This window comes from Carcharhinus amblyrhynchos, chromosome 13 (assembly GCF_965287045.1).
Source record: "Carcharhinus amblyrhynchos chromosome 13, sCarAmb.v2.hapA, whole genome shotgun sequence".
Taxonomy (NCBI): domain Eukaryota; kingdom Metazoa; phylum Chordata; class Chondrichthyes; order Carcharhiniformes; family Carcharhinidae; genus Carcharhinus; species Carcharhinus amblyrhynchos.
In genome coordinates this window covers 16,257,223-16,329,311 of record NC_137336.1, presented here as the reverse complement: position 1 = coordinate 16,329,311, position 72,089 = coordinate 16,257,223, and the positions used below count along the sequence as shown (strand labels likewise).

General features: G+C 42.1%; 1 pseudogene; it reads right to left on the bottom strand.

The window, feature by feature from the left end:
• Positions 1 to 56,799: 56,799 nt before the first annotated feature.
• Positions 56,800 to 56,945, bottom strand: LOC145352044 (U2 spliceosomal RNA; annotated as a pseudogene).
• Positions 56,946 to 72,089: the final 15,144 nt, after the last annotated feature.

Here is a 72,089-nt window from a genome sequence, read left to right as displayed (position 1 = left end):
ATCCTCTAAGAAGGAGATAATGGATGGAATTTTCCATTCTGAACACAAGTTTGATGATAGGCATGGAAGTGAAAGTGATTTCCACGCAATCTTGTTCAGTATGCATCCAAGAGGAGTTTGCTGATTCTCACAGCACGGCAACAGGCAGTCATCATCCCCACTGTTACCACATGAGATTGAAGGATATGGAAGCATTGGAAAGGGTGCAGAGGAGATTTACCAGGATGTTGCCTGGTATGATGGGAAGGTCTTATGAGGACAGGCTGAGGGACTTGAGGCTGTTTTTATTCGAGAGAAGAAGGTTAAGAGGTGACTTAATAGAGGCATATAAGATGATCAGAGGATTAGAAAGGGTGGACAGTGAGAGCCTTTTTCCTTGGACGGAGATGGCTAGCATGAGGGGACATAGCTTTAAATTTAGGGATGATAGATATAGGACAGATGTCAGAGGTAGTTTCTTTATTCAGAAAGTAGTAAGGACGTGGAATGCCCTGCCTGCAACAGTAGTTGCCAACATTAAGGGCATTTCAATGGTCATTGGATAATCATATGCATGATATTGGAATAGTGTAGGTTAGATGGGCTTTAGATTGGTTTCACAGCTCAGCGCAACATTGAGGGCCGAAGGGCCTGTACTGCGCTGTAATGTTTTATGTTCTATGTTATAGCTATGCCCACTAGTCATTGATCCTATCATCATTGGGAAGCATTTTTTCTGTACCCTTCATAATTTTATATATCTCAGTCATACCCGCCGCCCTTCAGTCTCCTCTGCTCCAAGGAAAACAACACATGACTATCCAATCTTTCCTCATAATTTAAACTCTGTAGCACAGGCAACAGTTTGGTAAATCTACTTTGCACCTTTTCCAGTGCTATCACATCCCTCCTACAATGAAGATTGCTGAACTGCACACAATATTCCAATTTGATTTGATTTAATACTGTCACATATTAGGACACAATGAAAACTATTGTTTATTGTGCACTATCCAGACAAGGCACGCCATTCATAAAGTACATAGGAGAGAAGGAAAAGAGAATATAGAATATAGTGTTACAGTCATAGCTAGGGTGCAGAGAAAGGTCAGCTTAATATATTCAGAAGTCTGTTGGCAACAGGGAAGAAGCTGTTCTTGAGTTGGTTGGTAAGTGACTTCAGACTTTTGTATCTTTATCCCAACGGAAAAAGGTGGGATAGAGAATGTCCGGGGTGTGTGGGGTCTTTGATTATGCTGGTTGCTTTTCTGAGGCAGCAGGAAGTGTGGACGGATCCAATCAATGGGAGGCAGATCTGTGTGATGGATTGGGTTACATACACAGCTCTATGTAGTTTCTTGCATTCTTGGGCAGAGCAGGAGCCATACCAAACTATGATACATCCAGAAAGAATGCTTTCTATCATGCATCTGTAAAAATTAGTGAGATTTGTAGCAGTCATCCGAATTTCCTCAGCCTCCTGAGAAAGTAGAAGCATTGATGGGCTTTCTTAACCATAGTGTCAATGTGGAAGAACCAGGACAGGTGATCTGGACACCTAGAAACTTGAAGCCCATTTCTGCTTCATTCCCAATGATGTAGACAGGAGCATGTAGTACATATTGGTTAAAGAAACGAACAGCAATGATTATATTTAGATGGAGAAGAGCAAGATGCAGAGGGGTGTAGGGCTTCAGGTTCACAAAACAATGGACAAGGTCATAAAATAGATAAAGCAATGATTGGTTTTATGGCAAAAGGCAGAGAAGGTAAAAATCATGATGTAATGACGAATCTACATGAGCCTGAGCAATGATAAGAGTACTCAGTGTAGCTCTGGGTTCAAGGCTATATGGAGGATGTTGAGACAATAAGACAGGGTGCAGCGCGGATTCTTTAGGCTACTAAGAAGAAAGGCAATAATGAATTAAAACTGGAAAATCATGGTTGTTTTCATTGAAACAAAGGAGCTTAGGGGTGATTTATTAGAAATGTTTAATTATGAAGAGCTGGAACAAAATAGGCAGAATCAGATTGTTTCCAGTGATAATTGTTCTAGAATGACCATGTGTTACTATGAGATTACATGCAAATAATTTAGCACAGACAGTAGATTTTACACAGAGAGTTATGGCTCTGCGGAATCTACTGTCAGAGTTAATGCTTGAAGGTCATGCAACTTTTAAGAATGATTTCAGTCTGTGCTGAAGATAAAAGAGATAAAGGGGTTAGGAGAACTGATTCATTATGCAAATCAGCAATTAATGATTTTGTGAAGACAAGCTTTGGAATTTCAAAGCCTTAAGATTCCAGGAGGATGATGAACTGCATTTTTTTTAATTCATGGGATGTGAGCAGCGTTAGAAAGGTCAGCTTTTATTGCTCATCCCTAATTGCCTTTCAGAAGACAGTGCAGACCTGCCTTCTTGAACGGCTATGGTCCATGTGTGTTTCAGATGCACCCACAGCGGTGCTAGGAATGGGGGCGGGGGGGAGGGGTCTAGGACTTTGACTCAAAAAGTGTGAAGGAACAGCAATATAGCTCCAAGTCATGATGAAGTCTAACTCAGAGGGGATACTTGAAGGTGTGGTGTTTCCATGCACCCGCTGCCATATTCTTAGATCCTCAGGGGTTTGGAGGATGCTGCTAAAGGAAGTTTGACCTGTTACTGCGGTGCACCTTGTATACAAAGAATAAAGAAAATTACAGCACAGGAACAGGCTCTTCGGCCCTGCACCAACCATGCTGCCTGACTGAACTAAAACTCCTTCCCCTTCTGGGGACCATATCCATCTGTTCCCATCTTATCCATGTATTTGTCCCCTTAAAAGTCACTATCGTATCTGCTTCCACTACCTGCCCCGGCAGTGAGTTCCAGGCACCCACCACCCTCGGTGTAAAAACTTTTTATCTGCTGCCACTGTGCACTGGTCATTGAGGGAGTCAATATTTAAGCTGCTGGCTGGGGTGTCAACTGAGCTGGTTGCTTCTCCTGGATAATGTTGAGTATTTTCAATCTTGCTGGAGCTGTATTCACCCAGAGAAGTGGAGAGTATTCCAATACTCTCCTGACTTGGGCATGGTAGATAGGCTTTGGTGAGACAGGAGGTGACTTACTTGTTCTTGTAGCCACAGTATTCATGTGGGTGGTCTAGTTATGTTTCTGATTAATGTTAACCCCCAGATTGTTGAATAGATAATCACTGCCAATGGAAATGGAGAGTCAATTGAGATGGTTACACTCTCCCTTGTTGGAGATGCTTACTACCTGACACTTTTGTGTTGCAAACGTGGCTTCCTATTTGCAGGGCTATCCTGCATCTGACCTAATTTGGAGTACTAGAATCATAGTATCCCTATAGTGCAGAAGGAGGCCATTTGGCCTATTGAACCTGCAGGAACAACAATCCCACCCTACCTCTATAATCCCATGTATTTACCCTGACACTAAGGGGCAATTTAGCTTGGCCAGTCAATCTAATCTGCACATCTTTGGGACTGCATGGGAAGAATAGAACACTCTCATTTCCTCAATATAAATCTTAAACAGAGGCATTTTGGAAGCAACAATCTGCTTTCCCTTTTTAAACGCTATTTTCACATTTGTCAGATTAACCACTCCTTTGAAATATACAACACACTAATTTAACATGGAGAAGTTAACCAGAGCACTAGAGTTATTCACAAAGGAATTTTACTTTTCTTGTAGTTTACAATGTCTAACGTCTGAACTTGCTGAATAGAACTTTCTTGTGGACAATTCCATGAAACACGGATGAATTATGATGCATTTGTAGCAATGTTTTGTTCACATTCAGCCTTGGAGAGAATGCCAAAGTAATTTAGTGGATTTAGCTACAAAGATGAAGGACTTCAGGTTATTGAGAAACTGGGATTATTCTCTTAGAGCAGAGACATTAAAGAGAAAGTGAAAATTCTGAGGGGTTTTGATAGATTAGGTAGGGAGCAGAGCCAGAAATCAGAGGAGTCAGATTTATAATCATTGGCAAAAGAGCCGAGGGAGTGAGACACCTTTTAATGTAGCAAATTGTTCTAATCTGCTAAAAGTGTGGTGGGGACAGATTTGAATAATATTGAATATATGCTTGAAAAGGAATAGATTTCAAGGCTGAGAATAGGAAAGGTGATGGCCTAGTGGTATTATCGCTAGACTTATTAATCCAGAAACTCAGCTAATGCTCTGGGGACTGGGGTTCAAATCCCATCACAGTAGGCAGTGAAATTTGAATTCACTAAAAATGTCTGGAAATAAGAATTGACTGATGACCACGAAACTATTATCCCATCTGGTTCACTAATGCCCTTTAGGGAAGGAAATCTGCCTTCCTTACCTGGTCTGGTCTACATGTGACTCCTGAGCCACAGCAAAGTGATTGACCCCAAGGGCATCTAATGATGAGCAATAAATGCTGGCCAGCCAGTGATGCCCATGTCCCACAGATGAATAATGGAAAAATAAGGATAGAAAAGGATGTGAAATTGCTTTTAAAAGACCGAGCATAGGCATGATTGGTTTAACCATAGATCATAGAACCCTACAGTGGAGAAAAAGGCCCTTCGGCCCATCGAGTCTGCACCGCCCACAATCCCACTCAGGTCCTACCCCCCTATCGCTACATATTTTACCCTTAATCCCTCTAACCTACACATCCCGGGACACACTAAGGGGCAATTTTAGCACGGCCAATCAACCTAACCCGCACATCTTTGGACTGTGGGAGGAACCCGGAGCACCCGGAGGAAACCCACGCAGACACGAGGAGAATGTGCAAACTCCACACAGACAGTGACCCGAGCTGGGAATTGAACCCAAGTCCCTGGAGCAATGAAGCAGCAGTGCTAACCACTGTGCTACCATGCTGTCCATCTTCTATGATTCCGTGATTTCTTCCACAGATAAACTGTGGTTTAACCAGTATAAATGATGAAAAGATTGCTGATCCAGCTGCAAGGTTGTAATGGAAAGTAGGGATAATCCCACCAAAATGGTGGCGTAGTGGTATTGTCACTGGGCTAGCAATTCAGAGATCCAGGCGTCCTGGACTGGGGACCCAGGTTTGAATCTCACCACGGACAGATGGTAAATTTTGATTTCAATATAAATCTGAAATTAAAAGTCTAACGACGATCATGAAACCATTGTCAATTGTCATAAAAAGCCACTTGGTTCATTATTGTCCATCAGGGGTGGAATTCTGCCATACTTACCTGGTCTGGCCTACATGTGACTCCAAAGACACAATCATGTAACTGTCCTCTGAAATATTTAAAGGCAAGTAAAGCTGGGCAATAAATGCTGGTCTCACCAGCAACATCCACATCCTGTGAAAGAATAAAGAAAATTCCCAAAAAGTGTTTGTCAAATGGATACAGCACTGAAGGAGTCTATTTGTTCTATCATTTTTATACTGGCCCTCTGCAGGAGCAATTCACCTCATGCCACTCTCCACTTTTTTCCCATACATTTTCCCTTTCGGGTTATGATCCAATTCCCTTTTGTTATTTAAAGTTTATTTATTAGTGTCACAAGTAGTCTTACATTAACACTGCAATGAAGTTACTCTGAAAATTCCCTAGTTGCCACACTCCAGCGCCTGTTCGGCTACAATGAGGGAGAAATTAGCAAATCCAATGCACCTTAACCACCACATCCTTTGGACTATGGGGAGGAAATCAGAGCACCCAAAGGAAACCTATGTAGACACAGGGAGAATGTGCAAACTCTATTCAGACAGTGACCCAAGCTGGGAAATGATCACAGGCTCCCGGCACTGTAAAGGAGCAGTGCTAACCACTGCCACCCTTTTGAATCTCTTGGATTCTGATCCTTGGTCCCTTAAAACAAAATATCTATTAGTTTTTTTCTCGATTAGGTATTGGCCATCATTCACTGGATTTTTCAAAATTCTACACAATTTCTATATTCAACTACTAGATTTTAGAAAAAAACAACACTGGAAATTGTTTTGTCCATTTGTGTCTACTGTTAGTGACCATGGCCAGAGATTTCATTCCCGAGTTGAGAGTGCAGTATTAGAAAAATTCCCTACTCCGCAAACTCCACTTCTGTCCTTTTTTCCATGCCCCTGCAACAGTTTTACATCTCCAAAGTTTCCCAGTGCTGGTGAGAGTTCAGCAACCTGAGACATTTACTCTTTTTCTGCAGTTCTTGGATGCTACCCAATCTGTAAAGTATTTCTAGCATTTCCTGTTTTTACTTCAGGTTTTCAGCAGCTGCTGTATCTTTCATTTGTAAGTACTCAGCCTGAATGTTTTTGTCTGAGTTCCATGTTTATCATTGTCTGGGTGTTAACCATATTTTATATCCAATTGCATCAGAGAGCATGTATTTTGCTTTTCCTTATTTTGCCATCATTCCCCAGTAATTTAGCAAAATTTGCCAAGTGAGTGTTCCATACACAGACTGAGAGAATTGCGAATTAGTGACTGACACATCTCATTCAGAATTGTCCCACTTTGTGTAATTGATTCATTGCTAACTCCTCGCACTGGATTTATCATATTGGTAGATTTAATTGATTAATTTATACATTTCCATCAAACAAATTCTATTGAAACTTTGTGATGTACTGGGTACAAAAAAACTTTACTGTATGCATAACAAAGTATATTTTTGACTATATAATCACACTTTATAAAACACATCTGAATTCATGTCAAAACAAGATAAAACTGCAGAGCCGACACTTTGAAATCTTGGCCTCTCTTTATATAACTGACAGGAGCTTTGAAGCTCACTCAGAACTCTTTTTTTTGCACTTCCATGTGAGTTTCTCACCTAGACCTCTGATGCATGTCGGAACATCCCCAAGGGCAAGATGCTGTGGAGGTTTGTTCACTAAATTGGGCGTCATGCCCCTGCCCATTCCACTGCAATTTTTATGAGTTGTGGGGCAAGGGCCAGGCACCCTGCCCACCTCTGGGACAATTAAGGACTTTAAATGGGATTTATCTAAAGACCTCCCCCTGCCAATGCTGGGAAACCACACTTGACTGCCACACTTGCTCACCATGTTGCCTAGTAAAACCTGGCAAGCCATAGTGCCAAGCTGGGAGGAGTATCTCCTTGAAGGACACCCCTTGTCTATATGAGCGCTCCCCTAAAGGTCCATTGCCAACAGCCTTCTCCATCTCTTCAGCACCTCAACAGAACCTGCAGTGTGGACAGACTTAGTCCAGTTCCATTGCAACCTGTTTCCCTGGGGGACTCATTGCAGTCCCAGCAGTGGCTATCACTCATGGACCACTCATTGCATTACAGCATCCTGGTAGATGAGAGTGTTGCATTTCTTTGTAAATCCCTTCTCTTATTAAAAGGCTACATCCTATCTTATTTCACTCTGTTACTTAATTATTCAGCATTGCCTAATTATGTGAACATTGTGAGTGTTTAGCCGGTCAATAGAAGTTTATAATATTTTCCAGTGGCAATTCCCATAATGATTTTTACTTGTTTCTTATTTTCGTAATATGTGTTTTATATTAAAAAAAAGAAAAATGCTTCAGCACAGCCAAGAGGGGCCAAAGGGTCTGTTTCTGTGCTGTAATGTGCTATGGTTCTAAGCTTGAAACTTTACAGAATTGTCAGCTGAACATTGCTTTGTTCATGGTTAACTCATCAAAAGGTCAAAGTCACTCTTTTTCAGTTTAGTGAAGGGTGAATCTTATAAAAGTGGTGTGCAAAATTCCATTTAAGTTGATGAATGATTTTAAATGAATTAATGATGATTTAGGAAGTGACCCATATGTTCTGGAATCAGTGTGCAATGAATCCTTTCTAAAATAAAAACATATCAGTGTACCCTCTTACAGAGAAAGAGGCAAAGTTGATCCTTGTTTATTATGATACCCTCTTAACATTCATTTCCTTAATGAAATATTATTTTAGAAATGTGCAGTGGATAGAAATTAAATACTCTGTTGCTTTTAGGATACTCCTAGGGTGCGGTATCTGTGTTCTTTATGATCTTTTGTAACAGCCTATACCAGAACATTTATTAAAAGGTTTTTAAGAAATTCCAGTGACTTCCACCCCATCCATCTGGCGTATGTCAGATTCAGAGATATCTCTCTGCATAAAGGCTTTTGGGCAAGGTGCTTTTTGCCTATTTAACAAAGGTCTGATTTATTCAATTCAACAGTGTAATGTCTTAACTGTAGGTGAATTTTATCTATTATCTGTATATCAATGAACTAATCCACATTTCCCTCACAATTCTCCCTATCTTGCCCATTTGATTATCCATGTTAATAATGTTAAATTTAATAGTCATAGCAAACAACAATCCTGAATTTTCAGCCCTGTCCATAGTACTGTTATAATGCTGTTATAGTTGCAGAAAGCCATGCCTATCACCAGCAGGCGGATGTCACCCAGTTATCCTGAATAAGTTCCATTGCTAATGTAGCAATATGATTTGTGACTCAGCAGCACTGTGAAATGAAAATTTCAGTACAATGGCAGTGCGATCTCTGTAAAGACCCCTTTCTTCATTAAGGCATCAAGGGACCAAAAATAGAGACCACAGGGACTCGTTCCATATTCACAAAATGCCACTGGCATCCAGCATGGAAATGCATAAGGATTTATACTGTTTTCAGTGCAGGCTGAGGTAAAGCTTCTGCTGGTGTCAATCCTCAAGCCGAGAGCGTCATGGTCTCCTGCCAGAATAAACAAATGGATGCCACTTGTTTTTTTTTTCATTATGCGCCTTTATTCTCCGATTAACACATTCTGTTATCTAATCTTTATGCCACTGTCAGCACCATCTTTAGTCGTTAACACTACCATTAACACTCACTTTGTCCTGTGTCCATGGTATCTTTGTCAATCTCTCCTTAGCTCCAACCTATCCCTGACCTTCCAGTCTGCTCCATCTTCACCACCCCCAGCCCCCAACTATGTAATCTAGCACATTTCTCCCTCCCTTTAGCTTTGAAGAAAAATCATACAAAACTTGAAACATCCACTTTGTTTCTCTCTCCACAGATGCCCCCAGACTGCTGAGTTTATCCAGCACTTTCTGTTTTTTGTTACAATACAAAGTTAGGTGGGAAAGTAAGTGGTGAATAGAACAGAAAGAGGCTGCAGAGCCATCTAGACAGGTTGGCTGAGCGAGCAAGAACCTGGAAGGTAAAATATAACTTGTTGAAAGATGAGGTTATTCATTTTGGTAGGAAACATTTTTAAAGAGGAGAACATGTTTTGAATAGTGAGAGATAAGGAAATGTTGGTATCCAGAGGGGGTTGGGTGTCATTCTACATGAATCACAAAAGTTTTAACAAGCAGACACGGGAAGCAATGAGGAAGACATATAGTATGTTAGATTCTATTACAAAGGGATTGCAATACATTAGTGAAGAGAACTTAACTCAGTTATACAAGACATTGGGGAGGTCACACTTGGAGCATTGTGTGCAGCTTTGGTCTCCTGGAAGAGTTCAAATAAAGTTCAATGAAGGCTCACAATGCTTTCTGGGAAGAGGGGATTAACATATGCGGAGAGGTTCAGTAGACCAGGAGGGCAATCTCACCAGCTGTCCGTGCTACATTCCCGTTACAGCAAAGTCAGAGAATTTGGCAGCCAGCCAAATCTCCATTCACTATGACGGGATAGGAAAATCCTGGTGGCCCGAACTGTGGTAAGATTCTAATAGGTATATATTCTCTGGAATTTCGAAGAATGAGAGGAGATATAATTGAAACATAAAAAATTTCTTAGGAGACTTGACAGCTTGGATCCTGAGAACATGTTCTCCTCAGTTGGGGAATATAGGTCACAGGGTCAAAATCTCAGAATAAGGTGTCAGCCATCTGGGATTGAGGTGAGGGGAAATCTCTTAAAATGTTGTGAATCATTAAAATAAGCTAAGGCAAAGTTCTCGAGGAGGCTCAGTCATTCAATATATTTCAGACAGAGGTTCAGAAAGGTCGGCACGGAGGCATAGTAATTAGCGCTGCTGACTCACAGTGCCAGGGACCAGGGTTTGATTCCCAGCTAAGGTCACTGTCTGTGTGGAGCCTGCACATTCTCCCCGTGTCTGCTTGGGTTTCCTCTGGGTGTTCCAGTTTCCTCCCGCATGAAAGACATGTTGGTTAGCTGCATTGACCCGAACAGGCACTGGAGTGTGGCGACTAGGGAAATTTTACAGTAACTTAATTGCAGTGTTACTGTAAACCTTACGTGTAATTAATAAAAAAACTTTAAAAGGTTGAAAGATTTTTGAGCACTAAGGAAATTCAAGGATATAGTGTGGGAAGGTGCGGTTGAGGTAGATTATCCATGATTTTGCTTAATGATAGTATAGACTCAAAGAGCCAAATGGGCCACTCCAGCTCTGATTTCCTTTGTTCTTGTGGAGAACATCATTTGTATGTGCAGTTTCTGAGGACAATTTTTCAGGCGAAGCAGTTACCACTGTCAGGTCTTCATTTTGCCTTTGCTCTTTCACTGCTAAAGGTTTGTCTTTTTTCTAGGCAATGTGGCAAGCTTATTTATTTATTATCACAAGTATGCTTACATTAACACTGCAGTGAAGTCACATTTGCATTGAGCTCAGCAAACAGCTAATAAGCTGCGAGAGACCAGCCATTGCCTCTGACGACATTGAAATACAGGCTAGCTTTGTAGGCAACTGGAGACCAGATAGAAAGGCAGCATTGACCATTGTTGCCAGACAATGTCCAGTGTTATGTTGGATTATGCGGCATGCTAAGGTGCGGAGTTGGAAGAATCTGAAAATGTACGAGTTTGGCTAAATATGTGAGTCATTCTGAGCAAAACTGGAAAACACAGATTGAAGAATCTTTTGTGTAGCCAGAAATCAGCAAAGTTTGAGGATTCTATAATGTTCTCAAGGTGAGCATGACCGTTTGGATCAGGAGAATAGGGCATAAATTATTTCCAGTTTACTTGGGTCTAATTTTAACAGAGTTGGGCCACACAAACAGGACATTCCCATAGATGGTGTTGGGTGGTGATTGGTGTTCTAATGCAAATAAGCTCCAATGGGGCCTGGTTGGGGAAATTCTCCAAGTGCTGTGCAGGAAAGCAAAGCAAAATAATGGCATAACCACTAACAGCAAAGGTGGAGTGGGACTTTAGCTGCTGAGATATTTGAAGTGAACAGAGAAATTGAAATATAAACTTAACGTTAACAGAGCAACAAAGTGATGGTGGACAAGGAGAGCTTTTAGGGAGGAAGTGTGCTGTCATGTGATTGGATGGCAGCATGGTGCCACAGTATTTAGCACTGCTGCCTCACAGCACCAGAGACCCAGGTTCAATACCAACCTTGGGCTTGGGTCACTGTCTGTTTGGAGTTTGTATGTTCTCGCCGTGGCTGCATGAGTTTTCTCCAGTTTCCTCCCACATTACAAAGATGTGCAGTTTAGGCAGATTGGCCATGCTGAATTGTCCCTTAGTGCCCCAAGATGTGTAGGTTAGTTGGGTTAGCCATGGTAAATATGTGGTTATGGGGATAGGGTGGGGGAGAGGGCTTGAGTAAGATACTCTGCCAGAGAGTTAGAGCGGACTCGATGGACTGAATGGCCCCTTCTGCACTGTAGAGATTCTATGAACCCAGCAGGACTTCTCTGCTGAAGCGACCGTAGTTATCCAAGGACACAGGTTGTTTTTCCAGCTGCAGTGTGCACTCCAGATTTCTCTGTTGCAGTGCCAGAGAACTAACTAACAAGGGGCAGATGCAGATTTTTCCAAATAATTTGAGTATTAGAACAAGAGCTTCCCAACGTCAGTATTTTGTTAGAAGCTGAACTGCTCAGCCTTTCTGAAGTAATACAGGACGGTGCTGTAATTACAATGGACCGGAGCTTCTTAAAGGCACATCACTATTTTAACATCCCTTCATTAAAATGTTTGTACAAGCACTTGGTGTGCTCCCTTTAATGAGAGGGCTATTCATTGTGAGAGGATACTCACTTTACTATAAAATGTAAGTTATTTTGTTTGATTTCATAAATAAAAGTAAACTGTGATCACTCAGGGCAATTTGCAAAGTAGCTAAGTAGATTTTAAACCAATAGTTTTAATTTGAGGTCAATTACATTTATCCATCACTGGACACTGGCTGTTTATCCCATCTATGTGAAATCCCCATCAGCAGGGGAATGGGGATGTGTTTGCAGAGTGGAGTGTGCATCTCGCCTTTCTTCCCTCTGGTGCACACTTAGTGCTCTGAACAACTCCTCCCAATGCAGGCAGCTATCATGAGGGCAATGAAAGTACATAGGTATAATCACCAACAGAATAGCTAGCTATCATCACAAGGATGGTGCAGGGGGAGAGGAAGAAAGGTTAAAAGAAAGCTTGCCAATAGATTCTGCCTGTCAGTTCAGCTCACCATCATGAGGAAGCGTGTGCAAACTGTAATAAATCATTGCTGCTGAGGATGACTACATCTGTGGTAAGGTGGTGATATAGTGGTATTTTCACTGAACTAGTCATCCAGAAGCCAAGGGTGGTCCTCTGGGGGACGCAGGTTCGAATCCCACCTCAGCAGATGTTGAGATTTAAATTCAACAATAAAGTTGGAATTACAGATTCATTGTTGTAGAAATCTATAACTTACTGATCTGGCCATAATGTTATCACAGCAAGGAGTTGACTCTCAAATGGCCAGTAATCCATGCAAACTGCTTAAAAGAAGTCAATAAGGAATGAAACCAGACAGATAACTCAGTATCGACCTCAGCACTGGAAACAACAACAGCAAACTCAGCCCTGGTAACCCTGCAAAGTCCTCCCTTCTAACATCTGGGTGTGCCAAAATTGGGAGAGCTGTCTCACAGACTAGTCAAGCAACAGCCTGACATAGTCATTCTCACAGTCATACTCTATAAAGTCCCAGACACCACCATCACCATCACTGTCACTGGTCACATCAGCAGAAGTGGCAGCATTGTCAGGGGAGTTGCCCTGGGAGTCCTCACCAGCATCTCTGGACCCCATGAAGTCTCATGGCATCGGATCAAATGTGGACAAGGAAATCTGCTGATTGCTACATACGATTCCTCAACGGATGAGTCAGTACTCCTCTACATCAAATCCACTCGGAGGAGAGGAGTGGAGGCAGAAGAGCATGAAAGATCCATCAGTAAGAGCGACTTGGAAGATCCACTACTGACCAAGCTGGCCAGGCCTAAAGGACATAGCTGCTAGGCTGTCTCTGTGAAAGGTGGTGAGATAACCAGGAAGGGCAAAAAACATACTTCAGATCATCCCAACCAACCTGCATGTCACAGATATATCTCCACACCAGTATTGGTAGCACTGACAAAATCCCATTTTCACATTGAAGGTAGTCTCCATCGTGCTGTGTCACACTATCACAATAGATTTTCAATAGATCTAGCAACACAAGACTGGGAAACCATCAGGCACTGTGCACCATTAGTAGCAACAGAACTGTCTGGCATTTTCCTCACTTTATCATTAGCCCAAGATCAATGAAGAGTTGTGATGCTACTGTGCCTTTAAGAAAGGTCTTTTAGGCATGTTCTCTGCAATTATTACAGGCCTGTTTTTTTTTATTGGGGCACCGAGTTGTCTGAGCAGATGGCCTTTTATTATTGAAAAGCCATATAATAGCCTTTTGTTCATTTTTAATCTGGGCACAATGCAATGTCCGGGAATTTTACAACCCTATTGAATTGTCTGATTTGTAACTGTTTGACAGGCCAAGGTCAGGTGGTTCCTTTGCAGTGAAATCCAAGAGTTACTTCCCGTTTGACAGAGGCTGTTTGGACTCCAGACTGAAAACAGTGTTTGTGTCTCTCTTCCTAGTATTAAATTCTGCTGCTTACTGGCTAGTTAGAAGCTATTTGGGCTGCAGGTTAGATGCAGTCTTTCTTGCTCCCCTAATGTGAAAATTTTGCTGCTGATAGTTCGTTAGCTAGAAGCTAGAGGTTAGTACTAGACCTATCTCTACCTCGAGATTTCCTGGGAGCTCCAGTATGGAGAAGTGTTTCAATTCTCCATTCAAAGGACTAATTCAGAGCAGGTATTGCAAAGCTGCAAAATCCAGCATCACACGACCATTCTGTGCAAAGTCTAGGCTGGGAGGTGTATGTTTGTAGGGGTGTTTGAACATAAGAACATAAGAACATAAGAAATAGGATAAAAATAAAATAAAAAAAAATAAAAATAAAAAATAAATAAAAATTTGTGTTGGAACAATATTCGTAGCTGTTAAGGTTTGTACGATATCATGTTTGTTTCAGTTCCTGTTTGTAATTGATAAAAGTTGTTGCTAATTGTCTTATTACATGTTAACTACATTCTTAAATTAACTCTGTTGGATAAAAGCTCCCTAGTGGGTCACTTGAACCATACCTGGATTGAAATATCTAATGCTTACCTGTGCCAAAGTTCAAAGTGCAAAACTTATGGTCGAGACTGACTTTATAAACAACTTGACAGCTCTGACCTGGATTACACAGAGTGCAGGAGGGCATGCTTGAAGCAAAACCAGGTATACCAAGCAACAGGACTACTTCCATACAAATCAGCATAAGTGGCAAGTGATTGACAAAGCTAAGCAATTCCAGCTCGGCAGTCCCGCCACGTACAATCATGAATGTTAAGCAACTCAGCTGGAGGACGAGGCTCCACAAATATCTCCATCCTGAAGGATGGAAGAGCCCAATTCATCAGTGTAAAAGATAAGGCTGAAGCATTCGCAAAAATCTTCAGCCAGAAGTTTGAGTGGATGATTCAACTCAACCTCCTCTGGAGGTCCCTAGCATCATAGATGTCAGACTTCAGCCAATTCTATTCACTTAACATGAAATCAGGAAATGACTGAAGGCACTGAATACTGCAAAGGCTATGGGTCCTGACAATATTCCAGCAATAGTACTAAAGGTTTGTGTTCCAGAACTTGCCTTGTTCCTACCCAGACTGTGCCAGTATAGCTACAACACTGTCATTTACCCGACATTGTGGAAAATTATGATGTACAAAAAAGCAGGACAAATGCAATCTGGTCATTTACTGTCTACTCTCGATCATCAGTAAAGTGACGGAAATGATCATCAACAGGACTATCAAGTGGCCCTTGTTTCGCAATAACCTGCTCACTGATGCTTGGGTTCCATTGGGGTCAGTCAGCCTTAGTGAGGCGAGAATGACTGCCATTTACAATAATGCAGCATTTAACAATTGTGGCTTCAAGGGACCCAAACAAAACTGGAGTAAACGGGAATTGGGGAAAACCCTCCACTGGTTGGAGTCATACCTGGCCAAGCCAAGATGGTTGTGCTTGTTGGAGATCAATCATCTGAGGTCCTGGACATTAACAGCAGAATTTCCTCGGTGTAATGTCTTCAGCCCAACCATCTTCAAATGCTTCATCGATGATCTTCCTTTCATTATAAGGTAATAGGGATATTCCTGGTGATTACATAACCTCAGATCCTGAAGCAGTCCATGTCCAAATGTCCCAAGATCTGGGCAATATCCAGGCTTGGCTTGACAAGTGCCGAACAAGAGAGAATCTAGCCATCACCTCTTGACATTCAATGTTGTTACCATGACCGCATCATCCACTATCAACATCCTGGGGGTTACCATTGACCAGAAACTGAGCTGGACTAGTTTACACATACTGTGGTTATGTGGGCAGGTCAGAGGCCTGCAGCGAGTAGCCAGAAAATGCAATATCTTGTTCACAAGATTCTTGGGACTGAATTTGAATCTCCTGTATGGTCGGTTTTGAGGTGGTGGTGGGGGTGGGGGAGGGGCAGTATAAAATTACATGGGCGACATTGCAGGCAGGAATCTTGTGGACAAGATACTGTATTTTCTTTGTACAATAAGTTTACTATAAAATTGTCTGTTTCGTACACTTGCAATGTGATCCCACAGGATAGGTAATCGCTAGTAGTAACTTACCTCCAAAGTAACATTTAAAACAAATTAAAATTAATGAAGTAAGTATATGGAATCGACAAAGTTAATAAAAAAAGACAGTCAGAAAGTAAGTTTCTAAAGAGACAAAGAAAACAAAGAGAAAGCATTAGGAAAGAATCTCATCAATTTAAAAATATTAAAAGCCAAGATAATTTGCTAGTGTATGAGTGAAGAGGAAATGTTGATGATACAGGACCTCTGAGAAAAGAGGAGAAAGATTAGGAGATAAGTGGAATTTTTCAAGGATGCTAAACAAATAAAACGATACAGCACAAATGTGGAGATAGACAGGCAGCCATGATCTTCCTGAGTGAGAGAACAATGGAGGAGCTGAATGGCCTACACCTGCTCCGATTGCTTATATTCTTACGTAGAACAAGGTGTTTACAAAAAGTATCCGCGTTTGCAAAAGCGAAGTCTGCTCAGGGGTGGTAAATCCCGAATAGGCTAAAGGTAAGGAGAGAGATATAGCAAATAAACAAAATCATTAAAGAAGTTTGTTAAGACGGGGGAGGACAATATGCCACGATCAGCTGGAATACATCCAAAGAAGAAATAGTCAAATTATACTTCAAGATTCTATTGAGAGTGGATGCACTGGAGAACTGGAAAGTGGCCAACATAATACTTAGTCTGTAAAAGGGAGACAGAGATAAACCGAGTAATTACATGTTATTTAATTCAACATCTGTGGTAGGGGAAAAAATGAAGCTAATTAAAGATGAAATTACTAAATATTTAGATGAAGTAAAAATAATTAAAAGCAGCCAAAATGAATACTTAGAAGGAAGATCATGTCTAATAAATCTGATGGGGCTCTTTAAGGTAGTGAGGCTAACGGTGGATGGGAGAATGTGATGGATGTAGCTTATATGGACATTCAGAAATAAAATGGGCAAAGTACTGAACAGTGGGTAAGGGAGGATCGCACAAAAGATTCAAAACTATCTAGAAGGGTGGAAACGGTGAGGAAGGGTTTAAGACAATACCTCGAAGTAGTTGAATTAAGTAACACTGTCCTATGTGGTTCAGTACTGAGGCTACTTCTATTCAATGTACACATCAATGAATTTAATGCATTGCCAGTGGAATGCAGTCCAAATTTGAAGCTGATTCTAAAATATGAGGCCTAATTCTGAGGACCCAAGGAAGTGTCACAGGGAAGTTCAGAAGCCTAAGGTGTAGATCATCACATCCATGGGATTTATCAGGTTTTAAACACATTAATTCCTCCAGTACTTTTTATCTTTACTAGTATTAATTACGTTACGTTCCTCTCTTAAATCCCCATTGTACCTGGTGGATTTTTTTTTTGTGTCTGCTCCTGTGAAAACTGAAACAAAGAAAGGATAAGGTTTTCCCTTCAGGTTTCAGGACTTCACCAATAGGCCAGAAATCCACATTGTGTGAGAAAGACTGACTCATTTGTGATTACTCCTGAATGGAACAATAAGTGACAAGAGGGCAAGTTTTTTGTCTAAATAAGGATACAGGGTCGGCTCTCAAAGCTGACAGCAGATAGGAGGCGCTCCACTTTGGAAGATGCCATGACAGGTAAAAGAGAGGGAGCGAGAGCATTGTCCAAAATGGAGACAACTTCTCACCAATTTTAAAATAAAAGCAGAATGAGCGGCGGTGTCAATGTTGTTAGGAGGACGGTACTCCTCCACGGGGCAGTTCACAGATACTGCAAAAGCTAAGCGGGCAAGGCAGGCTACCAGACTTGCTTGGAGCTCTGGCCCCAGCTCTGCCCTCGGAGGCAACTTCCAGGCAACTGAACTGCCCCAAGTCACCTGCTGGTTCACAAGTATCCCTGCCAATCCACTCATTGTGCTTCAGGGGAAATGCCCCATGATTAGGATGGGAACCAGCACACAGGCCAGCAGCACGATTTTAATGTGTCAGCCTCCATTCCCAAAATAGGCTGGAGTGAAAAATCCGACCTCAAATATTTCCTTCATATATGTCCCTCCAACATATACTTGGAAGTAGGGATGCTTGCTGCTGTTTGCAGCATTCAGTATCATTTGCAACTCCATGGATACCAAAGCAACACAAGCTGGCATGCAGTAAAGCCTGGATAAATTCAGGTTTGAGCTGATAAGTGATAAATAATATTCACATCACAAAGGTGACAAGAAAGGACCATCTCTAACAAGAGAGAATCTTACCATCTCTCTATGACATGAACAACATTACTCTTGCTAGATGCCCCACTGTCAATATCATGAGGGTTATTATTGATCAGATGCAGATGGAGTAGCCATATAAATAACGTAGACATAAGTACAGGTCAAAAGCTGTGAATTCTGCGGCAAGCAAGTTAATCCCTGACTCTCCAAAGCCATCCAGCCTTCAATTATTCCTACAAAACTCACCTCCAAACTCTGTGGTCTGGGGCAGGGCTCCTCCTTCTGCGACTGGATCTGAGACTTCCTAACCCACACACCATAATCAGTAAGAATAGGCAACAACACCTCCTCCACGATCATCCTCAACACCAGTGCCCCACAAGGCTCAGTGTCCTCAGCCCCCTACTATACTCCTTATATACCTATGACTGTATGGCCAAACTCCCCTCCAACTCGATTTGCACGTTTACAGATGACACCTCCCTGTTGTGGGTTGGATCTCAAACAATGACAATGGAGTACAGGAAAGAGATAGAGAATCTGGTGAACCACTGCGATGACAATGATCATTGTTTCGGAAAAGCAGTCAGTATAATCAAGGATCCCGTGCACCCTGGATATATTCTCTTCCACCTTCTTCCGCTTGGAAAAAAATACAAAAGTCTGAGGACACGTACCAACTGACTCAAGAGCAGCTTCTTTCCTGCTGACATCAGACTTTTGAATGGACCTACCTCATATTAAGTTGATTTTTCTCCACACCCTACCTATGGCTACACTACATGTATATGTAACACAACATTCTGCACTCTCTCCTTTCAATGTATGGTATGCTTCGTCTGTATAACGCGCATGCTTACAACTCTTACTACCTAAAGGACAAGGGTAGTAGACACGTGGGAACACCATTACACGATTTTCCCTGCTACGTCACATCCCATCCTGATTTGAAACCATATTTCCATTCCTCATTGTTGCTGAAAGTTCCTATACCTACACCACACCAACTACAGCAGATCAAGAAGACTGCACCCTACCACTTCTTGAGGACAATTAGAAATGAGCGATAATTACTGGTTTTGTCAGTAATGCTCACATCCCATCAAAATTATATCTCCTCTCTCCATCTCCCAGTGACAGATGATCATTTTTGCTGTTCTCTTCCATTTTGAAGCATAGTGGCACAGTGGTTAGCATTGCTGCTTCACAGCGCCAATGTCCTTGGTTTGATTCCAGCCTTGGGTCACTGTCTGTGTGGAGTCTGCCCATTCTTCCTGTGTCTTTGTAAGTTTCCTCCAGATGCTCCCACAGTCCAAAGATGTGCAGCTTAAGTGGATTGGCTAAGCTAAATTGCCCCTTGGTGTCCAATGATGTGTAGGTTAGGTGGATTAGCCATGGTAAATGCATAGGGTGGAGGGGAGTGTAAGATGCTCTTTCAGAGAGTTGGTGCAGGCTTGCTGGGCTCAATGGCCTTCTTCTGCACTGTAGGGATTCTATAAATGTTTACATTCTTACCAGAGCTCTTGTTTTGTTTCTCTATTTCCTTCTAATTTATTCTCCTAATCTCTCTACTTTACCAATGTTTTGTCATCCTTTTCTAGATTCCAAAGCTCTCTCTTACAACTTTTCTTGAAATATTATAAACCTCTTCAAGAAGATCAATATAGAATCAAAATGTTAATTCCATTTCCCCCATCTCCACAGATGCTGCCAGACCTTTTCCAGCATTTTCTGTTTTATGCCCCTCATATCTCCACAACTGACTTTGTTTAAAAGCAAGTTTAATACTTATGGACATTTGTATCTTATTCTCAAACTCAACTGTTAAACTCTACATACTATGATCACTCTTCCCCAGAGGATTGTTCATTAACTCCACTTCATTTTACAGGGAAGATGATGACCGTTTGGCATTATCGTTAAACTATTAATCCAGAACTCAACTAATGTTCTGGGGACCCAAGTTCAAATCATTCCGCAACATTTGGGGGAATTTGAATTCAATAAAAAAAAAACTGGAATTAAGAGCCTAACCATTGCCGACTGTCAGAAGAACCATCTGGTTCACAAATGTCATTGAGGGAAGGAAATCTGCCATCTTACCTAGTTTAGACCTGGATGTGACTCCAGATCCAAAGCAATGTGGTTGACTCTCAACTGCCCTCTGAAGAGTCCTAGCAAGCTACTCAGTTGTACCTGCAGCACATGGACTGCAGTGGTTCAAGACGGCAACTCACCACCACCTTCTCCAGGTCAACTAGGGAGGCACAATAAATGCTGGCCAGCCAACAATGCTCATGTCCTTTGAATGAATAAATTTCATAGAAGAAGGTTTCATTAGCCTCATCCAACGTTGGTTCCATGATGTATTGTTTAGGAAATTGTTTCATATACATGATTATTTCAAATTGTCTTAGCTATTTTATCCAATTTCATTTATCTAGTCAGCATGAAGACTAAAATGACCCAGAATTATTGCTTTGTCCTTGTTATGATTTTCCCTGTTTGATACTCTGTCCCATCAATATAACATATATATAAGTGTATAAGTGTTTGTGACCCTTATCTATTATTTCCAAGCAGACTTATTGTCCTTCCTGCTGCTCTGAACCAAGATCCTCTCTCATCATTGTAGTTATCTATTCCTGTATTAGTAACAAAAAAGGAAGCAAAGTTAGGAGAGGAAAGAGAAAGGGAAGGTGAGAAGGAAGAGTGAAGGAGGAAAAGAGGGAAGGTGGGAAGGAAGGACGGACGAATGGAAGGAGAGTGGAAAAAAGAAAAGAAAAAGCATTGCAAAGGGCTTTGCAGCCAACGAAGTACTTTAGAAGTGTAGTCACCATTATAACATATGAATTGCAGAGGTCATTTTGTGCACAAGAAAGCTCCCATAAAACAGTAACATGATAATGACCAGATAACCTGCCTTAATGATGATGATTGAGGTCACATACCAATCGATTCAAGAACAGCTTCGTCCTCGCTGCAATCAGACTTTTGAATGGACCTATCTTACATATGAAGTTGATCTTTCTCTACACCCTACCTACCACTATCACACCACATTCTGCACCCTCTCCTTTCCTTCTTTATGTATGGTATGCTTTGTCCGTATAGCATGGAAGAAACAATACTTTCCACTGTATACCAATACATGTGACAATAATAAATGAATGAATCAATCAGTCGAGAGATAAACATTGGCCAACACACCAGGGTAACACTCCTGTTTCTCTTTGAATTGCTATCATGGGATCCTTCACACCCACCTGAGAAAACATATGGGGCCTTGCTTTAAAATCTCATTTAAAAGATGGCAGTTTGACAGTGACATTGTAGCATTCCCTGACCACTACATGATAGTGCCACCCTAGCTTTTTGTCCTCAAGTATTTGGAATGCGACTTGAAACTGGAATCTTCTGACTCAGTGAAGATTGCCAAAGCTGAAAAGGGAGCAAGATCCTTCTCTCCATTTTGGCTGCCTTCAAAATGTTAAGTTGGCCTTGAATTATTTAGTTCCCAGCCCTGCTCACCATGCAACCATGTCTCTGTAATGACTATTTGATGGCCATTTCTCCCTAATTATGTCATTAATTCATCTAACTTGCTATAAAGGCTTTGTAACTTCAGTTAAAGTGCCTTTCATTTTACTTTTTTTTGCCATTTTACATGATTCGACCTTATTCACTCATGTTCTATTACCATTAAACCCTTTGTCCCTTCCTGTCACCCTCTGTTAATCTTTCCCCAAATTGTCACTGTGTTCAATGGCCTTGAACATTCACTTTAGATTTATGAGATTCTCCTCATCTGAACTCAACACCCTCGCAACCACTTTTTAGTATGATACTTATTTACAGCTTTAGGTATATACAGGTGGCTTGGTTGCACAGTGGTTAGCACTTCTCCCTCACAGCAACAGGGACACGGGCTTAATTCCTTGCTTGGGTCACTGTCTGCGTGGAGTCTGCATGTTCTCCCCGTGTCTGCATGGGTTTCCTCCCACAGTACAAAAGACACGCCGGTTAGGTCCATCGGCCATGCTAAATTCTCCCTCGGGTACCCGAACAGGTGCCGGGGTGTGGCGCTTCACTGCAGTGTTAATGTGAGCCTACTTGTGACACTGATAAATAAACTTTAAACAACTTGCCAGGATGCTGGTCCCAGTACGGTTTATGTAAACCCTGCCCCACTGGAACAGCTCCCTTTTTCCACAGCACTGTTGTAAACGTCCTGTAGAGGGCACTAAAACAAAATGGCTCTCTAATCCCAGCAGGTTCCATCGCAAAAGCTCAGAGAAAGTCTGTGCGCAAGTGTAAGTTTAATGAACGGCTGGGACCCTATGCTTGGTGCCGACCACAAAATCCAAAAGTTATCATTTTTAGCCTCGGAGATGATTTCTGACTGATTCCACATCTATGAAGTTCTTGGGATGTTCTGTTTAGTAAAACATTACAAAAGTGAATTTGTCATTTTTAATAAATTTATTTTAATAGGAGCTAAATGAATAGCAGATTATGAAGGAGGTCGATCGACAATTGGAGATTATATAGACATACTATGATTGCAGTTCTGTTTGGGCTACTGGAAATATTAGCAGCATTTGCAAACAATTAGGGTTAGATAATAAAGATTGCATTGTTAGTTTGATATCATGGAACCTGTAGGGAGAAATTCCATCGTTATGTCTTGTTGAGATTTCTATTAGTGGTAATTTACCTCCCACAGAAAGTTAAGTAGCTTGGGGACAATTCAGAATACTCTGGATTAAATGACTTCTTCATGGGGAAAATTTACATCTAGCTCCAAACTTAATCAGCAGTTGATTTCCAATTTTCCCCAAATTAATTTATATGTGTAGGAATCAATGTCTACAAAAACCTAATAAGTGTACAAGTGTACCTTGTCCTGTTATGCTTCAGTTACACAGGGCATTGGTGAGACTGTAGGCGAGAATCTCCAGCCTCCAGCCATGTGTTCCTTGGTGGTGGAAGGCAGCATGCTGTTCATTGCTAGTAGTGGGATTCTCTGGTCCTGCTGCTGTCAATAGGATTTCCCACTGATGTCACCCCACACCGCCATGGAACCCGCGGGAGGGAAAAGATCGGAAAATCCCACCAATGTGAACGGCTGGAGAATTCTGGCCCATATCTCAAATTTTGGTCTCATTAGTTAAGGAATAACATAAATGCGTTGAAGGCAGTTAACAGGAGGTTGGCTAGGTTGACACCTGGAATGAGCAGATTGTCTTATGAGGAAAGGATGGAAAGGCTGGACTTATTTCCATTGGAGTTTAGAAGAGTGAGGATGACTCATTTGAGAAAGGATATACTGCCACTGGTGAGGGTGCAGAGGGGATTCACTTGTTGATTCCGGAGTAGAGAGGGTTGGCTTATGAGAAGAGACTGAGGAGACTGGGGTTATGCTCATTGGAATTTAGAAGAATGAGGGCTGATCTTACAGAAACATATAAAATTATGAAGGGAATAGATAAGATAGAAGCAAGCAGGTTGTTTCCACTGGTGGGTGGAATCACATTTAGGGGGCATAGCCTCTAAATAAGGGGGAGAAGATTTAAGACTGAGAAGAGAACATAAGAACATGAGAACATAAGAAATAGGAGCAGGAGTAGGCCATCCAGATCTGTCGCTGCTCAGTTCCACTTTCCCGCCCTCTCCCCATAACCCTTAATCCCCTCTCCTATCAAAAACCCATCAACCCGCGTCTTAAAAATATTTAGCGAGGCAGCCTCCACCACTTCAACGGGCAGAGAATTCCAGAGATTCACCACCCTTTGAGTGAAGAAGTTCCTCCTCAACTCCGTTCTAAACCGCCCCCCTTTTATCTTGAGGCTGTGCCCCCTAGTCCTATTGTCTTTTTTGAGCGGGAAGAGTCTTTCCACCTCTATCCTATCCATCCCATTCATCATCTTATACGTCTCAATGAGATCTCCTCTCATTCTTCTAAACTCTAATGAGTACAAGCCCAGTTTATTCAGCCTCTCCTCATAGCTCAACCCCCTCAACTCCGGCATCAGCCTAGTAAACCTCCTCTGCACTCCCTCCAAGGCCAAAATATCTTTGCGCAGGTGTGGCGCCCAAAAATGCACACAGTACTCCAGTTGCGGCCTCACCAATGCCCTATACAGCTGCAGCAAGACCTCCCTACTTTTATATTCAATCCCCTTCGCTATGAAGGCCAGCATCCCATTCGCCTTCCTGACCACCTGCTGCACCTGCAAGCTGGGTTTTTGCGACTCATGCACAAGGACCCCGAGGTCCCTCTGCACCGTCGACTGCTGCAGTTTTTCGCCCCGTAAGTAATAGTCCTTCCTACCATTCTTCCTACCAAAGAGGAGGAACTTCTTCACCCAAAGAGTTGTGAATCTGTGGAATTCCCTGCCCAGTGAAGCAGTTGAGGCTACCTCATTGAATATTTTTAAGGTAAAGGTAGATAGATTCTAAAACAAGAAAGGAATTAAGGGTTATGGTGAGCGGGCGGAAAAGTGGAGCTGAGTCCACAAAATGATCTTATTGAATGGAGGAGCAGGCTCGAGGGGCCAAATGGCCTACTCCTGCTACTAGTTCTTATGGTCTTAAATAAGATGCTGAATGGTCTTAACAATGTGGATTTTGAAAGGATGCTCTTGTAGGAGAGTCCGGAACAAGGGCCACAGTTTTAAAATTAGGGGTCGCCCTTGTGATGAGTGCGATTAGGTGAAACTTGTTCTCTCAGAGAGTTGCGTGACTTTGGAACTCTACCACAGATGGCAGTGCAAGTGGGATCATTGAATATTTTTAAGGCAGATGTAGATCAATTCTTGTTAAGGAAATCTTTTAAATTAAAATTTAAGACTCTTTAAGGAAACCAAAGGTTATTGGGGCTAGATAAGAATGTGGAACTCAAACCACAAACACGTCAGTCAAAATCTTATTGAATGGCTGAGCAGGCTTGAGTGGCCAAATGGCCTAGTTCTGCTTCTATTTCATCTTAAGTAATCTTAAGTCAAATACTGAAATGCAAATGGATTGATTAACCTTGTTGTCTTAGATTATGTCTGGCAGTAGACATCCCCAGTGCTAATAAAGCTCATGGAGTAATCTTACATACCCTCTGGAGAATCTTAATGTGATCATATAATACTGTTGTCACTCTGCCAGGTTCCTTGGAAACAGTCCATACTCCACCACTGTGTTCAGCTATACCTGGAGATCCCTCTCCTTTCTTGCCACCTGTATCATCCATAAGAGCTTTAGTACTGACATTAGAAGCAGCAGGAAATGCAAACTGACAGTTCAGTCAAAAGTGAATCAAACGCAATTGCTTCTGTGGCTTTCCACATTCTCCTTTTAGAGGTTAACAAAAGTTTTGTTTTGGCCTCAGAGTGGTGGCATCCGCACCATGGCCCACCACAGGTCAAGAAGTAATTTCGGCAGAACCAAAACATTGCAAGTTATACCCAGTGTAAACAGCAGAGCCTATAGTGCATGTGACAAATTTGGTTGAGTGTTCAATTGTAAGAGTTACACATTTAGCAATTACGTAAGTTCTTTGCATGATCACATTATGTTTGTCAGGCTTTCTAGCGAAGTTTTTCTAGCACAACTGACAACACAGCAGATATTGCAGTTAGCCAAACTAATCTCATCATTTACAATGTGCTTTTCGACTGAATGGTAGGGGATTGAGGGTGTGTAATCCCAGAGTTGGAGGGGGGCTTGTCTTGATATCCTTGGGGCATGGGGGCACTCGGATACCAAAGTTTTGGAAAGTAAGGTGTGCCAGAGGACTTTGTGGGGGATCTGAGGTCTGGGGGTGGGGGCAGATTGAGGGCAAAGGGATATGACAGGGGGCTAGTGGTGGGATAGATGTAGAAAGGATGAGGAAAATGAGGCATCAGTGTGATTGATAATGGATAAGGAGGCCTCAGAGGGGAGAGTGGGGGAGATTGAAGGCCTTGTGCAGGGATCCAGGGATAATGAGAATGGTTGGGAAGCTGGAGATGGGATTAACCAGTCAGGCACATTGAATCCAACAGGGAAGTGGAAAGTGTAGCTGCCTAACTTCCCAGGCCTCAGAAAACTCTGCCAATCAAAGCTAAATTTCAAAGGTATAGTCTATTTATAATTTTTTAATGGCCTATCCATCATCCTGTGCAGGAATGGAAATAGGCAGGTTGGAATTGGGATTCAGAGTTTAACCACACACACCTGACCAAACCTGCCATGGCTCTAAGCTCACTGTGTTTGAGTAGTTAAGTGTGAGTGTGGACTCAGAGCAAAATAAAGAGAATATCCAGAAGATACCGGAAGCTGAGCAGTGTGCATGAGTGCAGATATTTTGTGACTGCAGAAATATTTTAACACTCCTAAATAAGCCTGTTGCAGACTTAAATACCAGTGTCATCCCTGCATTGTTCTGATGTAAACCAATACATAAAATGTATCATGCTGTCAAAACCAATAACACTGAAATGTTGCTGTGAATTCATGACTTGCATTGCAAGCAACACATTCAGAAGTCCTATTAAACTGTATTTAATTCTCCAAAGAATTTCAACATTTACATGTGACCTCCCCACATCTCTTCAGGTTCTTCACATGTAATTAATTACTTTGACGTGCAATGATTATTGTGAGACAAGTGAATTCGGCAGACATGTTAAAATGTTGTGGGGCCAAACCAAATGAAGGGCCTAGTAGTATTATCATTAGACTATTAATCCAGCAACTCAGCTATTGTTCTGGTGGCCTGGGTTCAAATCCCGTCATGGTAGAATTTGAATTCAATAAAATATATCTGGAATTAAGAGTCTACTGAAAACCATGAAATCATTGTCCATTGTCAGGGAAAAACCCATCTGGTTCACTAACGTCCTTCAAGGAAAGAAATCTGCCATCCTTATCTGATCTGACCTACATGTGACTCCAGAGTCACAATGAGTTCCAAAGATTCACCACCTTCTGGCTGAAGAAATTCCCCCTTGTTTCAGTTTTAAAGAGGCATCCCTTCACACAGAGGTGGTTCCCTCGAGTTCTAGTCACTCCCACTAGTGGACACATCGTCTTCACATTCTCTTCACATTCTCTCTATCCAGGCTCACAGTATTCTGTAAGTTTCAATGAGATTCTCCCTCATCCTCATCTGTGGAACTCTTTGTCACAGAAGGCTGTGGAGGCAAGTCATTAAGTCTTTAAGACAGAGATAGATAGGTTCTTGATTAATAAGGGGATCAAGGGTTACGGGGAGAAGGCAGGAGAATGGGGATGAGAATCACATCAGCCATGGTTGAATGGTAGAGCAGACATGATGGGCTAATTCTGTTCCTATGTCTTATGGTCTTAATATCGCGAGCGGTGAAAAACTGGACACAAATCTGGTTTATCGCCTCTCTCACAATCTTACCGGCTCACCACGCCGATCGATCAGTGCGATGAATTGGTAAGAATTCCCAACATGGTTCTGTAGGGGTGGAACTCAAGAGTCACCTTCATAAAGGAGTAGGATCAGTGGACTTGGAAAGTCAACTCACAGACTCTAGACGTGAGGATGGCCTCAAGTGATCTAATGATCTCATACTGTCTGGTGAAAGACTGTAAATGCATTTTCATATGGATTCTCCTATCGATCACAATATCAAACTCTCACACTGTTTGAAGGACCACATACCCATCACTCACCCAGAAGCATTTCCTGGCACTCAATACTCCTGCGTAACATTCAAATACTCCTTCACACACAAAATACTGCCTGCCTCACACCAACCTCCACTGTCTTCAATAGCTATTCAGATATTGCGGGCATGTCACCCAAACACAGTGTGATCCAATCACTGACCTCCTTCCCCTTCACTTGCAGAACAAGGATCTTCACTAGAAGGGAGCAGGGAAAAGCTGGAGGGAAACATAAACACCTGTATTTCCCAATCCCCACTGAGCAAGAGCAGAACATGTTGAGGCAACTGAGTGAAAAATAGAGATTAAATGGTATACGTGCGCCCTGATCCAAAAATCACTGCCGCTGAATCAATAATCAAATCCAACTTTAGATGAAGGTTACATTTAGTCTTGGCTCCCCATGAACAGTCGGCAATCAGTTAGTTTTCTTGACATACTGTTGCATTGTGCTTTCAAGAGAATCCGTGAGTTCACTTGGTTCATCAGTACAATCTAACAGGGAGGGAGTTAGGATAATCTGACAACAATCCCTGCACAAAAACTGGGTTAAGGAGATATGTTTAGCCTTGTAAGGTGGTGACACTGCCTTCATGGGGACATTGTCCAGATGCCAATAATTTAACATGTTCTTCTCAGCCTTACAGAAGGTGAGTGATAATTGCCATATGATGATGGTAGAAAATGTTCATAATTTGAAAAGTCTCTATAAGCAAGCCTCAAATAAAAATATAATTCTGAAATTGGTTTTGTCATTAATCCACATCAAATAATGTCTCTAAGAAATTTGATAGAAGTAAGATTACAATGACATTATTACATCAGAACAATTTTAACCGCATTACGTTATCATGCACTATGTTACAGTAATATTTACTACCAGACAGTACTATTTGTTATTTTAGAGTAACAGTTAGTACCAGACAGTAATATTTACTGCAACAGTGTTTGGTCCAAAAACCTAACATCAGTTATGCTGCAATATGACATTATTACCAACGCCTTACTCCGATTTCAAAACAAGATGGAAAATATGCATATGTGGTCATATGGCCTTAAATCAACATAAATTCATGATCTTTATCAGTTAAATTTGTTTTGTTCATCCATCAAATAAAATGGTAAGACATGCTCAACACAGGTATGGGAATAAGTCTAAATTGACGTGATTGGAAAGTTTGTCTGAATTATCAAACAAATTAACCTACAGAACGTTAGGATGGCACGGTGGCCCAGCAGTTAGCACTGCTGCCTCACAGCGCCCAGGACCTGGGCTCAATTCCCGGCTTGGGGTACTGTCTCTGTGGAGTCTGCCCGGTCTCCCTATGTCTGTGTGGGTTTCCTCCGGGTGCTCCAGTTTCCTCCCACAGTCCAAAGATGTGTGGCTTAGATGGATTGGCTGTGTTAAATTGACTCATCATCAAGGAGTAACTATGTGGGGATAGAGGATGGGTGGGATTGTTGTTGGTGCAGACTTGATGGGAAAAATGGCCTCCCCCTGCACTGTAGGGATTCTGTGATTCTGAAAAGCCACTTTCATTCAGAAAGAGTAATCTTTTACCAACAAGCACTGAAGTAATCCAGGCACTGTTATACAACAAATGGCATTTACATGGTGGTTTATTGTAGAAAAGCATTTCGCATAGCAAGGTAATAAACTTTCCATTACATGAGATTAGTGACATGAGTTCAATGATTTAATGGGATTAATAAATTTCCAAATAAAATTTAAGAATATTATTAAATATTCTTAACCCTCATTCTTAAAATATATCTCCTGTAATTCAGTTGTTGTGCAGTCCAGTTTACAAACCTGACACAAAAGTAAGCAGAACATCATCAGACAATTAGACTGAGGAGGTTTGCTATTTGTTCTTGTGGACCAAGCATTAGAAGGGGCATCAAGCAGGAAGCACAAAATGTGGAGTGGCATTGAACAGGATGTTTTCACATACTTAATCACAACTTAAAACCCAGATTCAGTTAATTGAGAGCAGGTTCATTATGCTAATAAAATTAAAGTATCATCGTAATATATATTTTGACATGTATGTGTAATTTAGTTTGACTAATAAAGATTTTCCCCAGATAAGATCCTGATGTGAGAATATTAAGTTTCGATACTTAAATATTAAGAAATAAAATTAGTGAAAATTGTGATTTCTATGTAAAATGCAGCTTGATTGTCAATTTCCCACAGATTTTTTGCACAAACCACGTATTTCTAAATGATATAGGACATTTATCTGGCAATCTGTTGAGGTTTTAAAATTCAGAGTATAGATTATTTTGTTATGACATTTTATGAAAAACTGTCAGTTTTGATTCATCCTCATTTCTTGCTATTTCTCAAATGATATGTATCAGACTCCACCTGCGTGGCACTTTAAAGTTTAAAGTTTAGTAGCGTCACAAGTAGGTTAACATTAACACTGCAATAAAGTGACAATCCCCTCGTCGCCACGCCTTAGTCCCTTTTTGGGATCCTGAGGGAGAATTTAGCATGGCCAATGCACCTAACCAATACGTCTTTCGAACTGTGACAGGAAACCGGAGCAAACCCACATAGACACAGGGAGAAGGTCCAAGCTCTGCATAAACAGTGACCCAAGCTGGGAATCAAACCCAGATCCCTGGCACCGTTAGGCAGCAATGCTAACCACTGTGCTACTGTGCCGCCCCATAGGGTAGTCCCATTAGTGCGTCACTGCAGCAATGGTGTTAAATTGCCCTTGCTCTTGATAAAACAGTTGGTTGAATAATATGCAATGAAAATGAGCATGTATCACGCCCACGTCAATGTTATTAGTCGCAATGACATTGGGTCATGTTCCCGATGTCATCACTCCAGCATGCAATGATACTCGAGGCAGACTGTACTTGAAATTGAGAGCCCGTCATCTTACTCAAATTGATTGAAGTTGATTATTAAAGTGGCAATTGACTGGAGTGATACATACCGGGAACAATAAAACATTCCGAGAGTGTGAAGCACGTCAGGTGGGAAATCCATTTTTTGCACTGAATGATTGTAAGGACACCAGCTGACTCCTTTGTTTGACCTCAGCAGTTGAGGCTGCCATGAGTGCTGTCTCCATCTGCGATTGGAAGGTGTGTTTCAAGGGGATACGTTTTCTCTTCAATTAGCCGCAAGGAAAGTACAGTTAGCGCCACATCTGTACCTCAGCTTGTTTAGTTGTCAGGAGGTGGGGGATGCTGGCCTCCGTGCGAGAGACATCCTCCGGTGTCAACATGGCTTTGTGAGTGGAAAATCATGTCTCACAAATTTGATTGAGTTTTTTGAAGGGGTAATCAAGAAGTTAATGAAGGCAGTGCAGTTCATGTTGTCTTCATGGACTTTAGCATGGCCTTTGATAAGGTACCATATGGTAGATTGTTGCATAAGGTTAAATTTCAAGGGAACAAGGATGAGATAGCCAAATGGATACAAAATTGGCGGTGGTTGTAGAGGGTTGTTTTTCAAACTGAGGCCTGTGACCAGCGGTGTGCCTCAGGGATCAGTGCTGCGTCCGCTGTTATTTGTCATTTATTTTAATGATTTGGATAAGAATTTAGTAGGCGTGGTTAGTATGTTTGCAAATGACCCCAAGATTGGTGGCATAGTGGACAGTGAAGAAGGTTATGTCTGATTGCAACAGGATCTTGATCAATTGGGCCAGTGGGCTGACGAATGGCAGACAGAGTTTAGACTAGATAAATGCAAGGTGATGCATTTTGATAGGTCGAACCAGGGCAGGAGGCAGGACTTACTCCGTTAATGGTAGGGTGTTGGGGATAGTTATAGAACAAAGAGATCTAGGTGCACAGGTTCATAGCTCCTTGAAAGTGGAGTCACAGATGGACAGAGTGATGAAGGAGGCATTCGGCATGCTTGGTTTCATTAGTCAGATCATTGAATACAGGAGTTGGGGTGTCTTGTTGAAGTTGTACAAGACATTGGTAAGGCCACACTTGAAATATTGTGTACAGTTCTGGTCATTCTATTATAGAAAGGATATTATTAAACTAGAAAGGGTGCATAAAAATTTACTAGGATGCTACCTGGACTTGATGGTTTGAGTTATAAGGAAAGGCTGGAGAGACTAGGATATTCTATTCTGGAGTAGAATGCTGAGGGATGATCTTATGGAGATCTATAGAATAATGAGAACACTAGATAGTCAATATCTTTTCCCAAAGGTAGGGGAGTCTAAAACTAGATAGCATAGGTTTAAGGTGAGAGAGGAGAGATACAAAAGTGTCCAGAGGGACAATTTTTTCACACAGAGGGTGCTGAGTGTCTGGAACACGCTGCTAGTAGAGGCAGATGCAGTTCTATTTTTTAAAAACACGTTTAGACAGTTACATGGCTAAGATGGGTATAGAGGGATATGGGCCAAATGCAGTCAATTAGGACTAGCTAAATAGTTAAAAAAAAAGGAGGGTGCCATGGACAAGTTGGGCTGAAGACCCTGTTTTCGTGCTACAACTCTCTATGACTCTATGACAGTGAGGAGGAGAAGAGGAAGAGGAGGAAGAGGTGATTGACTGAGAGAGAGGAACAGGGAGAGTCAGGGAGATGATGCATTTGTTGTGCATGAGGGTGACACCTGCTCTTGAGCAAGCAGCTGGTGAAAGCAGGATGCGCATGGAAGACACAGAGCAAGGACCTATGCTATCAATTGAGTATAGATGATGTGGAATGCTGGCATGGGACTGGGGTGGGCACAAGAAAAAGTCTCACAACACCAGGTTAAAATCCAATAGGTTTATCTGGAATCTTTAATTTGATTTGATTTAATTTGATTTATTATTGTCACATGTATTAACATATAGTGAAAAGCATTGTTTCTTGCGTGCAATTTGGACAAAACATACCGTTCATAGAAAAGCAAATGAGAAAGTGCAGAATGTGGAGTTATAGTCAAAGCTAGGGTGTACGGAAAGATCAACTTAGTGCAAGGTAAATCCATTCAAAAGTCTGACAGCAGCAGGGAAGAAGCTGCTCTTGAGTCAGTTGGTGTGTGACCTCAGACTTTTGTATCTTTTTCCCAAAGGAAGAAGGTAGAAGAGAGAATGTCCAGGATCCTCAATTATTATGGCTGCTTTGTCGAGGCAGCGAGAAGTGTAGACAGAGTTAATGGATGGGAGGCTGGTTTGCGTGATGGTTTGGGCTACATTCATGATCTTTTGTAGTCCCTTGCGATTCCTACCTTTCTATCTGCCTTATATGGAAACTGATGCAACACCCACACTTCAAACAATTCAAAAAAAAAGGATTGCATGAAAATATTCAATATGTTGGCATATGCTAGCTTTCACCGGTTGATTTTTGTTTGTGCAGAGGATTTTCCAGTCTGGAAACAAAGGCCGATCCTTTCAAGTGGCCTGTGGGAGACCTCAGTGACATCGCTACATTAGGGCCTTCCCTATGTAATCTTCCAACGATGAGTGAGGTGCATTGCATTTTCAATGCACCACCACGGTTAGCTTGTACGAGCCAGAGGCTTCATGGTGATGGCAGCTTCTCCCAGTGCTCAATGAGCAAGAGGCTGTACTCACATCACCATAAAGGGCAGAACTTTCCCCTCCTGCCCACCAAGGGAATCATAACAGGCGGGGGCGGGCGGATCACGCAAAGGTACGTTGACTACAGGCAGGGATATCCGTCCTTGGGCTGAGTGCGGCTGGATCATTCCACCTATCGTCTCCAGCAGGCCAGCCCTGTATACTACTAAATAGGGAGGGTGATCCCTCTTCTAATGTGCAGTTAATATATGACCACAATTGAAGAGTTATGCAGCTCTGCTCTAGCTATTCTGGGCTGCAGTCTGGGATTCCCAGGTGCCAGACATGTTCATTAATCCTGTTACCCTGGATGGTTGGCTTCTGGGTGACGAAGGCTACCCTTTGAAGAGATGATGCATAGTGTCTGTGAGGGTCTCCTGGAACAACAGCCATGGCACCGCCAGAACCATAGTTGAGCAGACAATTGGGGTTCTATGATGTGTTTATGCAGAGCCTAGCACAGAATGATGATCAGGGATTCTGTTCCACTGCCTGACAGAATCCCTGATGATCATTCTGTGCTAGGCTCTGCATAAGCATATCATTCAACAGTCAGAGAGGGGATGCCTTGGAGGAAAAGGAGGCACAAGATAGTGGCCATTTCTCTGATGATGAGGTCAATGGGGAAGTAAGAGAATGCACTCAGACAGAGAATTGTAATGGCCTGCACAGGAACGCACCGGTGATGGTGACACACAGGAGGCCTAAATATTGCAGAGGTCCCAGTAGATCAGGCTTCTTGCCTGTACATCATCATTCCATCTCCACAGTGTAATCTCACGGAGAAAGTCCTATCAGCACACTCACCATCGCAGTTCCCTTGGCATTGTTGCACCTTGACCAATGTTCACGACTGAAAATGCATGATAAATAAATTATAGACAAACCCAACATCTGCATGAGCAATTATACATGGTTTAGATAACATTTGGTTTACTGCCAAATGGGCAGTCGCCCATCTAATGCGAACATTTATGGAATGTACCCATGTGGCCTGGTTTGTGGCTACTTTAGAGTTTTAAAAATTGTATTTTGTGTGTTATGGCTCAATGCTCATTCCTTGCTTGTTACTGATTTGCTTGGCCCCATGTCTTAGATGGCATTGGTAGGTATCCTCTGCATTGCTGAAGCCTTGAGGTCACATTAGAAGACTCCTGCTGAGTCGCAGTTCTCATCACCACAGTGATGGAGAGGGAGAGTGGCAATGATGGACTGTGGGGAAGAGGAGATGCTGCCCACATCAGACACTTCCAAATGATGGCAGTCACCGCTCATGCTCTGCCACAAGGACTGCTTAGTCCTCCCTGCCTTTCTATGAAGTATTAGGACCTGCATCAGCATCCAAACTCGCAGTCACCCTACTGCCCATCGAGGCCTATCACCAGTTTGTGCAGGGATAAAGCTTGGCTCTCGGGAGAGGGGGTGATCACAATGCACGTTGCTGGATGGACAACTCCACAGTCAAGGTCAGAGCAGCTAACCCCTCTGTTAGATCTGTCAAATCTCCGTTCACCTCATGCTGGACACTTGAAATCTGCCACTTCACAGCTTGGATTCATCGCAAACACTCCGTTAGCCTGAGGCCTGCTCCACCACAGTCTCAAACGTCTGACTGCCCGAGGCCCACTCCACCACACCATCAAATACTCTGAACAGTAGGGTTTCTATAATTCTATAAAAAATAATAACTCCTCAGACTGCCTCAGGCCTACTCCACCACACCATCAAACACTGTGACTGCCCGACGCCTGCTCCACTGCGCTCTAAACACTCCTCAGGCTGCCTGAGGCCTGCTCCACCATACCATCAAATACTCTGACTGCCCGAGCCTGTTCTACCACACCATCAAACACTCCTCCATCAGCCTGAGGCCTGCTCCATCACAGTCTCAAACACTCTGACTGCCTGAGGCCTGTTCCACCACACTCACAAACATCCCTCAGACTGCCTGAGGCCTGCTTCACACCACACCATCAAACACACCAAGCGTCTGAGGCCTGCTCCAACACACTCTCAAACACTCCTCCATCAGCCTGAGGCCTGTTTCACCATACTCTTAAACACTCTGCAGACTGCCTGAGGCCTGCTCCACCATGCTCTCTGGCAGCTGCAAAGGTGAATATGAAGTGCCCTCAGCAGACTGCACTTGCCCATTGTCCTACCACACTAATCCCTGGCAAGGTGCCTGTGTCTGTGCTGATGCTTGGTGCAGGCAGAAGACGTGACGCTACACTTTCCGAGTTGCCTTCTTCCTCCTCGGGTGCTAGTGTGGGATCCTCAGAGTAGTTGGATCAGCAGATCACGGTTTGCCTGAGCAGAACGTACAGAGAAAAAGGGGGCCTTTCACAACCTTCATGAACTGTGCAGAGACACAAGGTTCAACACCATTAGTACGATATGGGCCTGAAATTTTACATTCGGGGCACGCCTGAAGTCAGTGCAGGTGAGAGTGGACGTGAAACCCGCTCCCACCCACAATGTTGTTAACATGATATTACTGTGGCTGGTCATCATGAAACATACTCTGTGAAAGGCTGAGCCCTGCCAGGGAGGCCTGGAGGACAGCAGGCACTGAAAGAAATAATTAATGTATGGGCTGGCACTGCCTTGCCAGGGATAGCCGGTATGAAGCTGTCTCAGAAGCTAATGACCAGTAAAAAAAAAATGCCCGTGGAAAAAAAAAATGCCATGAGTGTCTGGGCAGCACAATCATACACAGATATCAGTCCCCAGGCACATTTGTTCATTTTGTTTGCACCCTGACTTTCACCCCGCCTTGGATCGAGGGTACAGCTAAAGCATAAAGGCCACCTGGTCAACTTGTCCACCCAGCAACTGTAAAGACAGACTGATGGCAACTTAAAATCCCAGCCAATTACTGCTTCATTCATTTAAATTGGCTTCTTGATTGTCAACGGGTATGCTGCAGACGCCAAGCAAAATGCTGTGCAAGGGTGCTGGGACAAGCCCCCCCAAAACCTTCTCGTGCAGTCTGATGTGCTTCGAGGTTAGAAACATGTCTGCCCAAGCAACATAAACTTCTGAGACATGACACTACTTGCAGCAAACTCACAAAGTTTCCACTGGGAAGCTTCCCACTTTTTGAACGCATAAACCACACATGTACAATTGATGTCCAATCATCATTCACCATCCCCTTAGTCCTCCCCCCCATCCACATTCCAGATTTGGATAAAGCCCCTTGAAATCTCACCAGCCCAAAGCCTTCTTCCAATTTTCCCTCTGCTAACTGAGAGGCTCCATTCCGTGGAGGACTATAGTGAAACCTCTCCCTCCAGCGGTGTCTGGGTTGCCAGTTCCGGTGTGCCACCTCCCGTCCTGTTTCTCTCCCGGGCATTGTGGGCTCACTTCTCCTGAAATTATTTGTGGTCCGCGCAATGGTTGTCAGCAAATATGCTGCGTATCTTCTTCAAATCTAAGGGCCACGTCCACTGCAATCCTGCCAACCCAGAATCACAGCAACACCTCCACAGAAACAACAGGGCCACCAAGCATTGTCCCCATTGGTGCATTTAGCTGCCTCGGACTTAGCTACTCACAAAGTTTGAGCCTTATCGCATCTTCCCTATTCCTTCAGCGTGCACCAATAGATAGAGTGTGGAATTACTTAGCCTTGCGGATCTCAAAAGATCATTTAGCCTCTTCCTACATTGCCTCCAGTTTCGAGGCATCATGCCAATTCCTGACTGGACATAGCCCAGGGCAGGGTTCGGATGTAATTATCATCGAAACGTGGAGTGTGTCGAGACCTTCTTCCTTTCCTCTCCCCTTATTCCCTTCTTACAGCCACCTATCAGCTGTTCAAATCTAAACATTGAGTAGATGATCTGAATGCAATGTCACGTATGGTCCCTGCTAAAAACACTTTATACTAAGCTTCTGCAGAATTTCTAACATTTATTTAGATTAATAATACTGACTTCAGACAATGCCTGAGAATCTTAATTCAAAACTTCCTTCCGGCTTTGGATTGTAGTAAATGGCGCCTGATGCTGTTTGAATTAGGGGGTTGTGACCTCCTTCCAGGTCACGGCCTGCAAATTTGGCTGCCGGACATCCCACTCCGCATCTCCGATTAGGAGGTGGGGGCTGGCGGGGTTGGCAGGTGTGGGGACAACGATCCAGCAGCATCGCCAACTGAAAACCGACCTGGTCAATTGCTATGACTATACAATGTGCCACGACAGTGGCTGCTGGAGTTGGCAATCCACCCCGTGGATTTCAGGGTCCTGCCCACCAAAATGGGCAGTGATAGTCCCACGGCTAGAACGTCTAAAGATCACTGGAAATTGAGTCGTACATCTTCTGCACTAAGTCTTAAAGAGCTGTGTGCAACTCAGCAATGAAATGTTCCTTTACCCTGCCTGTGGAACCTCTCCTTCTGGGTAGCTTCCTGGAATCATGTCCCTTGCACCCAGCAGTTCAAAAGCAGTTTGCATCAACAAACAACTGAGCCAAATTTGTTGGAAGTTGCATCAGGCCTTAGGAAACGTCTGAGGCTTATTCCCACATTTCATTCTGCGTCCAATCTGTCCTTGCAACAGCCAAAAGGGTCACTCGATTGATAGATCTGTTTGCGTTATAGTTATCACTAGGCTAACCACTACCTATCATGTACAAAAAGGCAAAATAGATATCCAACAATGACACTGCAAGTAGTCATGTAAATCAAAGTCACTCCAATTCAAATGGGTATGAGGATACCAAAATAGTAATGTAAACTGGAGTCGTTCCAAGGACTGCAGTAAACCAGGGAAGCATTTATACTGACCTATCTCTTTGTCAGCCTTTTTAGGCTGGCGGCTTAACCAGCTCCCAAACAACTGTGCAATAAATTCTCAATTGATCACGTTTGCCCTGGTGGTTTTAGGTACTCACTCACTATGCAGCTGTTTGGAGGGGAGGGAGAAATAGAGGTATTCTACTGTATGGCCGCATGCTGGGGGGGGTCACTGCCCTTCTGCGAAGCCATTTTGGAGCCCATTTCTCCGACCTGAATTATATATATGTTACCAGAGTGCCCTTTGTATTTCTAACAGCGCACAAACGGTTATATGGATAAACCTCACCCAGTGTGCAGAATTACATATCAGGTCCACCCTGCGCGGACCTGGGCTGGAGAATTCCTGAAAACAGACGTGCTACACTTTATGTAAGTGAGGTGAATGATTGAGGCATGGGATTAGCAAAGTTGCCAAACAGAAATGGTTGTTTTCCCTTTGTGTTGTTCATTCGCTGACGAACAGCTGTGAATAGATTGGACCCTTGAGGTATTAACATGTACTGTAAGTTAATTAGCCTGCCCCACAACAGCCGAGATCTAACTTTGACTTGTCACCTTTTCATAAATCAGATATTACACTGCAATTTTGGCTTTAATTCCTTTTTTAATATCAGATGATAACTGTGACAAGGACAGATGTCTGCTGTATTTGACCCTGGGTTATCCCTGATGATTAATCTTTACATCAGCAAAGCTTTTAGTCTCATTACAAATCTCTGAGAAGGATCATGCATGCATCAAAAATCAGTCTCACTGGTTCTCCATCTCGCTTTCCCTCCCAGGTATTGCAGGCACATTATTTTTCCCACCCTTACCAATTAAACACCTGCCTCTCATTTCATTACTTCCTTTTCCTTTATCTTGCCTGGTTACGTCCTCCACTCCCCTTCAGCTCTCTCCCACTGTCAGCCTGACAGCATATCATGAGTCTAATTCTCGCTTCCTCTGTCTTTCTGTCCTTCTTTCTCTTTGCCATTTTTTTTGTTCTCGTCCCCTTCCCTCGCACTCACTTTCACTCCAACTCTTGCTCTCCCTTTTTTTTTGTTTTTCCTTGACGTTCCGTCCTTTCTTTCTTGCCATCTGCCCTTCTACTGTGTCTGGCTTATTCTTTAGCTCAATGTCTCACAACTCTTCCTCTGAATACAACCGCAGCTCCTGCAGTCTATGCAGAAGCAAAGTGAGGCAGCCATACTCAGCACACTGGTTCAAAACACTGTCGCAAATCACAACAGCAGCCGAAAGCACTGCCTCTGCACACGTAATTTAACTGAACGCGATTCATGTCCAAAATATCAAAACATCAAAATTGTTCCTGCACGTTCAATACATAAATAATAACACACAAGTTTACTAAGTAAGAAATACGTTGACAAAATAAGCAAGGAAATCATGCTGTACTTTAGTCATGTTAAAGACCGTAAATGCTTTGGGCTAAATGTTGTGCTTGTGATTCATCCTCCCTCCTTTGCAGGTTTTTGCAGAAAGACAGGAACTTGGGAAGAGCTCCAGAGCTTAATTTCTCCAAAATGTTAATGGCTTCTAAGAAAATTCTGCTCCTGTGATGCCTGTTTTATAGGGTTAGAACAATGCCTTTAATAAACGGAGAGAGCACTTGTGATACAATTCTTGAAAGGAAGTGCTGATTTATTTGATATGATGTTCATAAAGCAGTAATTAATATTTGTGGCCAATTGTTTTACTCACAGCAGGAGCCTCTTTTATGTTGTGGCTTGGATTTGTCTTAATATTGTGAAAATATATCTGGTTCGGTGCGGCGATACATCCTTCTTTTATACTTGGATTTTGTCCACTGCAGGAGCAAAGTAATTGAGTTGTCCGCATTTCTCCATCTGGAAAGGCTGCCTTAATGGTGATTAGTACATCCCCTGCCAGGGTCAAGGGGCAGTATCTGGCATTGTGCCAGGCAAAAAGAGAAAAAAAATCGAAATCAGTTTGTTGGGGAGTTTTTGGGTAGGTTCAGTACCAGGCATACCCTGCTTCAAAAGCTTGGCTGCAGATCTGCCTTATTGACTGCCAAGAGAAAGCTCACGCTGCCAAAGTTGATGTGTTTGCTGCAGCAGCAACTTTCGCACTGCAGTTTTTAATCTTCATTTGTATTTAAATTTTAAAAAAATCTCATGCATTGATCAGCCTTGGACTGAAATGTGTTATTAATGGTGTGTACTGCCCCACATATCAATAGTCAGTCCACAAGGATTTTATACACCAGGCTCTGACTCCACTGAGCAGGGAGTGGGATAGATCTTGGACTTTGATTTGATTTGAGTTATTATTGTCACACGTATTAGTACACAGTGAAAAGTATTGTTGCTTGCAAGCAATACAAACAAGGTATACCGTTCATAGAGAAGGACACGCGTGAGTGCAGAATGTAGTGTTACAGTCATAGCTAGTGTGTAGAGAAAGATCAACTTAATGCGAGGTAGGTCCATTCAAAAGTCTGACAGCAGCAGAGAAGAAGCTGTTCTTGAGTCAGTTGGTATGTCATCTCAGACTTTTGTATCTTTTTCCTAACAGAAGGAGGTGGAGAAGAGAATGTCCGCAGTGCGAGAGATCCTTGATTATGTTGGCTGCTTTGCTGAGGCAGCAGGAAGTGTAGACAGAGTCAATGGATGTGAGGCTGGTTTGCGAGATGCATTGGGCTACATTCATAACCTTTTGTAGTTCCTTGCAGTCTTGAGCAGAGCAGGAGCCATACCAAGCTGTGGTACAAGCTGTGTTTTTTTTTGTGATAGTATACAATAGGGTGATAGCAAATCAACAACCCACTGTGCCTCTCTCTGCACTTTTATTTCCACTGATGTAAATCTATTTTTTAAAGGTGTTTAAACAGCCACATAGATACTTAGGACCATAGAATGTTACATGGAGAACAAGAAAAATATGGTGCAATGAGCCAATATTGTTGCATTTTCTTCAAATGAGCAGTCAAAACTAATCTCGCTCTCCCATCCACTTCTCCTTTTAAAAGCAACTGTCTAGCTACAGGCCACAAATAAAGTCGACTGATTCTGCTTCAGCAATGGGTTGTGGTGGAGAATTCCACACTCGAAGCACCAGAATTGTGTGATCATAGCAGCAGATGAGTTTAGGAGCGCAGGTGGAAGAGTAGGCCATTCGACCCATCGAGCCTGCACCGAAAATAATCCCACCCTGGCCCTATTCCAGTAACCCCGTGTATTTACAGCACTAATCCCTCTGATATCAAGGGACAATTTAGCATGGCTAACTCACCTATGTTTGGTCGTTGGCGTCAACGCCATTTACCCACAGTACTCCCCCCATCGCTTGATATCAGTAATATCTGGATATCTATTAATCTCTCTCTTGAACATACTCAAAGGTTTACCAGAATGTTGCCTGGTTTGGAGGGCATTAGCTATGAGAAGAGATTGGCCAAACTTCTTTTCACTTGAATGTCAGAGGCTGAGGGGTGTCCTGAAAGAGGTTTACAGAATGAGAGGTATGTGTAGAATGGATAGTTGTGGATAGTTTTCAAGTCAATATCCAAAGGAGTAATCCACGGCAGGTGTTGGAATGTCCAGCATCATGTGAGCATACTTGCTTCCTGTGCCAAGCCTCTGTTTGTGAGGCTTGTTTAGCTTGGAACAGTATACTTAGCTGTTCAGGTTGATACAATGTTATGGTTGTGTTTTGTAATTGACAAAAATTATTGCCGATTTTTCTCATTATAGTTTAACTGTGTTCTTCAATAAACTTTGTTTGCTAAAAGCTTCCTCAAGGGTCACTTAAATCACACCTGGAGTGACACATCTTATGCATACCCACGCCAAATTCAAAGTTCAAAACTGACTTTATAAAACACTTTTAAGTTTCTTTACTAGTGTTACAAGTAGGCTTACATTAAAACTGCAATTAAGTTACTGTGAAAATCCCATAGTCGCCACACTCTGGCACCATTTTGGGTTCACTGAGGGAGAATTTAGCATAGCCAGTGCACCTAACCAGACGTCTTTTGGACTGTGGGAAGAAACCGGAGCACCTGGAGGAAACCCATGCAGACATGGGGAGAATGTGCAAACTCTGCAAAAGTCACCCAAGGCCAGATTGAACCTGGGTCCCTGGCACTGTGATGCAGCAATGCTAACCATTGTACTATCATGCTTCCCCCTTGGTGTTTCTGACCTGGATGATAATATTATAAATAACGCATATATTGCACATTTCTCCAAATCCAGATAGATTAAACCTGGTCTCCAAATATGGATTTCCCATTTGATTTTATACAAACAGAACTTTCATCCACCAAAACAAGCCCGTTGATGTAAGATGGGGAAGAGCCAAATGCCATTCGGGGTATCTGCTGTCAAATCCTCAGTTAAGATCCAATATACATTATTGTACAAGGTTGACAGTGATCCAGACAAGAAACTCAGGTGACAATCTAGATCTCGACGGGAAACTTGAACCTTCAAAACTAAGGGGATTTTTAAAAAATTTTACAGCTGCTCCCTGCTACCCAGCAGTCTGGAGGAGGTGGAACCTGACACCTCCCCACACGGGTCCTTCATCTTACAGCGGTATTGCCACATCACACAATACCAGTTCCCCACTTCCCCACACCCCCTCAAACTATGAAAGGCCATCTCCTCGACGTCTCTCCCTCTATGGCCAATGCAGATTTTCATAGTGGGCAGGGTTAACAAGGTACACCACCAATTTTCTAGCTTTCTACATAAAGGAGATTTTCTGACCTCCTTTTTGATGTTCTGGAACAGGCAGAAGTATAGATTTCGTTCAGTAAAATTATTTTAGCTAAAATATATACATAAAATTGACAAATTTCAGAATGCACAGGATGGAAGGGTTTTGCAGCCATTTAAATAGGATGGTGGTGGGGGACCTGATTCTGGGATTCCCATCCCCATTTTAGTGCACCCAATTTTTGCCATAGAGGGATAAGGATGTAGGGAGCAAGCCCTACATAAGGGTATAGGGAGCAAGTCCTGCAGTCCCAACCTGGCCAGCTCAATTGCAAGGGATAGGGATCTCCTAGCAAAAGGTGTTCTTATAGTTCTATAAAAGTGGCAATCAAACAAGTATCAATAATGGAAGCTTTCAGCACATGACACCTCTTAACTTTGTGTAAATAAACACTGACACATTTACAAAAGAGATCACAGAAAAAAAAACTTGTTCTAACCTCATAGAGATGTCAAAGAAGCAATTCTCTGCCTCTGTGTAAACACAGTTAATAACATAATCCTCTCCAAGAGTCTGGGCTCTCATGCTTGGCTGTCTACCTGGTAAATAAGCATGGAATACGCGAGGGTAATGGTGAATCGGTAGTGGATATGAATTGGTATTGAATTGGTCTGGGAGCATCGAATAGCAGAGTGTGGGGTTGATGGGATGAGAGGGCTAAAGGGCCTAAAATGTAACTAAACAACTGGGACAAATTCCCAGAGAACTGAGACAGGCTTTCGAACCCAACTAACACAACACCTTGCCGCTCCTTTGACAGTTGTTGATCTGCTTCCACAAGCAGTGAGCCTGACTCTATCCCACCCTTGTCTTCCCACAAAAAGGGACATTTAATACCAAGGTGGGAAATTTCCTGACTTGAGCTACCACCTCTGTAGCAAAAGTCTGCATTTTCAGTAATAACAGTATCAGATATTCAGGGAGATAATGGCATTGTGGTATTGTCACTGGAAAATAATCCAGAGAACTAGGATTCAAATCCCACCAAGGCAGATGATGAAATTTGAATTCAATAAAAAATATCTGGAATTAAAAAGACTAATGATGACCATGAAACCATTGTTGATTGTCATAAAAACCCACCTGGTTCACTAATGCCCTTGAGGGAAGGAAATCTGCCATCCTAGCCTGGTCTGGCCTACATGTCATTCCAGACCCACAGTGATGTGGTTGGTTCTTAATTGGCCTCAGGGATAGGCAATAAATGCTGGCCCAGCCATTGACACCCACTAATAAATAAAACAAAAATTCAAACCATACTGCACTTAATCTATGGGGGGTGTAAACCTACACTTTCACATGAATCCAAAAACCTCTCTCAGCTGTCTGAGAAAGCAGCAGAGGATGAACACATTCCACGAATGGGACAATCAAGTGAGGAAATGTATGTGTTTCAATGTAAAATCAACACAAATCAGGAAAATTTATAACACCATCCCACAATACTTTGTCCATTTTGCTTACATTAAGCAAGGTGAGCCACTGCCACAGGGAAGCATGATCTCTTTGTTGTCATTATGTTCTTGGCTTTGTCGCTGCATCTAATCAAAACAGGCAGGTTTGGTCCTATTTCCTCTGTAACTCGGCATCTCAGTGTATCTGGTTAATTCCACTCTTAAAACTTGGCTTAAAAAGTTGGCTTGTTATGCAAATACACATTTTGTTCTAATAGTCAGAGGAAATTGCTGTACCCAGTCGACTGTACCCAATGTAATAAGACCATAAGACAATAAGACATAGGAGCAGACTTATCCAAATTGGCCCATCAAGTCTGCTCTGCCATTCAATCATGGCTGATATTTTTCTCAACCCCGTTCTTCTGCCTTTTCCCCATAACCCCTCATCCCCTTATTAATCAAGAACCTATCTATCTCTGTCTTAAAAACACTCAAAGACCTGGCCTCCACAGCCTTATGCAGCAAAGAGTTCCATAGATTCATGACTCTCTGGCTGAAAAAATTCCTCCTCATCTCTGTTTTAAAGGATTGGCCCTTTTAACGTGAATTTGTGCCCTCTGGTTCTAGTTTTTCCTACTAGCGGAAATATTCTCCCCACATCTACTTTATCCAGGCCTCGCAGTATCCTGTAAGTTTCAATAAGATCCCTCCTCATCATCTAAACTCCAACAAGTACAGACCCAGAGTCCTCAACCACTCCTCATACAACAAGCTCTTCGTTCCAGGGGTCATTCTTATTAATCTCGACTGGACCATTTCCAAAGCCAGCACATCCTTCCTTAGATACGGGGCCCAAAACTGCTTACAATACACCAAAATGAGGCCTCAGAAGTACATCCCTGCTCTTGTATTCTAGTCCTCTTGACATGAATGCTAACATTGCATTTACCTTCCAAACTGCTGACTGAACCTGCACGTTAGCCTTAAGAGAATCTTGAACAATGATTCCCAAATCCCTTTGTGTTTCTGATTGCCTAAGCATTTTCCCATTTAGAAAATAGTCCATGCCCCCATTCCTCCTTCCAAAGTGCACAACCTCACACTTTTCCACATTGTATTCCATCTGCCACATCTTTGCCCACTCTCCTAACCTGTCCAATTCCTTCTGCAGCCCCCCCACTTCCTCAATATTACCTGTCCCTCTACATATCTTTGTATAATCTGCAAACTTAGCAACAGTGCCTTCAGTTCCTTCTTCCAAATCATTAATGTATATTGTGAAAAGTTGTGGTCCCAGCACTGACCCCTGAGGCACACCGCTAGTCACCAGCTGCCATCCTGAAAAGGATCCCTTTATTCCCACTCTCTGCCTTCTGCCAGTCAGCCAATCCACTATCCATGCCAGGATCTTACGCTTAACATCATGGGCTTTTAACTTAATTAACAGCCTCTTATGCGGCACCTTGTCAAAAGCCTTCTGGAAATCTAAATAAATCACATTCACTGGTTTTCCTTTATCTAACCTCCTTGTTACCGTCTCAAAGAACTCTAACAGATTTGTCAGACATGGCCTCCCCTGATGAAGCCGTGCTGACTCAGCCCTATTTTAGTATACACTTCCAAGTGCTCTGCGATCTCATCTTTAATAATGGACTCTAAAATCTTGCCAGTGACCAAAGTCAGGCTAACCGGCCTATAATTTCCCATCTGATGCCTCCCTCCCTTCTTAAACAGTAGTGTTACATTAGCTACTTTCCAGTCCTCTGCAAACCTCCCTGGCATTAATGATTCCTGAAAGATCATCACCAATGACTCCACAATATCCTCAGTGATCCTTTTTAGAACCCTGGGGTGTAGTCCATCCAATCATGGTGATTTATCCATCTTCAGACCTTTCAGTTACCCCAGAACTCATCTGTGCCCCCTGATTCTCCTGGCGCTCTGGCATCCCACTGGTATCTTCCACCATGAAGACTGATGCAAAGTAACTATCCAGTTCCTCTGTCATTCCTTTGTTTCCTATTATTACTTCTCCAGCTTCATTTTCCAGTGGTCCAATGTCTATTTTTGCCTCTCTCCTACCTTTTATATATTGAAAAGAACTCTTCCTATCTTCTTTGATATTACTAGCTAGCTAACACTCATATCTCATCTTCTCCCCTCCCGTATTGCTTTTTTAGTTGTCCTCTGCTTGCTTTTAAAGGCTTCCCAATCCTCTGGCATCCCACTAATCCTCGCCACTTTGTCTGCTTTTTCTTTTGTTTTTATGCCGTCCTCGACTTCCCTCATCAGCCATGGATGCCTCGTCCTCTCCTGAGCATGCTTCCTCCTCCTTGGGATGAATTTCTGTTGTGCCTCCTGAATAACCCCCAAAAATTCCTGCCATTGTTGTAATTTGGCCATTTCAACTGGTGTAGCATTAAACATCACACTTGTGCTTTGTGTTTTCACCAGGTGTGAAACCTCTTGGAAAATTTGGAAGGGGAGAGGTGGAGCGAAGTTATTGATGAGACCTTACATGGCTCACGCTTGCTCTGTCTCCCTTCCTTACCAAAATGAACAGAGAAGCCTAAATGAAGGCCCGGGGCGGTGGGGCGGTACAGTGGTTAGCACAGCTGCCTCACCGCGCCAAGGATCCTGCTTCGATTCCCAACTTGGGTCATTGCCTGTGTGGAGTCTACGCGTTCTTCCCCGTGTCTGATTTCCTCCAGGTATCCGGTTTCCTCCCACTGTCCAAAGATGTGCTGGTTAGGCGCTTTGGCCATGCTAAATTGCCCCTCAGTGTTCCCGAACAGGCGCTGGAGTGTGGCGACTAGGAGATTTTCACAGTAACTTCATTGCAGTGTTAATGTAAGCCTACTTGTGACACTAATAAATAAAGCTAAGCTTAAAGAAAAAAGTTCAAAAAAAACTTATTCATTTTGACATGTCAGATCTAACAGGTATAATATATTTAATTTACGAACATAATCTGAAACAGGATAAGATGTGGAAAATGCAAAATGTCCTTATTCATTCAGTCTTAAGGTGAAGAAATGACCACGCAGCTTGCATATGAGGGAATACTTTGTGCAATGCAAACATATGATGAAACAAAATTAACATTTGTTTAGTGAAGTGTCTGACCATTGTTGCCCAGATAAGGATAGAATTATCATTTCCTGAGTGATTTGTATTAATTGCCGATTTTGTTTCAGTTGAGCACAATTAGTTCAGTATCGCAAAACACTGATCCAGGTCAGTCTCAATTCTTCCTGCTACCACGAACCATATTAAGAAGGCAATTAGAACCATCGTGAATCACCGATTGACATCTGTTTTGATAACTGTGTGACAATGACATCATTTCGACAATCTGCTTAACGTACAACATAAAGTCAAAATGAAAATTATAAATAGCATCGCAGGAAAGGATGGCTGGAACCTATGGATTTAACATGTGGCCACGTTAAGCACAGGAAAGATACTGAACCGGCCTCACTTTACAAGATAAAAATTGAAAGAAATCACAACACCGTGAAATATTTATCCCTATTTACCCTGAAGTGCTGCACAATGTCAATGATTTGGAAAGACAAGTAGATTCTGTTTCAGTCATTCATTTCAAGTCAATGTTTAGCTGCTTATAGTTGAACCTACAAATCAGTAATCTGTGCTGTGTTCTAATCAGTGGCAGAAAGATTAGGTTACATTTAACCTCTTTCATATACTGCTTTTTCTCTCTCATTTGTTGTCTCTTGTTCAATTTCTTGGGTCAAGAGAATGAGCAAGCAATTTAGTTCCAGATGTCAAGGTCATTCTTGATCCTGCTGTTACAATATGTGTCATCCTCCGGTCATCTTTGTCCCACTGCCTCCACATGCTCTCTGGACTAGAATGATGAATTAATCCCAAACCATGTTATTATTCAGTGTGCTATTCCTACATCCATTAATCCCCACACAGGAGTTAAAGAAATATGTGGCTATTGCAGCTGTAATCCAGATGTATATTTGGGCAATGATAACTCGCATTTATCTAGAGCCTCTAATGTAGCAAAATGTCCTAAGGTGTTTTGCAGGATTATTATCTACTGCATAGAACCAAAGAAGGAAATATTAAGACCACTCATCATATAGATGACTAAAGTCTTAGGTTTTAAAGTGAGTTAAAGGAGAGGAAAGATGTGCAGAAGTTTAGCAAAGGAATTCTGGAGGTTCAATTCTAGACAACTGAAGGGAGAAAGCCGAGGATGCATAAGTGGCTAGAATTGGAAGAATAATGAGTGAGATTCTCCAGCCTCCCAGCTATGCGATTACTGCCGGGAGGGATTCTCTGATCCAACAGCTGTCAATGAGAAGTCCCATTGATGTCATCTTAAGCCGGTGGAAAATCCGCAGGTGGGTAGTATACATTTGGCAGGACCAGAGAATCCGTCAGTGTGAGCGGCTAAAGAATTCCAGCCACAGAGTTCTACAGAGAGTTGTAGGGCAGGAGAAGTTTACAGAAAAATTGAGGGTTTGAAGTCATGGAGGGATTTGCACCAAAAGATGAATTCAATGTAACCTGTCCAATAAGCTATTAGTCCTCACTCTTCTCCCTCCTCCTCGACAGATCTCTTGGGTGAGTGGTGAGAACTAGCTGTGTAAATGCTTGGCTGATTAAACATTCAATGAAAGAGTGCTTGCTCTGATTTTGATGGATAGCAGAGATCTCTGTGTTGTAGCTGGAGCTGGAATCGTGGAAGGATATTATGAAGGAAAGCAAAATATTAGATCTCATTTTGGCCTACTAAATTTAAAAACTTTTCCTATTAAATTTAAATTTAAAATTTTCACCCTTATGTTTCACTTTTTCCCTGGATTTTACCCTCCTTACTTCTATAAAACCGTCAGCCTGGAATGCCAAAATCCTTTCCATTGCTGCAATTCTATCATCCTTTTCATCTTTGCAAACAACACCAACGAGCTTGTGTCTCAGTCACATAGGACACACACTCCAGAATTCTTCCCCAAAACCTTTTGAAATTCCATCTCTCTCTCTCCTAAAACATCTCTCTCCTAAAACACTCTTTAAAATTCACCCAAATCTTAAATCAAGCTTTTTTTCCTTCCCCAGAAAGGTTGTGTCTTTAAGCTTATTTAAAGCTGAATTAGATTTTTATTGGACAAGGGAATCACGAGTTCAGACGAGAAACAAGAGAGTGGAGAAGAGACCATAGCCAGATCAGCCAGTGACTGGTGGGGCAGGCTCATTGGCATACTCCTCTTCCTAAGTCCTATGTTCCTCTGTTTCAGCTACTCCTGCTAACAGCTCCACGTTCAGGTTTGCGCCTATTTTTGGTTGTGTTGTTATTATTGTTGTTCTTCTTCTGAGACGGGAAAGATGCTATAAATGGAAAGGAGTATTCACAGCTAATGCAGAACTAATTGTTTCTTTCTTCAGTAAGGAATGTCGTCATCATATGGTCCAAAAGAATTGCCGGACAGAAATCTTAGCTTTTGCTAAAAGACCATTATGCATTTTGAATTGCACATATGAACAAATGAATTAGGAATAGGGCTAGGAGCAATTGGACCTTCAATTCTGCCCCACCATTCAAAGGGATCTTGGCTGATCTGATCATAGCCTCAATGCTACATTCCTGATTGTTCCCGATAATGTTTCACCCCTTTGCTCATCAAGAATCTGTCTGGTTCTGCCCTAAAAATATTCTGCTTCCATCATCTTTTGAGCAAGAGAGTTCAAATGCTCACGTTTCCTTTCAGAGAAACAAATTCTCACTTCTGTCCCAAATGGGTGACCCCTTATTTTTAAACAGTAACCCCACAGTATTAGATTCTCCCACAAGAGGAAGCACACTCCCCAAATCAACCCTGTAAAGATTCCTCAGGATCTAACATCTTTCCATCAAGTCATCTCCTACTCTTCTAAACTCCAGCAGATACAAGTCTAGACTGTCCAACCTTTCCTCATGAGACAACCGACCCATTCCATGTATTAGTTTAGTAAAAAAGATGTGTGAGTTAGATGGATTGGCCATGCCAAATTGCCCCTTGGTGTCAGGGCACTAGCTAGGGTAAATGCAAGGGCTTATGGGGATAGGGCCTGGGTGGGATTGTGGGTGGTGCAGACCTGATGGGCCAAATGGCCTCCTTCTGCACTGTAGGATTCTATGATAAACCTTCTCTGTACTGCTTCCAATGCATTAACAACCTTCCTTAAATAAGGAAACCAATACAGAAATCCAGATGTGGTTTCACCAATGCCCTTTATAAGTGAAGCATAACATTTTTAATTTGTATTCAATTCCCGTATCAATAAATGATAACATTCTGTTAGCTTTCCAATTACTTGCATAATAACCTTTTCTGATTATGCACCAGGACCCTGGATCCATCTACATCTCAGAACTCTGTAATCTCTCACCATGTAAATAATATACCAATTTCTTATTGTTTCTGCCAAAGTCAACAATTTCTCATTTTCCCACATCTCATACTCCATTTGCCAAATCTTTGCCCACTCACTTAACCAATCCAGATCCCTTTGTAGCCTCACTGTGTCCTCTTCACATTTTACTATGTGACATATCTTTATGTCATCAGCTAAAATAGCAACTATACTTTTGGTTCCTTCATCTAAGTCATTTATTAAAACTTTAAAAAGATTGAAGTCTGTGGCACACCAATCACTATGGCCGGGATTCTCTCAAAAAAATTCTAAGTTCCGAATTCACATAAAAACTGGCGAAACTCCCACTGATTTTTTTAGCGGGATTTTCAAAATGAATGTCCCACACTCTGAGCACTGCAGAGTGTCTCTAGGTGACACTCAGTGGAGAAAATCAGTGAGCAGGGCCTATTCCCACTGGAGAGGACGGCAGCATAGCACTGAGGGACCCTCTATACATGCGCCGACAGGTGCTGACAGATCACTGGCCAGCCGCTCGACCCTGCATCGCTGCCCTCAGATCCCCCCACTCCTCTGATCACTGGCCTCCCAGATATCCCCACCCCACACCACAGCAGTCCCGATCTCCGCCCCCCCCCCCACCCCGGCCAATCAGCAGCCCCAACCCCCTCCCCAGCTGCTACCCCCACCCCATACCCTGATGTCCATCCCCAATCAACACCTTCCCTCCCTCTGCCACTGATCCCGACTGCAACGGGATTCCCCCACTCCCACCAATCTCCCCACTATAGGCCCCGTGCCCACAATAGGCCCCATCCCCAAAACGCACCGCCCCCTTCTGCTCTCGCCCCTTGGCACTGCCCAAAGCCCAGTGTCCCGGCACGCTAATGATATTTAAATTGCGATTTTAATATTTAAATCAGCTTCGTGCCAGTTTCCGACGTGGAACTGACGACACCAGAAATCTTGGCCAGGAGAGCAGTGCAGCAGGCTGGAAGAATCATCCCCTATATCTCGCCAACTGAAAAAAATCCATTTAGGCCGTCCATAGCTGGCCAATCTTCTATCCACAGCAATATGTTACTGTCTACGCCATGAGCTTTGATTTTTTTGCAATGATCTGACATGGCACTGCCGCAAATGCCATCTGGAAATTTAAATACAGCACATCTACCACATATGTTGTTTCTTAGAGTCATTGAAATCCTACAGTGCAGAAGGAGCCATTCGACCCATCAAGCCTGCACTGACAACAATTCCAGGCCCTATCCCTGTAACCCCCATGTACTTACCCTACTCATCCCGCTGAACTAAGGGGTAACTTAGCATGGCCAATCAACCTAACTTGCACATCTTTGGAGTGTGGAAGGAAACCGGAGCACCCGGAGGAAACCCATGCAGATATGGGGAGAACGTGCAAATTCCACAGACAGTGACCTGAGGCTGGAATTGACCTGCCACTGTGAAGCAGTAGTGCTAATAATTGTACCACCGTGCCACCCCAAAAAACTCCAATAAATTGCTTATACATGGTTTCCCCTGTGTCTTGTTGACTTCCTCTCTTTCTGAAAAACTGGCTTTGAAAATGATCTTGTCCCTCCTTAAGCACAATATAATTGACAAAGATGTGCGGGTTAAGTTGATTGCCCATGCTAAAATTGCCCCTTAGTGTCCTGGGTGCATAGGTTAGAGGGATTAGTGGGTAAATATGTAGAGATATGGGGATAGGGACATAGAGGAATTGTGGTTGGTGCAGATTCAATGGGCCGAATGGCCTCTTTCTGCACTGTAGGGTTCCATGATTCTATGATTGACATGTAGATGACCCCCAATAAACTATTTGTGAGATTGTAAATAATTAATAAGATGCCATGTTTTTGAGGAGGAGTGTGTGCTACAGACTGATAGGATGAAGGAGGCAGATGTTCTGAGGGAAGATGTATTAGCAATTTTGAAAAACCTGAGGGTGGATAAGTCCCCTGGGCCAGATGGGATACATCCTAGGATACTTTGGGAGGCAAAGGATGAGATTGCGGAGCCTTTAGCTTTGATCTTTGGGTCCTCACTGTCCACAGGGATAGTCATAGTAAAAAGTCTGACAACACCAGGTTTTAGTCCAACTGATTTATTTGATAGTAAGCTCACTAGCTTTTGAGGGGTTTCCCTCTTCTTCAGGTGAATGGAGAGTTCTGGCCTCAGACAGAGCATATAAAGCACAGACAGTTTACAGATTACTGATTAGAATGCACATCTTTACATCTAACCTGCTGTTCAAGTCCTAAAGTGGCTGACAATGTGTGTGGAAGGAGCATTGATCACAGGTTAAAGAGATGTGTATTGTCTCCAGACAGTACAGTAAGTGAGGTTTTACAAACCCAGGCAAGTCACGGGGGTTACAGATAGTGCGACATGAACCCAAGATCCCTGTTGTGTCCGTCCTCATGTGTGCGGAATTTGGCTATCAGTCTCTGCTCAGCGACTCTGCGCTGTCATGTGTCGTGAAGGCCGCCTTGGAGAATGCTTACCCGAAAGTCAGAGGCTGAATGCCCGTGACTGTCTGGAGACAATACACATCTCTTTAACCTGTGATCAATGCACCTTCCACACACATTGTCAGCCAATTTAGAACTTGAACAGCAGGTTAAGTGTAAAGATTTGCATTCTAATCAGTAATCTGTAGACTGTCTGTTCTTTATATGCTTTGTCTGAGGCCAGAACTCTCCATTCACCTGAAGAAGAGGGAAACCCCTCGAAAGCTAGTGAGTTTACTATCAAATAAATCGGTTGGACTAAAACCTGGTGTTGTCAGACTTTTTACTGTGTTTACCCCAGTCCAACGCCGGCATATCCACATCATCACAGGGATAGTGCCAGAGGACTGGAGAGTGGCAAATGCTTTTCCTCTTTTCAAGAAAGGAAATAGGAATGACCCTGGTAATTATAGGCTAGTTAATCTTACTTTGGTGGTTGGTGAGTTAATGGAAAGGGTCCTGAGAGATAGGATTTATGACCGTTTGGAAAGATTTAGTTTAATCTGGGATAAAGTACAGAAACAGAAACAGCCCGGGAAACAGGCCCTTCGGCCCAACGAGCCCACGCCACCATTTTAACATTACCAGTCCCCCCTCCACCCATGACCCTTATCTATGCTTATGGCATTCCACATTGAGGGAAAACTAATTTAGGGACAATTTGTTACCTCCAATCACCACCCAAATTCTACATTGGGGAAATGCTGAGTTTAATAAAATCAGATATGATTTGGCCAGAGTGGACTGGAAGCAGACATTTTTAGGTAAATTTGTGACAGAAACGTGGGATGCATTCAAAAAGGAAATAGGGAGAGTACAGGGCCAACATGTTCCAATAAAGAAAAAGGGTGGGAGCAACAAATCCTGTGAACCCTGAATATCAAGGCATCTACAACATTGAATAAAGAGAAAAGGGGAGGATTATAGCATTCATTGAGGGCTCAAAATAGCAGAAGCTGTAAAGGAGCATAGAATATGCAAGAAGGAAATTAAAAATGTAATTTGAAGAGCAAAAAAGGGATATGAAAGAATACTGGCAGGTAAAATAAAGGAAAATCCATTCTTGTTTTGCAAGTACACGAAAGGTAAAGGGATAAAGTAAAGACCCGGGTCCAGGTTGAGACTTGGGTGACTGTCTGTGTGGAATTTGCACATTCTCCCTGTGTCTGCGTGGAATTTCTCTGGATGCTCTGGTTTCCTCTCTCAGTCCAAAGATATGCGGGTTAAATGGATTGGTTGTGGTAAATTGTTCCTTAGTATCCAAAGATGTGTAGGTTAGGGGTAAATACATAGGGTTATGGGGTAAACCTGGGCATGAGTTGGTGCAGACTCGACAGGACAAATGGCCTCTTTCTGAATTCAATGATTCTATGATCATTCAGGAAAGAGTAGGGCCCATTAAAGACCACAATGGATAGTCAGCATGGTTCCGTGAGGGGTAAGTCCTGCCTCACAAATTTAATTGAATTCTTTGAGGAGGTAACTATGTGTGTGGACAAAGGTAGAGCAGTTGATGCCGTATACATGGATTTTAGGAAGGCGTTTGATAAGGTTCCCCATAGTAGGTTCATGAAGAAGATAAGGAGGTGTGGGATAGAAGGAAATTTGGCCAATTGGGTAAGTAACTGGCTGTATCATAGAAGACAGAGGGTGGTGGTGGGGGGAATATTTTCAGACTGGAGGCCAGTTACCAGTGGTGTACCACAGGGGTCAGTGCTGGGTCCTCTGCTTTTTGTGATTTTTAATAATGACTTGGAAGAAGGGGCTGAAGGGTCGGTTAGTAAATTTGCTGATGACACCAAGATTGTTGGAGTAGTGGATGAAGTGGAGGGCTCTTGCAGGCTGCAAAGAGACATTGATAGGATGCAGAGCTGGGCCGAAAAGTGGCAGATGGAGTTTAATCCTGATAAGTGTGAGGTGATTCATTTTGGTAGGACAAACTTGAATGCAGATTACAGGGTCAACGACAGGGTTCTAAGGAATGTGGAAGAACAGAGAGATCTTGGGATTCATATCCACAGATCTCTGAAGTTTGCCACTCAAGTGGATAGAGCTGTGAAGAAGTCTTATAGTGTGTTAGGGTTTATTAACAGGAAGTTTGAGTTTTAAGAGCCATGGGGTTATTCTGCAACTATACCAGACATTGGTGACACCACGCTTGGAATATTGTGTTCAGTTCTGATCACCTCATTATAAGAAGGATGTAGAAGCGTTGGAGAGACTGCAGGGGAGATTTACCAGGATGCTGGTTGGCTTGGAGGGTAGGTGTTATGAGGAAAGGTTGAGGGAGCTGAGGCTTTTCTCTTTGGAGTGGAGGAGGATGAAAGGCAACTTATTAGAGGTTTATAAGATGATGAGAGGATTGATAGAGAGGACGTGCAGAGGCTATTTCCTCGGGTGAATATAGCTGTTACTAAGGGGCATAACTATAAGGTTCATGGTGGGAGATATAGGAGGGATGTCCGAGGTACATTCTTCACTCAGAGAGTGGTTGGGATGTGGAATAGACTGCCTGCTGTGATAGTGGAGTCGGACACTTTAGGAACTTTCAAGCGGTTATTGGATAGGCACATGGAGCACTCCAGAATTATAGGGAGGGGATAGCTTGATCTTGGGATTGGACATGGCTTGGCACAACATTGAGGGCCAAAGGGCCTGCACTGTGCGGTCATGTTCTATGTTTCTATGTTTCTATGTCACTGCGAAATGTTGTCTGTGGATTGGGTGGAAAAATGGCAATTTGTGTCTTCACATCGAGCCTTCAGGGAGAAACAAGATTTGACCTACCACTTCCAAAATCCTGGGATTCAACTATTGATCAAGTGTAGAATTTGCTATTCCAACTTTTCAGGCCTAAGGCTAGAACCAATTACCTGGGTAGAAGCTTGAGAACAAACGGGACTATTTTTTGTGCAGTAGAGTAAGAAAGAATAATTATGTATGTTGCAAGTCATTTATTTACCTGTTTGTGTTACATTCCACTGTCAGTAAGATTGGACTTGACTCTTGTGCTGCATGTTATAGCTAAGTGGTTGTGCTCCAACCGACGATGTAACTACATATATTATGAGGATGCTGAAGATATATAGCATTAAGCACCTAGGTTGCTCCACGTAAAATAAACGTGAGTTGGGTCTTCTGCCATTGTGAATTGTGTTGGTTAACAGGAATTAAAATAAAATTGTGAATTAAAATGATTTGTTAAAATTAAAATAAAAATTTAATTAAAATTAAAATAAAATAGTAGCCAAAGAGAAGTGCCATCGTTAAAGTCGTCACCTTTATGGATGGTATGAATGGGAACATGAATGGAGAGAGATAATGATGTTCAGATATGAAATAGGTATCCGAATGGAGTATTACACTGGGTATGTCCCATGCCAGCAAACAAAGAAAAATAACTTATTTTCAGTTTGTAATCAGCTTTTTCTGATTTTTTTTTGTTTTTATTCCAATTCAATCCAATCAAGTCCAATTCAGAGTCTCAACAAGTTGAGACATTCCCGATCCAAGCTGACAAGACAGGGCTCTCACCTCCTGTCTTGGGCTTGATCTACATGATCCAAGCTGATTGGAGTAGGCATTGCTCCTCCTCCAAAGCTTGATCTCATTTGCATCTTAGCCAAAAGGCCGAGAAGCCGCTTTTAAAAATTGCTTCACATGAAGCTAAAATGTAACCTAATGACTTTAACCAAGCACAGCATGTCGATGCTACACTTGATCTTAGCCAAAAGGCCAAGAAACAATCAGTTTTTTCTGATTGCAATAATTAAATAACGCATTGTCCAAAATTTGTTTTAAAAATGTTGTCAGTGTTAATTTTGTACCATCACTTAACATCCTGTTTTTTTGTCTTGGTATCTTTACATACTGTAAACTCCAGCGTATGGTAGAGCTGAGGGTTGGTGATCACAGTGGGGCAGAACTGAGAGCCAGCTGTAAAGAGTAGATAGAAAGAGAACAGGTAGGGATCAGGCTTAGCAAATGAGTTTGACTGATTAATGGAGGGGATAAAGACAGGGTCACTAGTTTGAACTGGGCTGGGCAGTTGTCTGTTTGAGCAGGCAGGTGTTAATGTGAAAGGGCAGAAGCATGCCCTCACCTTTTGTTGTCAAACTAGCTACCTCTGCTGATAACTTTACGAGCTATCATCTTCAAGTGGAAAATGTATAGTCTGTGCTCTACAGCACATCAATTAATTAGTCATGACAAATAGTTTTTTATGAAGTGATGGAGCATGAGAACCTGATCAAATTTGGACCCAGTTCTGCTGTAGCTTGTAAACTTAATGAACTCCTTTATCTTTTTTGCACGGCTGTATCATGTATGATGCAAAGATAAAATAAGCTGGTTAGGTTATTTTGAAGAACACAGCAATTTTTTGTTGGCACTTTTAGCAAACAACTTGGAGGTGATATATTTTCAAGGTAATGCATTTCCAATCTTGGCAACTTAATGAAAATAATTTATTAAAATCCTTTTGGAGAAAAATCCAATTTAAGTTGTGTTACAACAAATGACATAGTCCAGCTAAGTCTAATTTACTCTACAACAATGAGGACCATGAACGGTATGCTCTACAATTAAACATGTCTAGGTTAGTTCCAAGCCTGAGACAATAATGTTGTTTGCTAGAATAACTGATGCATGATCCCAATTCATACCTAAGTATTTTTTTAATATCAACTAATTTATCTTTTACGTGTTTCTGTTTAAACCTTTTAAACTCTAGCCTCTAGCTATTTTGGCCAATATATCACAATTGCACCAGATTTAATAACTGGAAACAATTATGAGCAATGGCTTTGCATACTTTCTAGTTAAAGAGAATGTAATTTAACAAGAGCCATTTATCAAAAAGGCATCCTTTCCTATTTACTTTTTGTTCAGTGACTTGCATGCTCACTAAGCTGAAGATGTTACTGCTGAGAATGGAGCATTTCTCCATTTCACTGCTAACATTAAGCTTCGAGGGTCATGTGATGCTACTGTGCCTTTAAGAAATGTATTTTTAATCATGTTCTCTACAGTTATAAGCAGCTTTGTTTTTCTTTTTACCACGGCACCAGTTGCTTGATTAGATGTCCTTTTATTACTGCTTAAATAGTTTAAATGGGGTTTTGTTTATTTTTAATCAGGGCCTGGTGTGATATCCTGGAGTTTTATGAGTTTATGGCCCCTTTGGTTTGTTAGGGGGAAGAATGATTTGCAGATCAGGTGACAAGAGTTCCTTAATTTACAGTTTTGGTGACTGGTTAGTTTGAAGGTGTGTGGACTTCTGGCTGAAGGCAATGCCTTTGTCTCTCTGGTGTTTTGGGAAGCTGTTCTGACTTCAAGCTTTGTGTCAAGAAAGCTGCAGAATCTAACATCAGAATATGAACATAAGAGCTTCCTGTGATAATCCCAGAAAAGATGTTTATTGATAGGATTTGTTTGGTTGGAACAGTGCATTCTGTTGTGAAGGTTTATACAATATCATGTTTTTTTCTCTTGCTTGTAACTGGTAAAAAGTTATTGCTAGTTTTCTTTCTATGTGTGTCAACTGTATTATTAAATAAACTTTGTTTGATAAAAGCTCCCTAGAGAGTAGTTTAAATCATACTTGCAGTGAAACATCTTATACTTATCCTAGCCAAATTCAAAATGCAAACCCTATGGTCTAGGTTGACTTCATAAAGTATCTTGGAGTTTCTGACCTGGGTTATAACAGTCAGATGTTGCAGGATATAACACAGTTCTCTTTACTTTTCTACTCAACCCCAGGGGAGGTTGTTCTACCAAGTTTGATTTCTTTTTGTATTTCCCAAATCAATCAATGGACTGTGACAGATCTCTCAGAGTAGGTGCAGATGAACAACAGTGGATGTCGGAGGCTGGTGCAAGACAAATGATTGTAACTATAATGATAGCAGATCATTGTTAAAGTAGCTACAAACAGTGTCAGTAGCATGGACTATCAAAAAAGCTAACGGATTGCTGACCTTTTGGGTGACAAGAATACAAGAGATAGAAGTCAGACTTCAGTTACACAAATCTTCTTTAGACTCTATCTGAAATATTGTGAACAGTGTCAGGAGATACACCTGAAAAAAAGAATATATTGGCACCTGAAGAAGTGCACCATTATAGAATTCCTACGGAATTCCTACAAAATGAGGCCATCCAACTTATCAAGTCTGAAATGACTCTCCGATGAGGCATCCTATCCAGGCCTTTCTCTGCACCCTATCCCTGCAACACTGCTCATTTATAATGGCTAATCCATCTAACTTACACATCTTTCAACACTAAGGGGCGATTTAACAACATAACCAATCCACCTAACCTGCACATCTTCGGATACTAAGGGACAATTCAGCAGAATGAATCCACATAATCCGCATCTCTTTGGACTGTGGGAGAAAACCAGTGCACTGGGAGGAAACCCAGGAAGAACGATACAGGAAGAATGTGTAAATTTCAATTTAATAAAAGTCACATATGGATACCAAGGGTTAAGTTACAAACGATTTAAAAGGTTAAGGGGTAAGGAGCATATTATGAATTTATGAATAAGGAGCAGGAGTAGGCCATTCAGCCTGTCAAACTTGTTTTTACTTTCAGTAAGATCGTAGCTGATCTGGTTGTCACCTCAACACATTGCCATCTACTCTATAACTCTTCCTCCCTCTGTTTACCAAGAATGTATTTATTTGTGCCTAAAAAATAATCAAAGACTCTTCTTCTACTGTCCTTTGAGAAAGAGATTTCCAAAGATGCACAACCCTCTGAGAGAAAAAAGTTCCCCCTTTCTCTGTCTTAAATGATAACACTCCCATCAGTGACCTCTAATTCTCCCACAAGTGGAAATATCTTGTCTATATTGGCCCAGACAATACTCCATAAGATCTTATTCTTTAAAAGTCCAGCAAATACAAGTCTACCCTGTCCAACCTTTCCTCATAAGACAATTCTCCCAGTCCAGGTATTAGTAAACCTTCTTTGAACTGCTTCCAATGCATTTACATCCTTTCTTAAATAAAGAGACCAATATTGTACATAGTACTCCAAATGTGATCTCACCAATGCCCAGGATAACTGAATCATAACCTCTCTAATTTTGAATTCAATTCCCCTCACAATAGATGATTTCCTTATTATTTGCATAATAACTGCATACTAACCTTTTGCTATTCATGCTTAAGAACACACAGATCCCTTTGCACCTCACAGCTCTGCAATCTTTCGCCATTTAGATAATAAGCTTTTTATTTTCCCTGCCAAAATGAACAGTTTCACATCTGCCCACATTATACTTCATTTTGCCAAATCTTTGTCCACATACTTAAGCTATCTACATCCCTTTGTACCCTCATTGTGTCCTTTTCACAACTTAGTTTCCTATCCAGCTTTGTGTCATCCTCAAATTTAGCAACCATGGCTTCATTTTTCTCATCCAAGTCAATCGATAAATTGTAAAAAGTTGAGGCCCCAGCACTGATTTCCCTGTGGCACGCCACCTGTTACAACTTGCAATCTTCAAAATAACCCATTTATGCCTAGTCTCCGTCTCCTGTCAGTTAGCCAAAATTCTATTTATGCCTATCTGTTATCCCCTACACCATGGCTTTTAATTTACACAATAACATTTGGTGCAGCATTTTATCAAATGCCTTTTGGAAATTGAAGTACAATACATCCCTTTTATCCACAGCATATCTTACTCCTTCAAAGAACTCCAATAAATTGGTTAAACATGATTTCCCTCAGAAAACCACATTGACTCTGCCCAATTACCTTGACCTTATCTAATTTCCTGAAAATATCTTTACCATAAAGGTGGCACGGTAGCACAGTGGCTAGCACTGCTGCTTCACAGCTCCAGGAGCCTGGGTTCAATTCCTGGCACGGATCACTGTCTGTGTGGATTTTGCACACTCTCCTCATGTCTGCGTGGGTTTCCTCCCACAGTCCAAAAATGTGCGGGTTAGGTTGACTAAGGGCCATGCTAAATTGCCCCTTAGTGTCCAGGGATACGTAGGTTAGAGGGATTGGTGGGTGTGGTATGTGGGGGTGGGGCCTGGGTGGGATTGTGTTCGATGCAGACTCAATGGGCCGAAGGGCCTCTTTCTGCACTGTAGGGCTCTATGATTCTATGATAGCTTCTAACATTTTCCCTATGCCACCAGGCATGTTTATTTCTGCTTTCTGTCCCTCTTCCTTTCTGAATAAATGAATAACATTCACTATTTTCCAAGCTTGTGGAACCTTCCTCGAATCTCGGGAATTGTGGAAAATTAAAACAAACGTATCAATAATCTGACTAGCCAATTCTTTTAAGACCCTAGAATAAAGTCCACAGGATCTGGGGATTTATCAACTCATAGCTCCAATAATTTGCTCAGTACCACTATCCTGGTGATTGTAATTTTCTTCTGTTCCTCCCTCCCTTCCAATTCCTGATTTACAGTCATTCCTGGGATGTTACTTGTGTCTTCTGCGGTGAAGGCTAGTGCAAAATATCTGTTCATCTGCCATCTCCTCATTTTCCATTATTAATTTCCAGGCTGACTTTCTATATGATACCGGAGTTGAGGGGATTGAGCTATGAGGAGAGGCTGAATAAACTAGGCTTGTACTCGTTAGAGTTTAGAAGAATGAGGGGAGATCTCATTGAGACGTATAAGATGGTGAATGGGATGGATAGGATAGAGGTGGAGAGACTCTTCCCGCTCAAAAAAGACAGTAGGACTAGGGGGCACAGCCTCAAGATAAAGGGGAGGCGGTTTAGAACGGAGTTGAGGAGGAACTTCTTCACTCAAAGGGTGGTGAATCTCTGGAATTCTCTGCCCGTTGAAGTGGTGGAGGCTGCCTCGCTAAATATTTTTAAGAAGCGGGTTGATGGGTTCTTGATAAGAGAGGGGATTAAGGGTTATGGGGAGAGGGCGGGAAAGTGGAACTGAGCCACGACAGATCAGCCATGATCTAATTGAATGGCGGGGCAGGCTCGAAGGGCTAGATGGCCTACTCCTGCTCCTATTTCTTATGTTCTTATGTTCTTATGATCAATGCTCACTTTGTTAACTCTTTTATGTCTTAAATATCTGTAGAACTCTTCCAGCCTTTTTTAGTGGAAAGCCTGGGAAAAGACATCCGAGCCATGTCTGATGACATCCAAGGCTTGGCTCACTCTGTGATGTCCATGGCTGAGGCCCAGGACAGTAGGGACCAGTCACAAACGGACATGTTGCAGACACAGGTGGACATTACTGAGGCACTCCAGAGCTTAGCCCAGTCACACAGGACCATGGGCATTCAGCCTGTCAAGTTTGTTTAGCCTTTCAATATGATCGTTACTGATCAGAAACTTCAATGCTTTTTACACCCACTATTCCCATAACCCTTTATGTTATTGTTAATCAGAAATGTAACAATGTCTGCTTTAAACATAGTCAATGACAGAGCTTCCACAGCCCTCTGGGGTGGGAGTTCCAAAGATTCAATATCCTCTCTGTAAAGAAATATCTCCTTATCCTGGTCCGAAGTGTCAATCTTCTTATTTTAAAATTTATTTGTGCCCCTTGCTTCTAGATTCGATAACCAAGGGAAAAATCTACCCTGTCAATTCCTTTAAGTATTTTGTAGGTTTCAATGAGATCACTTCTCGTTCTTTCTGCTTGGCTCCAACTCACTCATTTTTAGTCAAGTGTTATATTGCCCTTATTGCAAAATACTGGTTGGGAGTTAGTGTCCTGCAAATCACAGTAAACCACATGCAATTAGAGAAAACACACGCCCATTCTACATAGGAAAGATACAAAGAAGCAGCTTTTTTTTTATGACGTCTGAATTTGGTGCTTTATTAACATCTCTGGATCATCATTTGTTTGGGTGAGAAGCTTAACAAATTAAATTGTGGACGAGCGAAGATTTGGGGCTGTGTACCGCAATTGGGTGTACAAACACATTCACTCGGGCCAACAAATTTGCGATAGTACGAGCTGTGAACAACGAGTGTTGACTGCATTGCATCAGCCCAAGCATGAACATTGTCCACCTCTTGGACACAAACTAATTTAGTATCCAAAGAGTTGCAATTGGTGCCAATCACTGCAATCATCAGGAATTTGAGGGAAATCTGTTTATAATAGATAATAATGCAAGAACTCATATTGAGAAAAGATATTTACCTTACATTCTCTTTGGGTGTTATTTCACAGATGAAACAGAAATAGGAAGAATGATATTAGTGATGGATCAATGCCTCAGAACCTATATGCCCTGCAGTTAGGTATAGCATATGGAGAGTTTGGAAAAGCAGAGGTACATGTGTGCTCAGCGAGTGTGAAATCACTTAGTCACAGAATTAGGGGATGAACACAGTTCCATTGGAGTCCACTGAGCCACAGGCGTGTCATCAGGTATCCTGCCAGGTTGATGGGAAAAACACATTTATAATCAAAATATTCAGCCACTACAAGAATATAAAATGCATTGAAGAACTCTTAGGAAAAATTTACAATATTGGGAAATATGTTGTTAGCAATTAGTTTGGCAAATTGTACGAAGATACAATACTTTTTTAAGCATAGAATTTGTCATTATTTCTCACTTTTCATGTCTATAAATGTATATTAACATTTGAGTTCAGATAAGATTACCTTTTTACTGACGTTATGGTTCATTGAAAATGAATATGGATTCAGAAAAAAAATCATATTTCACTTTCAACAGGAAATATTTAATTTACCCTGACACCAAAAATAGTTATATTAAAAACAAAACCACAGAGGAAGCATTAGGTGGTGTTCAATTATCAACATCTAATTAAACACCATTCATTAAATTAATCTAAACACAAGTGACATTTGATACTGCCATATGCTGTTATCAGGATCAAGGCATCACTTAAAAGTATTAGTTTCTTGCTCCAGCATTTTCTCAATAGCAAGTTCACTTTCAAAAAAGATTGGGGTTGATTGGAGAAGACTGAGGTTCAACCTGATTGAGGTGTTCAAGACTATGAGGGGCATGGACAGGGTGGATAGGGAGCAGCTGTTCCCCTTAGTTGAAGGATCAATTATGAAGGGACATGAGTTAAAAGTGAGGGGTGGGAGGTTTAGGGGGGATTTGAGGGTAAACTTTTTTACCCACAGGATGGTGACGGTCTGGAATACGCTGCCTGGGAAGATGGTGGAGGCGGGATGCCTCACATCCTTTAAAAAGTACCTGGATGTGTACTTGGAACACTATAACATTCAAGGCTTCGGACCAAGTACTGGGAAGTGGGATTAGATGGGCAGGTCAGGGCCTTTCATCGCCGGTGCAGACTCAATGGGCTGAAGGGCCTCTTCTGCACTGTAGTATTCTGTGATTCTGTTATTTGCTAATTAGGGTGGGATGTGGAATTGCAATAATTGAAATATGCTTCGGAATTCTTTCGTTTGTTCACGGGGTATGGGTTAGGCCAGCATTCGCAAGGATATTTTAGCCTTGGAGGGAGTGCAGAGGAGGTTTACTAGGCTGATTCCGGAGTTGAGGGGGTTGAGCTATGAGGAGAGGCTGAATAAACTGGGCTTGTACTCGTTAGAGTTTAGAAGAATGAGGGGAGATCTCATTGAGACGTATAAGATGATGAATGGGATGGATAGGATTGAGGTGGAGAGGCTCTTCCCGCTCAGAAAGGACAGTAGGACTAGGGGGCACAGCCTCAAGATAAAGGGGGGGCGGTTTAGAACAGAGTTGAGGAGGAACTTTTTCACTCAAAGGGTGGTGAATCTCTGGAATTCTCTGCCCGTTGAAGTGGTGGAGGCTGCCTCGCTAAATATTTTTAAGACGCGGGTTGATGGGTTTTTGATAAGAGAGGGGATTAAGGGTTATGGGGAGAGGGCGGGAATGTGGAACTGAGCCGCGACAGATCAGCCATGATCTTATTGAATGGCGGGGCAGGCTCGAAGGGCTAGATGGTCTACTCCTGCTCCTATTTCTTATGTTCTTATGTTCTTATTTATTGCCTATGCCTCATTTCCCTTGTTTAGATGGCATCTAAGAGTCAACCACATTGCTGTGGGTCTGGAGTCACGTGTAGGTCAGACCAGGTAAGGACGGCAGATTTTGTTCCTTAACGGACATTAAGTTTTCTTTTTCTAAGTTCATTTGTTATTGTCAGAAGTAGGCTTACATCAACACTGCAATGAAGTTACTGTGAAAGTCCCCTCATCGCCACACTCCAGCACCTGTTCAGGTACACTGAGGGAGAATTTAGCATGGCCAATGCATATAACATTTCGGACTGTGTGGGAGAAAACCAGAGCACCGGGAGGAAACTCACACAGACACGGGAACAACATGCAAACTCCACACAGATGGTGACCTGAGCTGGGAATCGAACCTGGGTCCCTGGCGCTGTGAAACAGCAGTGCTAACCACTGTGCCATCATGCTGCCCCTCTTCTGGATATTTGCACAATCTCACAAACACTTTCATTAGTGAACCAGATGGTGTTTTTTTTGCACCAATCAGCAATGGTTTTGTGGTCATCATTAGACACTTTAATCCTAGATTTTTATCGAATTCTCACTTCACCATCTGCCACGGTGGATTCGATCCTGGGTCCCCAGAGGATTTTCTTGGCTCTCTAGAATACTAGTCTGGTGACAATGCCACTATGCCACCATCTTCCCTAGATTATTCAGGAAGGGTTATTTAAATGTTTTTGTTTTCTCTTTAGATTAAACAGGGCTTCTAAATTTAAGTAAAAGAGCTGGGTTATTAAATCAGACTAGGTTGGCTGAGATTGCTGGTACCAATAAGAATGTGATCTAAATCCTGGTTAGGTCCATTCCCCCAGCAATCTGCAAGACTGAAGTTAAATGTCCAAAATTTGACAGGCTGGTAGCCAATGTGTCTGACAGCTAGAGTGTGTGTAAGGATTTTTTTTACAGCAAGTAGTGAGCTGCATTTTCAATTAGGTTGCAATTGCTTCATCTACAAATCTGAGCAGGAGCACTCCTGCTATTTTGGTTTGTCTGAGTCACTGGAATGTCAGTCGGAGAGAGGACTCTCTCTCGTCGGAGAGAGGAAAATCAAAATGTCTCTTGTTCGAATGAAGTCATAGTGTTTACAGCATGGAAACAGGCCCTTTGGTCCAACTTGTCCATGCCACCCCTTTTATAACCACTAAACTAGTCCTAATTGCCCACATTTGGCCCATATCCCTCTGTACCCATGTAACTGTCTAAGCGTTCTTTAAAAGACAAAATTGTACCCCACATCTACTAATGTCTCTGGCAACTTGCTCCAGACACTCACCACCCTCTGTATGAAAACATTGCCCTTCTGATCCATTTTGCATCTCTCCCCTCTTCCCTGAAACATATGCCCTCTAGTTTTAACTTCCCTACCTTTGGGAAAAGATATTGACCATCTAGCTTATCTGTGCCCCTTATTATTTTGTAGACTTCTATAAGGTCATCCCTAAGCCTCTTATGTGCAGTGAAAAAGGTCCCAACTATCCAGCTGTAATAACACCACGGAGGCGAAATCCCGTCACCAAGTTATTTTATTTACACCATACATCTGTACACAGCCAGTTCTCCAGTTGCTCCCTGCTGAATGCAGGCTGGGAGACTGACACACCTGACTTCTATAGGGAGCATGAGGCTCCCTAAATCAACCATCAATTAGGACTCAGATACTTCTTTTCTGTGCCTTTGAACTCATCAGGTAGTTCACACTCTAGCAAGCCAACCTCATTAGCCTAGCCAAGGCCATCACACCAGCCTCTCCTTATAATTCAAACCATCAAGTCCCAGTAGCATCCTAGTAAATCTTTTCTCTGAATGGTGTATAATTTTAAATTTATTATGGCTATGCAAATTAAATACAGACCTCTGGAATATTGTCAGTCTATTAAGTCATTGTCAGAGGCTTTTTTATTCTGAGTTGCAAGCGGTTAGGCCATTTATTAAATGTATACCTCAAAGAGCTTTACAGATGCCTGAGTTGAGCTGACTTTAAGCTCTTACAATTTGGTGACATTAGCGCATGGCAGAAATACAGTGCTCCCTAGTAACTATTCGTCAAGTGTGAAATTAGATGTTGGAATTTCAATGGTAGACTCCTCAGAAACATTACTTTTCTCTCCAGGACATGATTCCAAAGTCATGGTCGCAGAAGCACTTTTAGTGAAAAGTGAAATTTCGTCACCCCTCCCCCCCCCCCCTTTACAAAATAAATTTATCCCCCGAAAGAGAATTTATCGCCAGCCTTCTGAGATCAGAAGGGAAGGTAGTAGAGGTGTTAAGAACGATAGAAGGAGGTGTCTTATTGACAGGAAGGGGAGTTGACAGCATGAGGGACTCAAGTAGAAGGTGAAAGAAAATTGAGAGAGATGGTGATTGGAAGAAAAAGAAGGAAGATAGTGATTGAGAAAGAATTGATTGGCTAAGAATAAAACATCAAGAGAGCTTTATATTTGTGGAGAAGCGAGGCTTTCAAATTTCCCAATTTGAAATTTGGCAGGGCGTGTAAAATTCCCTCGGAAACCCTCTGCCAGAAAGATCCAAATAGCTTTAAGAGCCAGACCTTATTATTATCCCATTGTCCAGATGCTAAAACAGGTATAAAAATCAGCCTTCCAGCAGCAGGACTGCAGAATTCCAGGCTCAGGCGAGGTCGGAGAATTTTGGCTTATGTAGCTGAATCAAAAGTTGTCATCAATGCATACACCATTCAAACCTATAGACTGGGTTTTCCCTCCGGGGTGGGATACAGGAGTCAGGATTGTTTCCAGGTCACCCTGGGAAAACAGTCATCGGAACTTTCACAGAGACACCCCCTTAACTGGCATGAAGCCAAGTTCCCTATCCAAACAATGGTGGCAGGCAGGTTCTCAAATAAGAAGGCCAATAAGAGGCCTTCCAGTTTGAAAGAAGCGATAGGCTGGAGAACAGGGTAAGTAACACAGAGGATGCTTCAACATGGAGTCAGCTCCGCAATGACATTTTCAAAAGATTAGGCCCAGCCATCTTCAGCTGCTTCATCAATGACCTTCCCTCTGAATACAGCCAGAAGTGGGATGTTCGCTGATGACTACACAGCGTTCAGCACCATGCATGGTGCCTCAGATGCTGAAGCAGTCAGTGTCCAAATGCAGCTAGACCTGGACAATAGCCAGGCTTGGCTTGACAAATGGCAAGCAACCTTCACGCCACGCAAGCATTAAGCAATGATTGTCTCCAACAAAAGATGATTTAACCATTATTCCTTGACATTCAATGATATTGCCATTGCTGATTTCCCCCACTAAAAGCATCCTGGGAGTTATCATTAACCAGAATTTGAGCTGGACTAGCCATATAAATACAAGATCAGGTCACTGATTGACACTCCATCCATAAACATTCACACCCTCCACCATCGACACACTTCGGCAACATTACATACCATCTGCAAGATGCATTGCAGGAACTCATCAAGGTTCCTTAGACAACATTTTCCAAGTTCACAACCACTACCATCTAGGTGGACAAGAGCAGCAGATACCTGGGAACACCACCATCTGGAAATTCCACTCCAAGTCACTCACCATCCTGACTTGGAATTATATCGTTGTTCCTTCAGTGTCACTGAGTTAAAATCCTGTGGACGTACCTATACCACATGAACTGTAATGGTTCAAGAAGGCAGCTCACCATTACCTTCTCAAGGGGAATTAGGGATGGGCAATAAATGCTGGCATAGCCGGTAACGTCCATACACACTGTAAATGAATAAAAATAATTTTTGAAAGCTGGAATCAACAGAGCCAGATCTACATCTGTGTGTGTGTGTGTGTGTGTGTGTGTGTGTGTGTGTGTGTGTGTGTGTGTGTGTGTGTGTGTGTGTGTGGTATATGTCTATGTGCGTGTGCATGTGTGTGCGCATGTGAATGTGTGTGGCTAGGAATGGAGTAGGGATGGTTGGATTTTGTTTGCACCCTGTTCCAAATATCAAGCTCATAAAATAGTAATATTTGAGAGGTATGTTTAACATTGTAAAAATAACATAATAAAATTCTGGGCTTTCAAGATTGTAAAATACATCAAGAAATGGCGGTTGTGACCCATGTGACTTTAATCAGAATAGTGGAGGTTCAGCTATAAAACAACACGTGGCTTTACTTGGTTAAAGAGCTGGAGAGATATTGTCCGCAGTGTTTGCAAGAAGAGCATGCTTGAGAATATCTTTTGTTTTGGGAAAGAGTGCTAAATTAATTTAAAAATAGTCAGCAAATCCGAAAGGGCCATGAAACCATTTACTTCTTCAGATCAAAGTGGAAATTGTAAATGAGGCATAGTTAACGTAAAGATTGTTTTGTGGATGCCCCAGAGCAAACTACATAATCATGGAGATGGGTGGAGCACTGGAAAGTTTTCTAATTTCAATTCAACTGAATGTTTGCATCAAGAATTCTTCGTTCACCTTGGAACTAGTGTGTGCAGCTCACTGAGAGAAGATAGCCAAAGTAAATGTCAGTTCAATAGACACGTTCTCTTCAAGCAAGATAAAAACTAGCTTCATCAGTGACTGCCATGGAAAGTGAATGGAACTTAATCACAATTTGAAACTAATGAAGGAACAAAAACCAGAAGATTGTCCAGTTTGAAACTAGTAGAAAAACCTGTAGTGGTCCCCACAGAGTCTTGTGCCAAAGAAAACAACAAGCAGATTAGCTTAGAACATTTCTTTTTTATTCATTCATGGGACACAGGCGTCGCTGGCTGGCCAGCCTTTATTGCCCAACCTTAGTTGTCATTGGAGGGCGGTTGAGAGTCAACCTGATTTTGCTGTGGCTCTGGAGTCACATACAGGCCAAACCAGGTAAGGTGGGCAAATTTTCCTCCCTAAAGGTCATTAGTGAACCAAATGGGTTTTGCGGACAATAGTCAATGGTTTCACAGTCATCAGTAGATTCTTAATTCCAGGTTTATCTATCGGAAAAGTAACCAGAACAAGGGATTGAAGGATCCACATCAAGAAATGGTATATAAGTTTTATGTCTGAAAATAGCTGGAGATAAGGAGAATTCTATCGGAAACTATCATATACTTATGTATTGTATACCCCTACATAGTAAATAACTTTGAGAGTGATGTGTCTTATGAGATAATTCTCAGGGGAAATTTGAAATAAAGCTGAGTGCAAAACACATGCAGTTACAAATCATATTATTAAGTTAATAGTACCTGTTTAAATATTTTTATCACAATAAAGTTTATCTTAAAAAAAAGTAAAATCTTGCGGTGTCGTTCTTTTGGTTAAATGAGATGTTCGGGTTTCTCTTTAAATGTTAACAATTCCTAACTGGACCGTAACAACACAGAGGGACAGGGATAGCTTTGCCTGGAGTGTTGATATTTAATTCCCACCTTCAGACAGTAAACCTGCCTCATTTTCTATTGGGAAACTGGAGGCCCCACTGGAAAATCTCAGTCGTGATCCTTGAACAATGGTTAACAAGTCCCTGAATGAGCCCTAATTCACCACTCACCTCATGGGAGCAGACACCCTTCCAGACATAAAACCAGCTTCGCTAAAATGATCGGTGCCAGGAACAGGGTCAGGAAACTGGCATGCAGGCAAATTCAACCTATTGTGTCTGACTTTATCTCTGTGCAAGTGAATGGGTTTTGAATGGGTTAAAATCAGGCTCACTGAGTTACTACAAACTCTCCACTATGAAACGCTAAATGATTGCAAAATCCATGCCTATCATGTAGAGAAAGCTAGCAGGCAACTCGCTAAACCCAGCGCATCGTTAATTTATGATATTTTAATGAGCTATTCTGCACATTAAAAAGAAATGCATCACTTGCTATTAATTAATTAATTCATTCATTATAGAAGTCGATCTCAAAAGTGGACAAAATACTGAGCAAAAATTGCTTTGAGTGATACGAATTCTAAAATGTTTTGAGGCTACATTTGGGTTCATCCAGTTTGGTGCAGTGAGTGTTTCAGAAAAATAATGAGTTAGCTTTTCTGGACCATGTGCCTGGAGGTTTGAATCACCTAGCTGTAGCAAATCCATGAAACTCCAACTGGGAAGCTTGCACAACCCAAATGGAGTTGTCTGATTTTTCTAATGCCAGACTTTTATCGGCACGCCGCCCACCCCGAGACTCTCAAAACGGAATTCTCCATTGGCCTCGGGCGGGGTTTTAGAAGCCTCACCCGATGTGTCCATTTAAACGCACAGAAATTTTGAGCAGGGTTGCCATTTGAGGATAAGTTCTTCAGTATCCAATTCTATTTGTCAGTTAGTCCATTCAGTGTTATGTTTACTTCAGTCTGAACAAGGTTTTCTGTTGGTATTAAGAAAGTAAGTATCTGCCATGCATAACCACATTATTCCATTCAAGGTTATTTATCCATCTGTACTGAATTTAGTTGAGCAACTTACCTCAGTCCACTTATTGTGACCACGCCTTAATTTCTTTATATTTAGGATGTTTAAGTTTTAAAGTATTTAACTTAAATATTTATGTTGAATTTGATCCTTTTGTAGCCACTGTCCCAGTGGTATATGGCATGATTTATTTCCCTGTGTGCTGTTTGGGCCACCAGCAAATAAAAGCACACATTAAGTATTTACTCACCATGGTTTTCTTCTGCAGTACAGGACATTGACGTAGACTCTTAAGTTTTATCTTGTCTCAGAATAAATTTATTTTCTTGTTTTCTTATGCCCTAATGATCTCCCCAACAGCTTCACCCAGGATCAACTTATTGTGTGTATATGGACGGCATGGTGGCAATAGTGGTTAGCACTTCTTGCCTCGCAATGCCAGTGGGTTCAATTCTGGCCTTGTAGACAGGATATTGTGCACTGTGGACTGGATACCGTCCACAATATTTAGTCAGAATAAA